The 72,089-nt window shown below is 40.5% G+C and overlaps 1 long non-coding RNA gene across 1 annotated transcript; it reads right to left on the reverse strand.

Annotated features, from left to right (window-relative positions):
- Nucleotides 1-19,936: 19,936 nt before the first annotated feature.
- LOC122196703 (uncharacterized) lies at nucleotides 19,937-20,701 on the reverse strand. The gene is made up of 3 exons (XR_006188734.2): nucleotides 20,442-20,701; nucleotides 20,276-20,353; nucleotides 19,937-20,204 (listed from the first exon to the last, which is right to left on the reverse strand). It is a non-coding gene; the product is annotated as an uncharacterized LOC122196703 (long non-coding RNA).
- Nucleotides 20,702-72,089: the final 51,388 nt, after the last annotated feature.

The raw sequence follows: 72,089 nt of genomic DNA on the forward strand, positions 1-72,089 counted from the left end.
CAAGGAAACCATGACCTCTAGGGTTGGGCTGGGAGTTGGTTCCTAGGATAGTGGGAAGTATCTGAGATCTTGTGGTGTTTTTCAGTATGGTGGTCACGAGTCATGCTGAGAGAGGATCCGGGTCAGGATCGGGAGCCGGAGAGGGTAGTCAGGGTGGGTCAGTACCGCCAGAGGTTATTGGTCAGATGAGCATAGGAGAGTTGGATGCTAGGATTCGTGAGATCCTACATGATGAGGTTGCTGCATTGTTCCGGGCCGAGTTGCCGGAACTGTTTGGGTCGATCAAGACTGCCATGATTGAGTATTTTGATGAGCGCTATGCGGCCCTCACAGAGACGGCTGCCGCGACGGCTATAGCGGCTGTACCAGCGGCAAGGGGAGGAGTCGGTCAAGGTTTTCAGTATCGGGACTTTGATAATACAAAACCTCATACCTTTGATGGAGTTCAGGACCCGATTGTTGCTATGAGATGGTTGTCGGACGTGGAGGGGTGTTTCTTCACGTGTTCGTGCCCTGCTGATCAGAGGGTGAGGTTTGCTCTGAACTTGTTGAGGCTTGGGGCGAAGGATTAGTGGAGATTGACCATGGGGTCATATTCGGATGCGCAGAGGGTTGCGGTTTCATGGGATCAGTTTCGAGAGATGTTCAGCACTCATTATGTTCCGCGGGTTGAGAGGGAGAGATTAGCTCAGGAGTTCCTTGAGCTGAAGCAGGATTTGGAGTTGGTGACGGAGATCACCAGGATGTTCACTGAGAGGGCGATGTTTTGCCCCGAGTTTGCTTCGGAGCAGGCTCAGATGTCCCGATACCTGAGTATGCTCAAGAGGGATATCAGGCAGTTTGTGTCTACGCAGAGGTGTGAGACCTTGTTAGAGTTGCAGGAGGCCGCCAGGCTGCGTGAGTTGGAGATTGAGTTGTAGTTGCGAGAGCTGAGGCATGCTCTGGCACAATAGCAGCCAACGCCGAAACGTTCCAAGACAGCTGATTCTAGGGTGGGAGGTCATTGCAGCCACACTTGTGGGAAGTGTGGGAAGGGTCACACCGGAGGTTGTAGGTCCGGTGGTGCATGCCACAAGTGCGGAAAGTAGGGGCACTATGAGAGGGATTGTCGGCAGTCAGCCCCCGTTCGGGATTTGAGGATTTGTTATCATTGTCATCAGATTGGGTACTGGAGGGTCAATTGTCCATAGTTTGTTGCAGGACCGGTGCAGGCTCTAGCACCGGCCACATTGAGGATCATGGGTGGAGGTCAGGGTGGAGCGGAGCCCCCAAGGGCTCAGGGTCGTGCTTTGCAGCTTACAGCAGAGGAGGTCAGAGTGGTGCCAGATGCAGCTGCGGGTATGTTTCTTTCTTTATGTCTTGTTATCTTGTGATTATTGTGGAGTATTATTTATCTGCTAGTCTCGTTGTGTGGTTCTCGGTATTGTATTCGTTGTTCTTTGAGGGTTAAGGTATGGATATGGGTTTAGTGTTGGAAGTCTCGATTAGTTATCATTCATGACGGTTAATAATGGAAGTCTGGTGTTTGGTCTGAATGTCGGGTAGCATCTGCAGTTTGAGGAGTGGTTAGCTGAAGGTCAGGTTTCTTTCAAGGTGAGATGATCCGTTCTAATATGTGACTTCATGAAGGGTGCTCGTATTTATGGGAATCAGTTCGCATGTAAGTGTTTGTGTTGTGTAGAGTTGTTGAGGGAGGTCGGTGATGGCGACCGGTGGTTGATAGTCAGTGCTCTAAGTGGGGGAGAATTGGAGAATTCTCCGGAAGATTGATGAACATGAGAGGTTTTTTAGATGCATGGGATTCAACAGTGTTTCTGTCAGCCAAGAGCGTAGGCTGGTATGAGTAAGTGGCAGGCATGATGGGCGGGATATAGACCGAGGGTATTTGATTGTGAAGGGCCTGGGATCGGGGTGGGATTGAGTATGTAGGATGGAGATAGAGTTCGAAACCCCTAGAGGGATAGAACAGTATGCATGGGAGGGTTTCCGTGAGAGATAACTCAGAATGATGAATGCCAGTTGAGCGGTCCGGGTAGACTAAAGGCTGGTAGGCGTACCCGTCAGGCCGAAGGCTCGGAGAACGGTCCATCCAGGCTGAAGGCCCTGGAGGGCGGTCCAGATCGGTTGAAGGTTCTGAGAGTGGTCCAGATTGGCTGCATGCCTGGTAAGGCGGTCCAGTCATGCTGAAGACTCTACAGGTGTCGTTAGATCGGTTCGAGGAAATGAATTGAGTATGTCGCGATGTGTTAGCGTTAGAAGGTCTGGCCCCGGGTATTTATCTTGATTAGTGGTGATAGTGCATGGACTCGAGAGTCCTTGCGATCAAATTCAGAGCATGTGTGGTGCATGGGATAGCGGTTAAGTTATATGGAAATGGTGTAGTATCGAGTGAGCACCGTGGCACTTGTGGTAGTGACAAGGCAGCCAAGTGGTTTTCCTTAGTAAGGAAAGGGAAAAGAATGTAGCTCCGAGAGGGAGTGTAAGTTCATGGAAGTGAAAGCAGTAGTGCAGATTTGTGATTGGAGTGTTCCAATTATGGTCATTGAGCAACGTGTTGCGGAAGTGGTATGGAATCACATCCGGATTGGATGTCTGCTGAGGTTGCGGAAGGAATTCCGAGGGTGTAGAGCCAAGAGGCTCGGAAAGGATGCAGGGATGGAGTCTTGGATTACTAACTTGATTTTGATCAAGGATTTGTGTATGTAGTGGTAATTCATCCCGGGGGATGTTTAGATGTGTCGTCAGTGCATCGGGTTTTCCCAATCCGAGGATGTTAGAATCAGTCAGTCAAGGGTATAAGATTGCGTAGGAGAACTCATGGGAGTTGCTCTAAGACTGAAGGATGTGTCCTTCTGACAACCTGGAGTGGATAGAGTTGGACTCAGATCGGGATTCCGGTGGTTCATGGTTATTTATAGCTCATATGGGTCGAGTGATTGTCGTGATTTGGAGCAAGTGATGTATCATGGAGTGATACTTAGTAATAAGTGTGGATGAGGCCGATGGCCGGCTTGAAGCGGTGGTCAGAACACCGCAAAAGGAAAAATTCGGTTTTGGGTTTCGGTGGTTGTGCCTTGAGTAACCTGGTCTGGTTAATGCCAGGTGGTGCGTTACGGGAGTAGTTTTGGAGTTGAGTTGCCGCACGCTTCGAGGACGAAGCCTAATTTAAGTGGGGGAGAATTGTAACATCCCAAGTTCAGGAGTATAAATTCAGGGTTCAAAGTGTAAGTATGAAAGGGGAACTCGACGAGTCCATGGGTGGACTCGACAAGTAGGGTCACGTCTCTAGTGACGTGTTAAGTGGCCTATTCGGCGAGTCGGAGGCTGGACTCGGCGAGTAGGCGCTGAGTGGAGAAAACTCTAATTTCGGAGGATGAGCCCTATATAAAGGACATTATACCCTCTCCCTAGCCTCTTTACCCTCTCTTGAAGTCCAGAAAACCCTAAAACGCGATTGTGAGGGATTTGAGTGCATTTGAACCTTGGAGGAGAGATTTTGGAAGAAGATCTTGGAGAGTTAGGAGGCTTGGAGCAAAGGGCTTTGCTAAGATTCGGTTTTCTCTTCTGTTTGGGCTTCCTTTTGAGGTATTACTTCGTTTCTTGGGTTGTTATTCTTCTAGATTCTTCATTTTGGCATGAGTGGAAAGTTGAGCTCGTGGTATTTCGAGTTTGAAGGTTAGATCTGAGGTTGCTACCTCTGATCTGGAATGGAGAAGGTCTAGAGTGCATTAAAGTCCCTGTGCTTGAGTGTTTGGTGAAGTCATCTTGTCCCAAAACCTAGCCCTAGAGTGTATAATGCCTAGATCTCTTTGGATTCACGTAAAGTTTGCCACTTTACGTGATGGATGGGTTGTAGAAGGGTAGATCTACGTTTTGGATCAACTGCATGGCTTGGAAGGCTTCTGTATGGGTTAAGATCTAGAGGCACTCGGCGAGTCACAAAGGTGTACTCGGCGAGTTGCTTGAAGATGGACTGGAACTCGGCGAGTTGGAAGAACAACTCGGCGAGTAGGTTGAAGATAGCCTTGGACTCGGCGAGTCTGTTCTTGGACTCGACGAGTCTCGTAGTGAGGACCTAACCTTTCTTCTGGTTGAGCTGTGAATCGGTGAGTCGAGTGTGAAAGGACTCAGAGTTGTTGGACTCGGCGAGTCTCGGGGTGACTCGGCGAGTTGAGTCGTGGTTTGGGGAAGTGCTGTGCATGGGGACTCGGCGAGTCATTGGGTTGACTCGGCGAGTAGAGTCAGTCAGGGGTTGACTTTGACTTTGACCAATGGTTGACCAGTTGATTCCAGGGGCATTCTGGTAATTGTTGGATTTTGTTTTGAGTTCAGAGTTTTGGTGATTGGCCAGTGTTGGAGATCGAATTAGTGGTCGGAGCAGCTTGGGTTTTTCTGTTCAGTTGGCAATTGCGAGGTGAGTTATCCTCACTATATCAACAGGGTCTAAGGCACCAAGGCGAGCCCTTTTATCGGACTGAGATCCAGGTATCGTTGTTATGTTATTGCTTTGCTATGTTTGCATCCTGGTAGTTAGGATGGTGTTATGTTAGAGACCTGGTTAAGGTCGGTATCCTGGTATGTAGGATGATGCTATGCTACTGACCGGTTAGGTCGGCATCCTGGTAGGGAGAATGTTATGTTATATGACCTATTAGATCGGTTGATTGAGGGTAAATTGTTATATGCTTGAATGTTTATGTGCACATGGTTGTTGGATTGGGGTTGGGTTGAGGTGGGTCCTACTTTGTGTTGTAGGCCAACATACCCAGGGCAGACCAGTTGTCCCGAAGGCCCAACGAGTGGTCCGGATTGGCAGTATGCCCCAAGAGGGCGGACCAGACGTGCCGAGGCTCAGAGAGTGGACCAGGCCGACTGAAGGCCCGGTGCGGGCGGACCCATCATACTGTAGTCTCAGAGAGTGGACCAGGTGGATTGAAGGTCCGGTGCGGGCGGACCAATCACACTGCAGACTCGATGTATATGGCTAGACTCCGAGGGTGGACTAGGTGGAGTGTTGGCCGGTGCGGCGGACCAGTCACACAGTAGACCCGAAGTGCATGGTTGTTCTATGTTCTCATATGATATGGCATGTTATGCGTGTATGGTATATGTGGTTGGTATTTTGGGGGTATCTCACTAAGCTTTCGGGCTTACAGTTGTGGTTTAATGTTTTTCAGGTTCTTCAGGAGACCGTGGCAAGGCAAAGGCGTGATCGTACCGCTCCTCATGATTATGTTTTGTGATGTAGTTCTGGGAAGACTCTGATAATAATTGTATTGAAAACCTTTTTGTAATAACATTATGAAAATGGGTTGTTTTTGAAAAGTTAAAAATTTGTTGAAATTTTATGGTCATTACAAATGAGACTTCAAGACTTTCAATAACAATTTCCTCATCGGCTACGGATGATGTCTGAGAATCTGAATGAACTATGTTATCAACATGAGTCGAAAATTCAGGGAGAATTTCCTCTATAACACAATTATTACTCAGATCATGGATTTTACCAAAATTATCTTGGATATCCTCAGCAAATGTTTTGTCATTCACTGGGAACAAGAAGTTGTGGTATGGAGGGATATAGGGACGTTCCAGAGTGAACCGAGCTGACAAGTACATTACGATTGGGTAACCATTGGACCAACCCCAATTAAAAGTGTAATCAACATTCTTATTATTAACAAGATTCTCAAAGGCCTCAGTTTCATTAAAAAGATTTTCAATTAAAAGATTTAAGCGTACAATTTCACTCTGTGCTAAATCGCTCTGATTCAAGGCTATTTCTAGTTGTGTTTCACTTAACATCCTAGCATCTTTTTCTAGCATCAAGTCCTTCTCTAACATTAACATTTTGAGTCTATTATTGCCCAAATTTCCTCTAACGTGGAACATCTCTTGTGAAGCGATGTTCTTCTCATCTAAGGCTTTATTGTAGTCTGTAAGGACGGCAGCACATGTGTCATTGACTGTGTCTATGAAAGGTTGACAATCATGCATGTTGTAATTTAAAGTTTGAGTCATAAGTTTTACTTGATCCACAATGCTGAGAGTTCCATCTTTTGCTATATAGCAATGGTTCTTCTTTAGATTGGTTGAGTCGTCTTCATCAACATGTAACACCGTAAATTTCAAAACAATTTTTCGCATTTTATAAAAGCATAATTCATTTAGTATTCATAAAAATATCATTTTTTGAAATTCAAATCCATAACATAATAAAAATCTCGAGATCTCATAACATAAAAATCCTGCGTGTGTACTGATCAGGTTGTCGCCTTCCCACGATCCTCACTAGTACCTGAAACACATAACACAAAACACTGTAAGCACAAAGCTTAGTGAGTTCCACAAAATACCACATATAACCCACATTAGCCACTCGAGGCTATAACTATGTGGGTCCATGCACCCAAACTCTATGAACCCTCAGGTTCTAACTCTGATACACATGCACAACATAAATCAGATAGAAGAATGCAGTGCAACACATACACATATATATAGCATACAAACACTGCATCACATAACTCTAATTACCTACTCAAGGTAAAGTATAGTGAGAAGACTCACCTCGCGTATCTCGGTAACTCGCAAATCCCTGAAATCACTAGTGCTCGATCCCCCGAGCTATAGTCCTCCTATAACACAATACATCTCTAATTAACACTTTCCCAACTACGGTTGACTAACCCTAACAATTCAACACCGGTCAACTCTGGTCAATGGTCAACTCAACTCGCTGAGTTTGGCGTGGACTCGCCGAGTCTCTACGGGAACCCAAACCAAAACCTCCATGGATTCATAAAAACCTCCATGGATTCATAAAAAGCTTGGATAGAGGGACACTCTGGACCTCCAAGGGTCCCGATCCAGAACCTAACTCACTTAAGGGACCAAGGAAGCACTAGATCTAGCCACAAAAGGGCTCATTAAGCCCTAAATCAACAAGAACATCACCTTAACAGAAAATGGTTCGAAAATAGTACCTCAATCGCGATGTTCTGGACCTCAAATCTTCAGGAAGTTGATCCTCTTGCTTCCCCCTTGGCTATAGCTTCCTTTCCCTTGCTAGATAACACCTCCAAGGACAACAATGGCTCCTTATCACACTCCAAGCACTCAAGCTCACTAGGGTTTCACTCTGGGGACTGGTGAGCACAAATGACGGCCATAAGGCCCTTTAAATAGGCCCCAAACCCGAGAAATTAGGGTTTCATTAAACAGCGCAGACTCACCGAGTCCACCAATGCGACTCGTCGAGTCCGGTCATTAATCCATATGAGAAATCGCGTCTCTACTCGGCGAGTCTACGCACCAACTCGCCGAGTTCTTCCACAGAACTCAAAATAAAATGAATAAATATAATACCTGAAATTCCGGATGTTACACAACAGTTGCTACCATACAGATCTTGCTTTTTCCTTTACTGAGATCATCTTCATCTTCATCTCCTGATGACCACACTTGATGATTCCTTTTCACTTGAGCAACGTAGGCTTTTCCCTTTTCTTTGTCTTCTAGTTCTTGAGCCATTCTGAGATAGAAGTCTCTATCATACACTACATTTGCCTTGCAATCTTTGGCAAAATGGTTTTCTTTGTTGCACTTGTGACATATAAAAATGTCACTCTTGTCTTCTAAAGAGGTACCGAAGTCAGTTGATTGGGACTGCGGTGGTACATCTATAGACTGTGTTAGCTGAGGCTGCGGTGGAGGGAGAGGATTCTTGGTGGAACGAAAGTGATTGTTTTGAAAGTTGCGGTTGAAAGGTGGTCGATTGTATTTGTAACACCGTGAATTTTCAAAATAATTTTTCTGAAATATAAAAACATTTCTCATTTAATTTCATAAAACATTAAGTTTAAAATCCCAATTCACATCATACAAAATCCCAAGATCACATATATATCAAAGAATCCCATGCGTGTGTACTGATCAAGCCGGCGCCTTCCCACGGTCATCGCTAGTACCTGAAACAACAACACTAACACTGTAAGCACGAAGCTTAGTCAGTTCCCCAAAATACCACACACATAACACATATTAGCCACTCGAGGCTATAACTCTATGGGTCCGTGCACCCAAACTCTGTGAACCCCCAGGTTCTAACTCTAGGAACCTTCCGGTTCCAACTCTATAAACATGCACATCATAAATCACATAGAAATAATGCAGTACAACACATCACATACACATAGCATACAAATACTCTGATCACATAACTCTGGTTACCTACTCAAGGTAAAGTATAGCGAGAAGACTCACCTCACGTATCTCGGTATCTCACGAATCCTGGAAATCCCTCGTGCTCGATCCTCCGAGCTCTAATCCTCCTATAGCATCATATGTCTCTAATTAACACTTTTATCAGTAAGGTTGACTATCCCTAAGAAGTCAACACAGGTCAACTCTGGTCAACGGTCAACGTTCAACGGTCAACTTTGACCCGACTCGGCGAGTTCACTAGGGCGACTCGGCGAGTCTAGACGTTTTCACCAACTCTCTAGGATTCCCTTTTTGACACGTCGAGTACTCCCCCGACTCGACGAGTTCCACCTGGAAGAATCGCGGGGCCACCCCGACTCAACTCGCCGAGTCTCAAGAACAACTCGGCGAGTTCCAGTTCGACTCAATACACCTGTCAACCCTCTCTAACTCTCCCTGACTCACTGAGTTAACCCATAACTCGGCTGGATTGCTCACTGAGCAATTTAAGGGCAATCTTCAAGCTACTCGCCGAGTCTGTTCGTCGAACTCGGCGAGTCCATGCCATGCAACAACTCAAACTTGCTTCTGAGGTCATATCCGCTCCAACAATTCATAGATCTGGCCTTCCTAAGTTGATTCATCACGTAAAGTCCTTATCTTGGTGTTCATAACACACCCCATGGCTCATAAATGGTGATTTGACCTTAGGCATAAGGATTGCAATCCAAAACCCCCATGGATTCACAAAAAGCTTGGCCAAATGGACACTCTGGACCTCCAAGGGTCCAGATCTATAATCTAAATCGCTTAAGGGACCAAGGAATCACTAGCTCTAGCCACAAAAGGGCTCAATAAGCCCTAAATCAATATAACATCAACATGGCAGAGAATAGCTCGAAGATAGTACCTCAAATGTGATGTTCTGGACCTCAAACGCTCAGGAAGTGGCTCCTCTTGTTTCCCCTTGGCTGATTCTCCCTTTCCCTTGCATGATGACACCTCCAAAGTCAATAATGGCTTCCTACTTTGCTCCAAACGCTCACACTCGCTAGGGTTTCACTCAAGGGACTGGTCAGCACAAATGACGGCCATAAGGCCCTTTAAATAGGTCCCAAACCCGATAAATTAGGGTTTCATTAAACAGCACGGACTCGCCGAGTCCATACCTTGGACTCGCCGAGTCCAGGCGCGAACCCGCGTCCAGAATCGCGATCCTACTCGGCGAGTCTGAGCTCCAAATCGCCGAGTCCCCTCACAATACATCAAAATTGAAAGCATAAAAGATACCTGGAAATCCGGACTGTTACAACTCTCCCCCACTAGAACTAGACTTCGCCCTCGAAGTCTCGCTCTGAAAATAGCTCCGGATGCTGCTCACGCATCTCACGCTCCGTCTCCCAGGTCATCTCTGATCCCTTCCGATGTTGCCACTAAACCAACACCAAGGGTACCTCCTTGTTCCTTAGAACCTTGATCTTCCGATCTCTGATGGCCACCGGCCTCTCGGCATAATTCAGGCTCGCATCTACCTGAATATCCTCTAATGGAACCACTGCTGACTAATCGGCTATACACTTCCTCAGCTGTGACACATGAAAAGTGTTGTGAATCTACCCCAACTCTGCTGGCAAATCCAAATGATAGGCTACCCGGCCTACCCTCGCGATCACACGGAATGGACCAATATATCGGGGCCCCAACTTGCCCCTCTTCCTGAATCGAATCACTCCTTTCCAAGGAGAGACCTTCAGGAGAACGAGATCGCCGACCTGAAACTCAAGCTAGGACCGGCGTCTGTCCACATAACTCTTCTGTCGGCTCTGGGCGGTCGACAACCTCTGTCTGACCTGCTGAATCTGCTCTATCGTCTGAAGCATGATCTCTGTACTACCCATCACTCTCTGCCCAACCTCTCCCCAACAAATGGGGGTCCGACACCTCCTCCCATACAATAGCTCAAAGGGTGGCATACCAATGCTCGAATGATGGCTGTTGTTGTAGGAAAACTGTGCCAAGGGTAAATATGCATCCCAACTACCCCCGAAATCCAACACACATGCTCGGAGCATGTCCTCAAGCGTCTGAATCGTCCGCTCACTCTGGCCGTCTGTCTGGGGATGATATGCGGTACTAAAATGCAGTTTAGTACCCAACTCCTCATGAAATTTCTTCCAGAATCTGGAAATGAAACGCACATCACGGTCTGAAACAAACGAGATCGGCACCCCATGCCGAGATACCACTTCCCTCACATACACCTCCGCCAATTTCTCCGCTGAAGAACTCTCACTGATGGCAAGGAAGTGAGCGCTCTTCGTCAACCTGTCCACAATCACCCAAATTGCATCAACTCCTCTCGCAGTCCTCGGCAATTTGGTTATGAAATCCATAGTGATCTGTTCCCACTTCCACTCGGGAACCTCTAATGGCTGCAACTTTCCATGCGGCCTCTGGTGCTCGGCCTTAACCCTACGGCAGGTCAAGCACCTCTCCACAAACCATGCGACGTCCCTCTTCATACAGGTCCACCAATACTCCTTCCTCAAATCCAAATACATCTTCGTAGCCCCGGGATGAATCGAGAATTTCGATCGATGCGCTTCCTCCATCAAAGTAGTATGCGTACCGCCCACAAACGGTACCCAAATCCGACCCTGAAAAGTCATAAGCCCTCGACCATCCGTAACGAACTCCGAAACCAACCCAACGACCTGTTCCTTCTTCTGCATCTCAGGTTGCACAGCCTCGGCCTGTGCCCCACGAATGGCATCCAGTACCGGAGCTATCACGGTCAATCTCAAACATACATCCTGCAGTGGAGTGCTCTCCACCCTGCGGCTCAACGCATCGGCTACCACATTAGCCTTGCCTGGGTGGTACAGGATCTCACAATCATAATCCTTGACCACATCCAACCACCTCCTCTGCCGCATATGTAGGTTGGGCTGATCCATCAAGTACCTCAAACTCTTATGGTCCGTGTATATCGTAAACCGAACCCCATACAAGTAGTGACGCCAAATCTTGAGGGTGAACACTACTGCCCCCAACTCTAGATCATGGGTGGGATATCTCATCTCATGAGGCTTTAGCTGCCTCGATGCATATGCTATCACATGCCCCTTCTGCATCAGCACCGCTCCCAGCCCCAAAATCGATGCATCACAATATACCACACAATCCTCCATCCCTTCCAGGAGAGCTAATATCGGGGCTTCGCACAACCTTTGGTGAAGTGTCTCAAAGGAGGCTTGCTGCTCGGGACCCCATGAAAGAGCAACACCTTTCCGGGTCAATCTGGTGAGTGGCACTGCAATCCTGGAGAAATCCCTGATAAATCTCCGATAATACCCCGCCAACCCTAGGAAACTCCTGATCTCAGAAGGTGACTTCGGCACCTGCCAACTCATCACCGCCTCAACCTTGGCCGGATCGACCAATATCCCTTCTTGGTTAACAAGATGTCCTAAGAACTGGACCTCCCGCAACCAGAAATCACACTTGGAGAACTTTGCATAAAGCTTCTCCGATCTCAGAACCCCAAGGACCTCCCTCAAATGCTCCTGATGCTGCTCTCTAGATCTCTAATATACCAGAATGTCATCGATAAATACAATCACCGACCGATCCAACATCAGCCTACATACTCGGTTCATGAGATCCATGAACACTGTCGGGGCATTGGTGAGCCCAAAAGGCATCACCACACACTCATAATGCCCATAACGCGTCCTGAACGCTGTCTTCTGGACGTCCTCATCCCGCACTCTCACCTGATGATATCCAGACCTCAAATCGATCTTGGAGAACCAAGATGCTCCCTGCAACTAATCGAACAAATCGTCGATCCTCGGTAACGGGTAACGGTTATTGATCGTCAGCTTGTTCAGCTCCCGGTAATCAATGCACATCCGGTGTGAACCATCCTTCTTCTTGACGAACAAAATAGGTGCTCCCCATGGGGAGCTGCTCGGCCGAATAAATCCCTTCCCCAGCAGCTCCTGAAGCTGCGAGGATAACTCTTGCATTTCTGGAGGTGCAAGGCGATAAGGCACCTTAGCGATAGGCACGGCCCCCGGAACCAAATCAATACTTAACTCCACTTGCCTCATAGGAGGCACACCCGGCAACTCCTCAGGAAAAACATCTGGAAACTCACGCACCACCGGAACCTCCTCAACTGAACTCGGTCTCTCGGAAGCCACTCGCGTATCCATCACATACGCCACAAAACTCTTACAGCCCTGCTGTAGACACTGCCTTGACCTAGCGGCCGAACAAAAAGGTGATCCCGAACGTGTACCCTCGCCGTACATCGAAAGAACTCCCCCACTAGGGTCTCGTATGGTCACCAACTGACGCTCGCAGTCGATAACTGTGCCGAATCTGCTCAACCAGTCCATGCCCACAATGACACAGACGTCACCCATCGCGATAGGAACCAGATCAATCGGGAACTCAACACCGAAAATCTCTGACACGCATCCCCAGAGAACCTCCGTGGCATAAATCACTTGCTCGTCAGCTATGGAAACTCTTAGAGGCCGACTCAACGCCTCACGACTAACACTGATATGTTGACTAAAGGCCAAAGATACAAAAGACCGACTCGCACCCGAGTCAGATAACACTAAAGCAGGTACAGAGTTCACGAGGAAAGTACCTACGCATAACATAATATAAGCATAATATCTCAACATCAATATAAATACACGAAAGAGAACATACCCGCCACAACATCGGGCGCAGCGCAGACCTCCTCCGTAGTCAGCTGAAAGGCTCTCACTCGAGCTCTCGGCGCCTCGGCCTTCATAGGCCAACTTTCTGTAGCTCTGATGGCGGCAGGAGCAGATCCCTGAGATGCTCCTCGCAACTGCGGACACTCCGCCTTCCGGTGTCCGGTCTGGTTGTAGTGAAAACACACTGCAAACCCCTTGGGGCAGTCCTTGGCCATATGCCCCTCCTTGCCACATTTGTAGCAAGATCCCGCTCGGCAGACTCCATCATGACCCTTGCCACACTTCCCGCAAGTGCAGCCCTTCTGGCTCCCTGGTTTGGGATCAACGGGCTTGGCTCGCTTGGCTGCCGGCTAAGACTGTGTGTCGGTCGCCGATCCCTCCCCTGAGACTCTGCCTCCTCTCTGGCCTGAGTCTCAAGCTCAATCTCCCTCTTCCAGGCATTTGCATGAAGCTCGGCAAATGTCCGGTACAAGGAGTTCGCCACGAACTCCCGAATGTCGCGCCTCAAGATACTCAGATAGCAGCTCATGCGTGCCTGCTCCGTAGACACGTGCTCAGGGCAGAACATCGCCCTCTCGTGGAACATCCTGGTGATCACCGTAACCGACTCAGTACCCTGCTTGAGGGTCAGAAACTCCTAGGCCAAACGCTCCCTCTCCACCTGGGGAACATACTCATCTCGGAACATGGTAGTGAACCTCTCCCAGGTCACTACCACAATCTCAGCAGGCGTGAAATGCGCCGTCACAAACTTCCACCAGTCCTTCGCTCCCAAGCGAAGCTGGTTCAGCGCGAACCTAACCTTCAAATGCTCAGGACACGAGCAAGTGAAGAAACACCCCTCAATATCAGATATCCACCTCATAACTGCCACCAGATCCTGAGTCCCATCAAATTCTGGTGGTTTTGTGTTGCTGAACTCACGGAACAGCAACGCATCACCACCTTGCGGCCACGCGGCAGCAATGGCTGCGGTGGCCGCTGCAACAACGACCTCAGAAAGAGCGGCATAACGCTCGTCAAAAGTCTCTATCAGCGTGGTCTTAATGGACCCAAACATCTCCGGTATATCTGCCCTGATGGCCACAGCCACCTCCTCATGAATGATCCGGCGGATCTCCTCATCACTGGTACCACTACTCTCAGGCATCAAGCGTGTCCTCACCATGATCTACCTTTGAAATACAACATACGATAAATTAGAACCCCTACGAGCATACTCACACTCGTCAACTCTTCCTCCTCGAGCCTTGGTATTCCAAAGATTCTTACTTGGGCTGCACACAGCTCCGGTGCTTTCAGTAGTATGGGCCCAATACTACTGTCCGCACCGCATCAGAATACACCCCAAGTCCTCCTCTTCAGATCCCAAATCCCAAGTACTCTATCATGCGTAGACCACTCTCTAATAGATCTCTCATAAGCCCCTCGCTGCTACCTACTCACTCTCAAGCATCTCATAGCAGCTCACCTCTTCCTAGGCTAAGGCATCACAAATCAGACCACTCTAGTCCTAATAGTAACACCTAGCCTACTCTATCATGCGAATACATCATATCAATATCAATATCACATAATATAAAGGTATTTTGGGAAACCACCGTCCGGGCGCGGACTGATCGTACACACATCTCTGCTCTACGTTTTTCAAAAATCTTTTACTCTTTTTGAAAATAAATCTCAAATCCTCAGTTTGATTACAAATACGCCCGAACGTGTACTCGAATCCCTCAAACCAAGGCTCTGATACCAACTTGTAACACCGCGAATTTTCAAAATAATTTTTCTCAAATATAAAAACATTTCTCATTTAATTTCATAAAACATTAAGTTTAAAATCCTAATTCACATCATACAAAATGCCAAGATCACATATATATCAAAGAATCCCATGCGTGTGTACTGATCAAGTCGGCGCCTTCCCACGCTCATCGCTAGTACCTGAAACAACAACACTAACACTATAAGCACGAAGCTTAGTGAGTTCCCCAAAATACTACACACATAACACATATTAGCCACTCGAGGCTATAACTCTATGGGTCCGTGCACCCAAACTTTGTGAACCCTCAGGTTCTAACTCTGGGAACCTTCCGGTTCCAACTCTATAAACATGCATAGCATAAATCACATAGAAGTAATGCAGTACAACACATCACATACACATAGGATACAAATACTCTGATCACATAACTCTGGTTACCTACTCAAGGTAAAGTATAGTGAGAAGACTCACCTCACGTATCTCGGTATTTCACGAATCCTAGAAATCCCTTGTGCTCGATCCTCCGAGCTCTAATCCTCCTATAGCATCATATGTCTCTAATTAACACTTTTATCACTAAGGTTGACTCTCCCTAAGAAGTCAACACAGGTCAACTCTGGTCAACGGTCAATGGTCAATGGTCAACGGTCAACTTTGACCATACTCGGCGAGTGCACTAGGGCGACTCGGCGAGTCTAGACGTTTTCACCAACTCTCTAGGATTCCCTTTTTGACACGTCGAGTACTCCCCTGACTCGACGAGTTCCACCTGGAAGAATCGCGAGGCCACCCCGACTCAACTCGCCGAGTCTCAAGAACAACTCGGCGAGTTCCAGTTCGACTCAATACACCTGTCAACCCTCTCTAAATCTCCCTGACTCACTGAGTCAACCCATAACTCGGCTGGATTGCTCACTGAGCGATTTAAGGGCAATCTTCAAGCTACTCGCCGAGTCTGTTCGTCGGACTCGGCGAGTCCATGCCATGCAACAACTCAAACTTGCTTCTGAGGTCAGATCCGCTCCAACAATTCATAGATCTGCCCTTCCTAAGCTGATTCATCACGTAAAGTCCTTATCTTGGTGTTAATAACACACCTCATGGCTCATAAATGGTGTTTTGACCTTAGTCATAAGGATTCCAATCCAAAACCCCCATGGATTCACAAAAAGCTTGGCCAAATGGACACTCAGGACCTCCAAGGGTCCAGATCTATAATCTAAATCGCTTAAGGGACCAAGGAAGCACTAGATCTAGCCACAAAAGGGCTCAATAAGCCCTAAATCAATATAACATCAACATAGCAGAGAATAGCTCGAAGATAGTACCTCAAATGTGATGTTCTGGACCCCAAACCCTCAGGAAGTGGCTCCTCTTGTTTCCCCTTGGCTGATTCTCCCTTTCCCTTGAAAGATGACACCTCCAAAGTCAATAATGGCTTCCTACTTTGCTCCAAATGCTCACACTCGCTAGGGTTTCACTCAAGGGACTGGTGAGCACAAATGACGGCCATAAGGCCCTTTAAATAGGTCCCAAACCCGAGAAATTAGGGTTTCATTAAAAAGCGTGGACTCGCCGAGTCCATACCTTGGACTCGCCGAGTCCAGGCGCGAACCCACGTCCAGAATCGCGTTTCTACTCGGCGAGACTGAGCTCCAACTCACCGAGTCCCCTCACAAAACATCAAAATTGAAAGCATAAAAGATACCTGGAAATCCGGGCTGTTACAGCATTGTTGGTTTTTACAAAATGAAGGTGGTAAGCAATTGAATTTTTTATTAATAAGAGCGATGGCATTCTGAAACTCTTCTTCATCGTCATATTTTGAGTCAGCTTCATATGACTGCGGTGGTGACTCATACGAAGTGGGATAGGTTTGAGTGTGAGGTGATTATACTACTAGTGCAAGTGGACCTCCGAAGTCTAAGCAGTCCTTGAGTACGGTGGACTCTTGAGCTTCCAACTCTCAATAGAGCTTATAGAGAGATAACGAGTGAATCTTCCTGTCACCTTGTACAATAATTTTGGCTGTTGTCCAGTGTCTTCCCAAGCCATTAAGGAACTATAGATTTGTTTCATGATTGCTGCGGATGGTACCCGCATTGGACAATTTTGTGACAATCAGGTTGAATCTCTTAAATGAGTCTTCCAACCTTTCACCGGAGTGGGCTTTGAAGTTGTTGAATTCATTAAGTGCTGTAGTGAGCTTCTTGTCTTGAGCCTGCTCTGAACCTTCGTACAAGTTTTTGAGAACATCTCAAAACTCCATTGCTGATTTGCAGTTTATGATGATGTCGAAGTTTTCAGGAGAAACTCCACAAGATATTTCATAAAAGGCAATAGCATCATTTTCCATCTTGTCTAGATCATCTTTGGTGGGACGGTTCAAAGCTGGTTGACCTCCTCCTAGCCTTGATGTGGCTCCATCAGTTTGGACTGGTGTAAGGACTGGGACATAGGGTCCTTCTTCTACGGATCTCCAGACATCTGTACCAAGTCATGTGAGATATCTTTCCATCCTTTGAGACAAGTGATGATACTCATTCGCAACCAGTATTGGGGCTCGATTAGAACCACCAACACTGGTGGAGACATTCAGTGATAACGATTGTGTCATTTTGAAGATTTTTTTGTTTAGAAATGAGCTTCAGTGGTATAGAAAGCTCTTCGAAAAATCAGAGTTCCAATTTTCAAAAAGCAACCACTATGGCTTTGATACCAATTGTTGAGAGAAAAACTTTGAGACACACTTGAACAAAAAGGTTAGAACAAGTATATAGCGGAATAGTTAATCTTGAAGGATCTGTTAGCTCAACAATAATATTAAGAGTTAGAAGTTAGTGAGTTAGATGTGGAAAAGTAAAGAAATGTAAATGACAACAATTGTTATATCAAGTATACACAAAAGCAGATTCATAACAAGGAATGCATTCAAACCGAGTTAGTAAGTGAGATCTAGCTTAGTGATTAAGTCACAAGAGACTTGCTCTTCGAAGAGAGATGATGAGAGTAAGAAGCTTTTATAAGTAAGATAGAATCAGAATTTAAAGATGTATATTAGAATTTTATAAGAGATTCACACACACTGAATACATTAGAAATGATCTTTATTCATAGAGAAGTTTAAAACTCTAATAGTAGCCATGTAAGGCATACTGGATATTAGAGTGTATTACAAAACATACAAAAAAAACTAAGTAAAGATATAGACTACGGTGCTGAAGACTTCGGATAGCAATTGATGAATAGGTTGCTTGACTACGGTGGCTTGGGCGCTGCGGTAGCAAAAGTTCAAGAGGGTCACTTTTTGATTCAACAATACCTTGTTATTGTATGATAATGGTAGGGGGTGAAATAGTCCCCAATTACCGGTTGAAATATAACGATGACAGATACCGACCGAAAGATACTGATGACAGTTACCGGTTGAAAGATACCGATGATAGATACAGGTTGAAAGATACCGATGATAGTTATCGGTTGAAAGATACCGACGATATTATATGGTATGTGGTATGATGGGGGAACTCACTAAGCTTTGTGCTTACGGTTTTAGGTTTGGTTCAGGTACCTCTTCGTCTAAGGGGAAGGAGCCAGCGGTGTAGCAGCGCATCACACATTCACACATGATTTCCGCAATGAGCTTCTGGGATTGTACTCTGATTTCCATCACTTATGATGTTATTATTTTGAGACACAACATTGTGGTTTAAATCTGATGTAATATTGAAAATGTTTTGGTAACATATTTTATGACTTCCTTAATTTAAAAATAAATTTTTGGCCTCAAATTTTGGGATGTTACAGAATTTATCGAAATCTTTATAAAGGACTAGGCATCGTGTTCCGAATTTTTCCTTTCAATCAAATTAACTATTTTTATTGTGATTTTTATATTACCAAAGGAAAATTTAACTTATCATGTTCACAATGACAAAGGTTCGTGGTTCTAACTTTTTTTTCATTTGGTATTTATTCTTTCTAATTGGTTTTTGTTTGTTCATTTAATGATTTCACATAGGTTGCAAGTTCTGGTGCATGGATACTACCTGTTCAAGAAAAAAATTATAACCATGTTGTATGTCCATGTCCAAGAGACCTACAAAAAGCACAAGTATAATTTTCTCTGTAAATAATTGTCCCCTTTCTCTGTTATGATCGCCATCAGCATGCATCACCATTTATTTCAAATCCTTCCATCCATTTTGTGGTATGTTCTTAATCTATATTACACTCCATAATCTCTATTTAAAGTTTCTTCTTTCTGAAGGTGATGTGAAGTACTAGAAATGAAACTCCTCTTTGGTGAATGATGACCTTTTTCTGGACATCAGGTCATATCAATTATTATATAAATTGATGAATATTTTGATTGATTTACTTATTTAGTAGTGTTGTACTACAAACTACTTTTGGATTGGGATTCAATAGCTCTTGCTCTCTCGATTTAAGTTCAACTCTCATCCATATTATTGATTTTATTATGTGGTAACATTCTCATGTTCCCTTACATATGAATTGACTTCATTTGTATGATCTTTAGACTGTAAAACACATGAAAATATAGGATGGGGATATGATTATGTCAAATGCATTTTTGCGTCTAACAATCGGAACATCAATCTATCCAACTTCATGGATCTAACTTTCATTTTTCAATAATAAAAAGGTGCACGAAGTGGAGTATTGTCCACGAAGGAAATTAGGAAAAACAAGGTGCTCCTAGTGGACTAGGTTTATTGGTTGGCTATGTAAATGGAAATGATGTTGTGATGGTAGTGTAGAAGTGGAGTCTAAGAAATTTTAGTTAGGGTCTATCTATGAAATTGTCTTGAGAGCATTTATTATTAAGCTGAAACAATGTATTTGAATCCCTTAATTAATAACTAGAAAAGGGACCCCCGCGTTGCGGGGGTCAGATTTCGATTAAACCATTTCCAAAAGGTTTGTTGTGTTTTTAGGTTTTTAGCAATTCAAGTTGTTGCAAGACGGTGTAATCAAAAAATCCAACCATTTGCTCTAGTATAGACATCTACTTAGAGAGATAAGTACATCAAGTGTACACTATCTATGTTTTGAACAAACAACATAAGGAATCGAGTAAACAACACCACACAATAGTATCTTGAAGTGTTATATGTTCGTTTCAACCGATGTGTTGATCAACATAATTCGACCGTGGGAAAAATTCAGTAAAGTGTGAAGATAGACAAAACTCACAGATTATTGACATTAGTGCAAAACCTACTATTAGATAGTTCTACTATCCCTAACTTTGTCCTCTCTTTCCTGATTTTTTCTTCCAACATGAGAAGATGGAACTTCCTAAGGGTGTCAACGCCATCCTACTTTAGTAGGAAAAATGGTGTTCTAACTCTCTCCAACCTATGATAGATTAAGTTATATCAATATCCTCCAACTGTAGTGGATCACTCTGTAGATTTTACTTTTTTGCCCTTAGTAGATTTAGATTGTACTTCAAACTAAATTTCCTTCACAGAAAAACACAAAAAGTACATTGTAAGTTATTTTTGTACTGAAAAAAATGGGATATTAAACTAACCTGCTCTTATGAAGTCAGATAGACCGAAATCTATAGCCTACAAGTGGGATTCATCTTTCCTTGACTTGAAAGAAAATTCTACAGAAATACAAAATCAATACAAATCACAATGTTAAATTTGTCTTTTTGGAAAATGATCTATGATGGCATGTATGTTTTTTCTAACCTTTCTAACTATGTTTTCTTTTCACTGGAACAATAAATTTCTAAAGATAATCAAAGAAGCCATCCTAGTTTTAACAAAAAACAATGGTTAAATAAATAAGATTTGGTCGAATATCAGGGAAGCTATTAGTGGCCACAAATCCAGGGCAACATATTGATGTTCATCACGAAATCACAGATTTCATATTGTAATCCTTGACTCACTAAAAAATTATCATATTACACATTTATATTTATACTTATATTGTTAGATTGATAAAATGTGTGAATACATACAAAAACTAACAAACTATTTATCACACTGCGAATCTATAAAGGAAGCTAATGCATTCTGTTTTTTAAGAGAAAATAAAGTGTTTCTTCTATGTGACGGGTCAATCACAGGTAAGGTAACATCTCCATAAGACTGATTGATTGACCCCTACAGAAACAAAAATCATAAGTCAAACCAACCGAGCTGCAACCCTAAAACATATCATCGAAGCCAAACCAACTGAGCTGCAACGTGATACCAATTCTATATGTTTCAAAAAGTTTTTAAAAATATATTTTTACCTTAAAATTAAGACAAATAAACAACGTAGTACTAATATTGTGTCAAACCCCAAAACCAAGAATGGTGGAAATGTTCTGGGGCGGAGGACGTCATGTAAAGTGTCACAACAGTGCAAAGTAGTAAACAAGCAACAAGATCATCCATTGCATTAATAGTAAAATTTTAATACATGAGTGTTGTTTTATAGAATAAGGCATGATAAGTAATCAAAATGAAAGACGAGTCTTGACTGCTCCATCTTCTCAAAACCTAGTAATCGTAGCTATCTACTGGTGACCTGAGAATACAAGTTATTTTGAAAGCGTAGATCAGCATTTAAGCTGGTGAATTCATAAGAATTTTAGTGTCATTGCATAGATTATACTACTAGTGCAAGTGGACCTCCGAAGTCTAAGCAGTCCTTGAGTACAGTGGACTCTTGAGCTTCCAACTCTCAATAGAGCTTATAGAGAGATAACGAGTGAATCTTCCTGTCACCTTGTACAATCATTTTGGCTGTTGTCCAGTGTCTTCCCAAGCCATTAAGGAACTATAGATTTGTTTCATGATTGCTGCGGATGGTACCCGCATTGGACAATTTTGTGACAATCAAGTTGAATCTCTTAAATGAGTCTTCCAACCTTTCACAGGAGTGGGCTTTGAAGTTGTTGAATTCATTAAGTGCTGTAGTGAGCTTCTTGTCTTGAGCCTGCTCTGAACCTTCGTACAAGTTTTTGAGAACATCTCAAAACTCCATTGCTGATTTGCAGTTTATGATGATGTCGAAGTTTTCAGGAGAAACTCCACAAGATATTTCATAAAAGGCAATAGCATCATTTTCCATCTTGTCTAGATCATCTTTGGTGGGACGGTTCAAAGCTGGTTGACCTCCTCCTAGCCTTGATGTGGCTCCATCAGTTTGGACTGGTGTAAGGACTGGGACATAGGGTCCTTCTTCTACGGATCTCCAGACATCTGTACCAAGTCATGTGAGATATCTTTCCATCCTTTGAGACAAGTGATGATACTCATTCGCAACCAGTATTGGGGCTCGATTAGAACCACCAACACTGGTGGAGACATTCAGTGATAACGATTGTGTCATTTTGAAGATTTTTTTGTTTAGAAATGAGCTTCAGTGGTATAGAAAGCTCTTCGAAAAATCAGAGTTCCAATTTTCAAAAAGCAACCACTATGGCTTTGATACCAATTGTTGAGAGAAAAACTTTGAGACACACTTGAACAAAAAGGTTAGAACAAGTATATAGCGGAATAGTTAATCTTGAAGGATCTGTTAGCTCAACAATAATATTAAGAGTTAGAAGTTAGTGAGTTAGATGTGGAAAAGTAAAGAAATGTAAATGACAACAATTGTTATATCAAGTATACACAAAAGCAGATTCATAACAAGGAATGCATTCAAACCGAGTTAGTAAGTGAGATCTAGCTTAGTGATTAAGTCACAAGAGACTTGCTCTTCGAAGAGAGATGATGAGAGTAAGAAGCTTTTATAAGTAAGATAGAATCAGAATTTAAAGATGTATATTAGAATTTTATAAGAGATTCACACACACTGAATACATTAGAAATGATCTTTATTCATAGAGAAGTTTAAAACTCTAATAGTAGCCATGTAAGGCATACTGGATATTAGAGTGTATTACAAAACATACAAAAAAAACTAAGTAAAGATATAGACTACGGTGTTGAAGACTTCGGATAGCAATTGATGAATAGGTTGCTTGACTACGGTGGCTTGGGCGCTGCGGTAGCAAAAGTTCAAGAGGGTCACTTTTTGATTCAACAATACCTTGTTATTGTATGATAATGGTAGGGGGTGAAATAGTCCCCAATTACCGGTTGAAATATAACGATGACAGATACCGACCGAAAGATACTGATGACAGTTACCGGTTGAAAGATACCGATGATAGATACAGGTTGAAAGATACCGATGATAGTTATCGGTTGAAAGATACCGACGATATTATATGGTATGTGGTATGATGGGGGAACTCACTAAGCTTTGTGCTTACGGTTTTAGGTTTGGTTCAGGTACCTCTTCGTCTAAGGGGAAGGAGCCAGCGGTGTAGCAGCGCATCACACATTCACACATGATTTCCGCAATGAGCTTCTGGGATTGTACTCTGATTTCCATCACTTATGATGTTATTATTTTGAGACACAACATTGTGGTTTAAATCTGATGTAATATTGAAAATGTTTTGGTAACATATTTTATGACTTCCTTAATTTAAAAATAAATTTTTGGCCTCAAATTTTGGGATGTTACAGAATTTATCGAAATCTTTATAAAGGACTAGGCATCGTGTTCCGAATTTTTCCTTTCAATCAAATTAACTATTTTTATTGTGATTTTTATATTACCAAAGGAAAATTTAACTTATCATGTTCACAATGACAAAGGTTCGTGGTTCTAACTTTTTTTTCATTTGGTATTTATTCTTTCTAATTGGTTTTTGTTTGTTCATTTAATGATTTCACATAGGTTGCAAGTTCTGGTGCATGGATACCACCTGTTCAAGAAAAAAATTATAACCATGTTGTATGTCCATGTCCAAGAGACCTACAAAAAGCACAAGTATAATTTTCTCTGTAAATAATTGTCCCCTTTCTCTGTTATGATCGCCATCAGCATGCATCACCATTTATTTCAAATCCTTCCATCCATTTTGTGGTATGTTCTTAATCTATATTACACTCCATAATCTCTATTTAAAGTTTCTTCTTTCTGAAGGTGATGTGAAGTACTAGAAATGAAACTCCTCTTTGGTGAATGATGACCTTTTTCTGGACATCAGGTCATATCAATTATTATATAAATTGATGAATATTTTGATTGATTTACTTATTTAGTAGTGTTGTACTACAAACTACTTTTGGATTGGGATTCAATAGCTCTTGCTCTCTCGATTTAAGTTCAACTCTCATCCATATTATTGATTTTATTATGTGGTAACATTCTCATGTTCCCTTACATATGAATTGACTTCATTTGTATGATCTTTAGACTGTAAAACACATGAAAATATAGGATGGGGATATGATTATGTCAAATGCATTTTTGCTTCTAACAATCGGAACATCAATCTATCCAACTTCATGGATCTAACTTTCATTTTTCAATAATAAAAAGGTGCACGAAGTGGAGTATTGTCCACGAAGGAAATTAGGAAAAACAAGGTGCTCCTAGTGGACTAGGTTTATTGGTTGGCTATGTAAATGGAAATGATGTTGTGATGGTAGTGTAGAAGTGGAGTCTAAGAAATTTTAGTTAGGGTCTATCTATGAAATTGTCTTGAGAGCATTTATTATTAAGCTGAAACAATGTATTTGAATCCCTTAATTAATAACTAGAAAAGGGACCCCCGCGTTGCGGGGGTCAGATTTCGATTAAACCATTTCCAAAAGGTTTGTTGTGTTTTTAGGTTTTTAGCAATTCAAGTTGTTGCAAGACGGTGTAATCAAAAAATCCAACCATTTGCTCTAGTATAGACATCTACTTAGAGAGATAAGTACATCAAGTGTACACTATCTATGTTTTGAACAAACAACATAAGGAATCGAGTAAACAACACCACACAACAGTATCTTGAAGTGTTATATGTTCGTTTCAACCGATGTGTTGATCAACATAATTCGACCGTGGGAAAAATTCAGTAAAGTGTGAAGATAAACAAAACTCACAGATTATTGACATTAGTGCAAAACCTACTATTAGATAGTTCTACTATCCCTAACTTTGTCCTCTCTTTCCTGATTTTTTCTTCCAACATGAGAAGATGGAACTTCCTAAGGGTGTCAACGCCATCCTACTTTAGTAGGAAAAGTGGTGTTCTAACTCTCTCCAACCTATGATAGATTAAGTTATATCAATATCCTCCAACTGTAGTGGATCACTCTGTAGATTTTACTTTTTTGCCCTTAGTAGATTTAGATTGTACTTCAAACTAAATTTCCTTCACAGAAAAACACAAAAAGTACATTGTAAGTTATTTTTGTACTGAAAAAAATGGGATATTAAACTGACCTGCTCTAATGAAGTCAGATAGACCGAAATCTATAGCCTACAAGTGGGATTCATCTTTCCTTGACTTGAAAGAAAATTCTACAGAAATACAAAATCAATACAAATCACAATGTTAAATTCGTCTTTTTGGAAAATGATCTATGATGGCATGTATGTTTTTTCTAACCTTTCTAACTATGTTTTCTTTTCACTGGAACAATAAATTTCTAAAGATAATCAAAGAAGCCATCCTAGTTTTAACAAAAAACAATGGTTAAATAAATAAGATTTGGTCGAATATCAGGGAAGCTATTAGTGGCCACAAATCCAGGGCAACATATTGATGTTCATCACGAAATCACAGATTTCATATTGTAATCCTTGACTCACTAAAAAATTATCATATTACACATTTATATTTATACTTATATTGTTAGATTGATAAAATGTGTGAATACATACAAAAAATAACAAACTATTTATCACACTGCGAATCTATAAAGGAAGCTAATGCATTCTATTTTTTAAGAGAAAATAAAGTGTTTCTTCTATGTGACGGGTTAATCACAGGTAAGGTAACATCTCCATAAGACTGATTGATTGACCCCTATAGAAACAAAAATCATAAGTCAAACCAACCGAGCTGCAACCCTAAAACATATCATCGAAGCCAAACCAACTGAGCTGCAACGTGATACCAATTCTATATGTTTCAAAAAGTTTTTAAAAATATATTTTTACCTTAAAATTAAGACAAATAAACAACGTAGTACTAATATTGTGTCAAACCCCAAAACCAAGAATGGTGGAAATGTTCTGGGGCGGAGGACGTCATGTAAAGTGTCACAACAGTGCAAAGTAGTAAACAAGCAACAAGATCATCCATTGCATTAATAGTAAAATTTTAATACATGAGTGTTGTTTTATAGAATAAGACATGATAAGTAATCAAAATGAAAGACGAGTCTTGACTGCTCCATCTTCTCAAAACCTAGTAATCGTAGCTATCTACTGGTGACCTGAGAATACAAGTTATTTTGAAAGCGTAGATCAGCATTTAAGCTGGTGAATTCATAAGAATTTTAGTGTCATTGCGTAGTAAAACTGTAAAGAAAAGACTAGTAAATGTTTAGTGAAAAAGTTTGTATATGTATGAAAACCCTAGAAAATCCTATATTTCCTATTAGTATAAAAGTAGTCTTCTACCAAGACCCGACTGTTTTGAAGGTTTGCCTCTCTGTAAGAATGAAGGTTTTTCACATGTAGAACTATAATTATCAAATATAGCCTTACATTACCCTTTATGAGAGAAGATCACAATTTGAAAATAATGGTAAAATGTATATGTGTACTACAGTATTATTTGTATTAATCACTAAAGTAATAACTACCTTAAAACCAATGGTTTAAGGAAAAATGTGATAGGATTGTTACCATACTAATCTGACTAAAACACGACGATGAAGGACATCGGAAGAAATGACATTTGGCACCCGTAGACTTGCAAGTCCCACTGTAGCGAACAGAAAAGGTGTAGGATAGTCAATCTAGTATAGATCTATACAAAAAAACTCATGCTCTCCCTCCAGGAGATTCTGGTTACAACACATAACGAAATGGTCGATGTGTCATGAAGTAGTACCTCACATTATGTTATCTCCGAATCTAGTTATAGTAATAGTATTCTTTGTAGAGTATTCTCTATATAGTATTCTTTGTATAGTATACTGTCTAGTATTCTCTGTCCAGTATTCTCTGTTACAGTATGTAATACTATCTCTTCATATAGTATGTTATAGTATCTCTTCATATAGTATGTAGTATATTTGTATAGACTCATGAATGAACTGACTCTTGTGTGATTCCTTGTACTTGGAATAGTAAATAGTGTCTCCTAAACTATACTTGTTATAGTTACTAGTAATGTATGTATATGACTGAATGTATGCCCTTGCTACCTAAAGGTACTGAATTGACTGATAGAACTTTTATGTCTATCTATGTATACATAATATATAACTAATATTTAGATGACATTCGGACAAATAACCGATACCCTAAAGCCACATCCAAACAAGGAAAAGGAATTAAAGCGAGCTAGCAGTCCTAAGTCCTTTAAAAATTACTTATATAACTATACATATATAGGCATGCATTTGACAATATAAATATTTAAAAGAAGTTTTGTAAAACATTTGAAAAGTTTAATAATAAGAATTAATGACTTGATGTCAAATGATAAAACCTTTGTTTGAAACACAGTTGTAACAGAGTTTGAAAGGAAATATATAGTATGTAAGACATTTTGATAAAGAGTTTAACATGTAAAAACGTTTGAGAAAGTCATTTTAAAGTGGTATGCTTGGTAAAACAGTTAAAAGCGTAGTAAATCCATAGTTTGATAGTTATTAATCACATGTGATTAATATAATAACTAACATGATTCAACTTGTATCCACCCCCCCCCCCATAAAAGCATTTAAAAACATTTAAAAGGTTCATTAAGGGGTATAAACTCACCTGTAGTGAGTGGTTTGGATGAACGGATGGTATATGATGCTAAGTGTCAAGTGAAGACTTGAGCATACAAACGGATCCTATTTAACATATATTGACACATATATGTATCTTATTAGTCAATTAACAACTAATAAATCAAATAAAGACACCCTAAAACATGGATAACACTTTGATTCAAGTGATAGGAGTACATTAGGGTTGCATCTAAGGGGTGTAGGGCTTCTTAAAGGAGTTTATGGTCCAAATGGTAACAACTCATGAGTTTACGGCCCATGGTCATTTCCCCATGAATTTATGGCCATAAAATCATGGTACTAAGTACTATTTTGTGTTTTCAGGTCTTATAAGTCCTAAAGAAGTATCTTTACTTCAAGTCTAAGCCTTCGGAAGCATTAGTGGCACAATAGCACCACTTTATAGAGTTTACGGCCCATAGATCATTTCTCTATGAGTTTACAACTGTAAACTCTATGTAAGCTTGGTATTTTTGATGTTTAAGGTCCTAAACACTTCAAGGAAGTGATCTAGACTAGTATCCAAGGCTAAGGAAGGGACTAGGGTGCACTTTGCCCCATCTATTAGGGTTTCCAGCCGAAGAACATGCCTTGGCCGTAAACACCTTTCATCTTGTGTTTCTTTTTGTTTTCTAGTTGAATAAGAAGTGAAACAAGCCTTATAACACACTAGGGTAAGAATACTTACAATAAAGGAGCTTGAAAGGGTGTTTAAGGTCCAAGAACACTAGTGTGTGTTCTTGGTGTTCTTGGTGTTTCTTGAAGATCTAAACAAACATGATTTTGATGGATGAAATCAATGAATGAAGTTAGTTAATAAGGTGTATCAAATAATCAAGGGATAGAACATGCCTTGGCCGTAAACACCTTTCATCTTGTGTTTCTTTTTGTTTTCTAGTTGAATAAGAAGTGAAACAAGCCTTATAACACACTAGGGTAAGAATACTTACAATAAAGGAGCTTGAAAGGGTGTTTAAGGTCCAAGAACACTAGTGTGTGTTCTTGGTGTTCTTGGTGTTTCTTGAAGATCTAAACAAACATGATTTTGATGGATGAAATCAATGAATGAAGTTAGTTAATAAGGTGTATCAAATAATCAAGGGATAGAATACTTACACCTTTGATGATCTAAGGATGGAATGTGGATGATACTTGAGAGCAAACCAGAGTTGTAGGCTTGAAATGGCAAGAATGAATCAGAATGGCTAAGTTTTTCTTATATAGGTCATGGAGTTTACGGGCCCAGTACCATTTGAACCGTAAACTCCAAACTCTTGGAGTTTTGGAAATTAAATGTTGTACACTTTACCCTAAAGTATCATCTCTCCAATTGTCTCTTGCAGTAGTAGGCTTTATGATAAGTTAAAAACTAACTTGAAGATCGATTAGATCTATAAAACAGGTAAAGTAATAAACGAGTAAACAGCAAGAACACAAGAATGGATCAAAGATGTTGAATTATTACTTAACAATCCTCAGCAGAGCTCGATAAAGAACTTCTACTATAGAGGATTTAGGGTTTACAAGAACGATGAAGAAATAATTTTGTGAAGCTATCGTAATTACTATCGTAATCTCTATCAAACGTTAACCTAATATGCATGCAAGCACATTAATTTATACTAAACCCTATCAGCACACGGTTGGACAGGCCCAAACCGGAGTAACAAAACTTGGACTATTAACTTAGCCCAATTTACGCAATACATCAAAAATGCTACGCTCCCCAACAATCTCCCTCTTTGCGTCAAATTGGAGCGAGATCACTTTGTCTTCTTACTTAGGCCAGCAGTAGCAGGAACCTTCTTCTTTACAGTCTCAAACAGACGAGAGATAAGTGCGAGAATCGTCTGTCTGAACCGAATGTACCATTGTATCATATCATCAAAATACTTGATATCACCCGCTATATTTTCCTTGAACCTGTGGATGATCCCCAACACATGCTCAAGACAAGCAGTGGTATAAAGATGTTTATCAGCTAAGGCAAAGAGAAATTTCTGTCCTTCACTCCTAGTGAACATGACGGAGTTTCGCCTCGGGTCAATTTTTCCCATCTTCATCTGGTTTAGATCACTGGCCGAGCCAACAGGAGATATCTTCGGTTTCTTCTTGAAGACATTTGCAATCTCCTGATCCATTAGGGCGACCTCCATGATATAGCACACCAACATCCTCTTGAGATGGTCAATGATCGGACCATATTAAACTTCATTAGTCAGTAGGATGTTGTGCAGGACGATCGAGTCATGGGGGTTGAGGTTTGGTAGATCTGCTAAAGAGATGGCATGTTCGGTTTTTGCAGATCCTCTGACGACCTTGAACCGAACGTTGATAAATCTCCCTTCAGTGTATGGTTTCAGGACCCGAACGTTGATGATCTTCTGAGCGCTCCAGGTTTGATACTGAGGTTGAGCAGCCTTCAGATAGAATTCAATCAATTCCCGATCAACCTCCGGATGAGGATGAGGGAACTCAGCAACGTTGGCGAAGGAGTGAAAGATGAACGCCTTTCGGGTTAAGGGCATGTCGAACTGAGAGTCAACGGAGTTGTAGCAGTCAAAAGAGATTACCGGTTCAAGCCATAAGATGCTTGGAGTATCGATTGCCTCTTTTATCATCCTCTCGAGAGTCCAGGCAGGAAAAAGAGTCTTCCTACTCTCGAGAAGGTCGTGGGCTTCTTTCTTTTTGCGTTCTGCTTCTTCAGTTTCTCTTGCCACACGAACATTATCATCTTCATCATTGCATCGACTTTTGCATTTTAGCAAGTCGGCAATGGTTTCATTGTCTTCTTCTTCATCCTCATCAGCAAGTTTCTTGCCTTTATCCTTCACACCCGAACCAGAGGCTTGGCCTACAGGAGGAGGTTTGGTTGTGTGAGTTGCCTTTGAGGAATGAGGTGGTTGCGATCCAGACTCCTTTTCTCCCCCTTGTTTCGGATTGGACACGAAATCGGGTAGCCCTTCAATTTTACTAAGCAGATCCAGGGCAGGAGCGAGCTTCTCTGCAAGGGCACGCCTCACAGAATGATTTAGGATTGGATCATGCGCTTCGAGGATGTTGGATATGGCTGAGTGTACATCCGAAACACATGTCTTGATGACCTCCCGTTCGGATCGAAGAGCGTCAATTTGTTGTTGAGAATTGGAAAGTTGAGCACTCTTAACCTTTAGGGCAGTGGTCTTCCTTGCCAAGACATCCATCAACGAGTTCTCAGCAGCCAGATCCTCTTGGAGTTTAGAGAGGCGCTCGTCAATAGATGCACGGAAGGCAGAGTTGTCATATGTCAGAGATTGACGAAGTGTGGCAAAGGACTTCAACTCTGTGGAGACAAACGTGGCCAACTGTTGAACAATTGGTTCCAACGTTGTCTTGGTGGCAATGGCACTCTCCTGTAAAGATTGTAACAGGGTAGAGGCATCAGAGAATAGTTTATCGACTTTTGCAGTCGCGGCCTCACAGGCTTTCGTCGAGGCATCAATGGCGGCGGTTGCAGAAGCGACCGAATCTTGCTGAGCCCTTAAGAAGGCATCAACAATCTTCTGAAGAGCAGCTTCAGAGAGAGATGATTGAGAGTTGGAGGAAGAAGCAATGAGCAAGTCAACCTTGTCATGTAGCTCCTTAAGATGTTTCTTTGTTACCGGAGCATCCTCATCATCGTCGCTTTGCACTTGAAACGGACTGTAATAGACCGAATCAAATGTCATTTGTTCCCCGCCAAGGAAAGGGTTATCTCCGTTAGAGACATGATCGGGAGATGGTGGTGGTGGTGAAGTTGGGGGTGTAGTGGTATGAGTAGGTTCAGGTTGAGTGGGGTGTAGGTGTAGGTGTAGGTGCAGGTTCGGTTTGTTTTTGAGTAGGGGTAGGTTCGAGTGCTTTTTGGGTTTCGGTTGTGTGTATGGGTTCGGTTGCTGGTGGAGGTTCGGTTGCATCGGTATGAACCCCCGTATCAGATACGTTGGTTGTAACCTTTGCAGTGGATGTTGTTGTTGCATCGGTGAAGATGGGTGGTGGCATAGGGAATGAGGTTTTTGGAATATGGGTAAAAGGGTTTATGGTGGGAATAGAAGTAGGAATTGTTTGAGTAGGAGAGGGAATTGGAGAAGTATGGATTTGCATTTCAGGGGTAGATGATATGGGTGGTGTGTTGCCTCTTGGAGGTGTGTTGCCTCTTGGAGAGTCGTCAGAATCCGAACTCTCACCCTCCGATTCACTGGAAGAGGAAGCGATAATAAGCTTTCGCTTTGGTTGTGTCTTTCGCCTCTTCTGCTGCGGTGACTGAGCAGCTTTGGTAGATTTCCTCTTCTTAGGAGAAGGGCCTTTAGCCCCTTTCGCCATCTGTTTGCCTTTGTCAGCCTTTTTGCCTCTCAGAGCAGGCTTATCGGCATCGTGAATTGATTTGAGCATCTCCGGCGTGAGATCCCTCGGACCAGATTTCTTGAACTCCTTGTAGGTCCGGATGATCCTGCTGTCAGCTGGAACATCAGCGTACATGGTTTCCAGAATGGAACCACTGAAAGGGAATTTTCAAGCATCGGAGACGATGATCTTCGTGGTATGGAATGTACCAATCGAAGACATCGGTGCGCCGGCGACAGTGGGAATGCTGTATTTGTCCATGACCCACTTCGTAATGAGGGTCCAAAACCTGGCATACGACACCTCAGAATGCCGTGAACAGGAGGATAAACTCTGGATGAGTTGCTGCCAGAGAACAAACACATAATCAACGTTAATACCGTTGTAGACACCGTACAAGATGGACAGGAATAGTCGACTGGAGCCATCTGAACCAGAGCTTCTTTCTGAAAGACCCTTGAATAGCACAGTGAACATTCCGTTCCACTATGGCGGCAAACACGATTTCTTGAACTTAGCGACGGAAGTTAGCGCCTCCGTATACCCCATATTGTAGAACATGTTGAAGAGGTGCCCCATGGGAATAGTCTCTGGATTAACCCTTGAAGGGTCAGCTTCAAACCCTAGCAGTGAGCCAAATCGTTGCTTGGAGATAGAGGCTTTGTGATGAGAAACTTCGAAGAAGATCCTGTCAACGACTTTGTCGTAATGAGCCGTCGCGTAGATCTGTGAGAGAAACTCCATGGGAACTGATTCCACCCTTGAAAGTGCAGGTGCAATTGGTGAATACTTTAAGCACTCGATGATTGGGAACATGTAGGAATCATAGGCGTGAGGGGTTAAGTCAATGATGAGACATTGCTGAGGGCGAATGGGAAGGATGTGAGAAGTAGCATGAACAAAGGATGAATCGGCCATTGTTGAAGAGAGGGAAGAAGATGATGAACAGTTAGGGTTCAGGAAATTCTTGCTTTCTTGGGAATTTTGATTACAGTAAAGAGGTAAATGGTAGAGGATGTCACCTTTTATAGTGGGTTTAAGGAGAGAGAAAGATCTGCCCAAATCTTCTATCGAAATACCAAGAGTTTTCCGGAGGTGACTGATGCGTGACAGTTGGGGAACCGATGATCACGCATGAGAGAGAATGTCAGATTCCGAAGAACACGCCTCCCATCAGGCGCCGTTTCTGATAAACCGTTTCAAATTCACACGCGCCTTTCTGTGCCAGAGGAGAACCGTTTCAAATTCGCACACGCGTCTGCGACGTCAGATAGAGATTAGACGCTTAAAATTCGCACGCGTTCCCTATTCCGCCGGTTGAAATCAAATCAATTAATCTCCCGCCTGAGTCAGCAACTCCTCATCTTATCCCTTTAAAGTGGAACGACATCTTTTGAATAATACGCCCACGTGGATTAACATTGACCACAACTTATAATCAACCACCAATCCAATGAAATAGCCTGTAATTATTAGAACCAGAATCTTGGAAAATCAAAGATTTTCGTGCTAAGGGTGTAAAAAGAAAAGAAATAAAGCAAATCTTTTTAGGAATAATTGTGATGTCAATAATGACACGAAACAAATGATCCCGGACACGAATCTCTTCCTTCAAAGTCAAGAGAGACCTTAAAGTGTTAGTGTGGGTTCCCGTTGAATAACGATCAAACACTTATTAAGAAGTGTTGAAAGGCTTCTTTTAATTAGGCTTCTTAGGGTGGCTTTAGCTTTGATTCATCAGTTCTAATCTTGAAATAAGATAGAAAGTGAACAAAGTACTTGTGAGACCGGTGTAGTCTGTTGAACAAGTAGGTAGGAAATAATTTTTAAAGTGGCTTGGAAAATATAAAATCTCAACAAAAAATTAAAAACTGGATCCCAAGGGAAGAAATGTTATGGTGTTTAACAATTTCATAGGAATCACACAAAATAAAAATTTGAGATTTCATGTAGATACGTCCGTCAATTCGTTAGTGAAAACTTGAGCAAATTAATTGTTCACCGTCAATTCAGATTTGGTATTGAATTTTGGGTTTCACTCAGCTCGTAGTGGCACGAAACTATGATCATAAACGCAGTTTTTGAGTAACCATAAACCTCAGTGGTAATTTCTGAGAGTCTCAAGGGTTACGTAGGTGAAACGAATTTAATGGAGAAATGTAATAGAGATGGTGTAAGAAATCAAAGTACCTCTGCTGCGAAAAGTAGGACCAAGCAGAAAACTCTTATCTCATGTGAGAAGAGAGTTAGGTAGCTCACGATTAGAATAAGTGTGGTAGCCTAATTGGGAAGACAAGGTTTGTGTATACCATGTCATTAAGGCTATTATTCAGAATCTGATGAGGCTTTGGGCACATACAGCAGCATGCTTCTAGGGACACTTAACTAATTCTACAATTTCCCCATAAGCGAACACACAAATAAAATAAAATTAAAGACAAAAAGCAAATAAAGAACAAAATATTTTTGGTGTTTTTGATATTTGAAGAAAAGATATATTTTTGGAATTTTTGATATATAAAAAAAATAAATGATAAAAAAAAATAAGACTGAGAAAGAAAATAAAAAGATAAAAAAAAAACTTTGGAAAACTTTGGAACCGAACCCGAGCGTTCGGTTGATTTCGGTTGAGAAAAATTTTGAAAAACCGAACCCGAGCGTTCGGTTGATTTCGGTTTTGAAAATTTTTGAAAAACCGAACCCGAGCGTTCGGTTGATTTCGGTTTTGAAAAATTTTGGAAAAGCGAACCCGATCGTTCGGTTGGTTTCGGTTTTGAAAAATTTTGGAAAACCGAACCCGAGCGTTCGGTTGGTTTCGGTTTTGAAAAATTTTGGAAAGCCGAACCCGAGCGTTCGGTTGGTTTCGGTTTTGAAAAATTTTGAAAAACCAAACCCGAGCGTTCGGTTGATTTCGGTTTTGAAAAATTTTGGAAAAGCGAACCCGAGCGTTTGGTTGGTTTCGGTTTTGAAAAATTTTGGAAAACCGAACCCGAGCGTTCGGGTGGTTTCGGTTTTGAAAAATTTTGGAAAACCGAACCCAAACCTTCGGTTGGATTCGGTTTTGAAAAATTTTGAAAAACCGAACCCGAACGTTCGGTCTATTTCGGTTACCAAAGAAATTAGATTTTCAAATAGGAAATACTTTTGACAAAAAGGAATGAAATAGAAACACTTATACATGAAATTTACAACCAAGAAAACCACCTTTGATTGATGAGCGAAGTGCAGATTATCTAACCGAACCCGAGCGTTCGGTTCATTTCGGTACATGAGTACAAAAACCGAACCCGAACGTTCGGTCTAGTTCGCTTCTTACTTGTGAGATTGAGAGGTAGTTTGTGGTACTGACTCTGATTCCATCATACCTAGCCCTTGTAGAATTGTGTTGAATGACGCTTCAGGAAGAGCTTTGGTAAAGACATCAGCCAGTTGATCAGTGGTTCTAACAAAGTGAATTTAAACGTTTCCATCTTCCACATGATCTTTGATGAAGTGATACCTCAGTGCTATGTGCTTAGTTTTGGAGTGTTGCACTGGGTTATGACAGATCCTAATTGCACTTTCAGAGTCACAATATAGTGGGATCTTTTTCATATTGAGTCCATAGTCTCGGAGTTGACTCTGGATCCAAATCACTTGAGAGGTACAGGATGCTGCTGCTATGTATTCTGCTTCAGCTGTAGACAAAGACACACACGTTTGTTTCTTCGATTGCCAGCTAACCAACTTCCCATCAAGAAATTGGCAGCCTCTAGTGGTGCTTTTTCTGTCCAGTCCACAACCTCCAAGGTCTGCATCTGAGAAGGCTTGAACGAAGAAGCCTGAGTTGGGAGGATACCATAGACCTAAAGAGGTAGTTCGCTTGAGACATCGTAGAATGTTCTTTGCTGCAAGCATGTGAGGTTCGCATGGGTTGGCCTGAAATCTAGCACAGTAACAAACAGAAAACATTATGTCAGGCCTGCTAGCAGTGAGATACATCAGAGAACCGATCATCTGGCGATAAAGCGTTATATCAACAGCCGGTTTATCCAAGGATGGAGTGAGCTTGGTGCCGAACGCCATTGGAACTTTGACTTTTGAGTCTCCCATCATGCCAAATTTTGCAAGGAGAGTCTTCGTGTAAGCTTCCTGATTAATAAAGATGCCTTCGGGTCCCTGTCTAATGTTTAAACCAAGGAAAAAGTTAATAGGACCCATTGAGCTCATTTCAAATTTAGTCTCCATCAGCTTTCTGAATTCAGCCGTTAAGCTAGGATTCGTTGAGCCAAAGATGATATCATCGACATAAATTTGAACAATCATAAGGTGGTTACCTTCCTTCTTACGGAAGAAGGTTGGGTCAACCGAACCTTGTTTGAATTTGGACATCTTTAAAAATTTATTCAGCGTTTCATACCAGGCTCTCGGAGCTTGTTTCAGAGTTTGGAATCTGGGCTTATGGGGCTTGACAACGTGCGAACGATTGGAATCTGGGCTCGCTCTCGTTTTCTCCCATGCATTTTCAGAGTTTGGAATATTTAGGTTCGTGGTCGATATTTATTCGCATTGGAACTGTGGTCGATTGATTAGGAGCGAAAGAATTTGGAATTGATTTATGGCCTCGATCTAACTTGGGTTCACGTGATTATGCTTGGAACGAAAGAGGTAAGGACCGAAAGCGAACCTGTTCTCGAACCGAACATGGTTTCGGTTCAATGAACCTGGACCGAACTTGGTTTCGGTTGCTTGTACTTGGAACGAATGGTCGATTTGCATCTCACATTTCTCAAACGATCCTAGTACTTGGAACGAAAGTATGATTCGCGAGTATTAATTTTGGGGTCTTGCATTTGTTCCAGTCGTTGCATCCCTTTTATCAGGCGTCTAAATTGGGGAAGAAGATAAACATATTACACTTATGGTCCCTGAAACTTCGGTGATTTGACTCCTTTGGTCCCTATGCATTTCATGCCTTGGCAGTTTTGCACCAATTCCAGATTTTGTTGCAAATAAAGGGGTTTATTGGTGCACGATTACAATTTCAGCCCCTGAGTTTCTGGAAAGTGATAATTTCAGCCCATTTTTTGAAAAAGTTTATAATTTTAAGGGCTGGTGAACAGTTTTTAATTCTTTAATGCATATATTTTTTCGTGAACAGAAAATTATGGATTCCATCAAGTCTTGGCGGTTCGGAAAGTCGTTTTTCGTGATAACGTCAAATTTTCACGACTTTTTTCGGATTTTATACTTTATTGTGTATATCATTTTGTCACGGGGGAGCATAGTAAATTTTTATCCATTCAAGATCATTCTCATGACCATTTGAAGGCTTTATAATCATGTTTTTGATTATAAATCGGCGGAGAATTTGGTATGGTCATTCGAAATTGGATTTGTGACTTTTCAAAGTTGAAGATTTTTTATAAAGCTTGTGGTAGAATTAAGAAGGTAGCTTTTACAGCGGAAGTTCTTCATCGAGCTCTGCTAAAGCTTTTATAGAGAAGTATCCTTTACAGCGGAAGTTCTTTATCGAGCTCTGCTAAGGACTTGTTATATCTCTGACTTCTTGTATTTTCTCGATCAAGTGGCGTTACGAATCTTAAAGTTTGGGTTGTTACATGATATTTTTTGATGGATTATATCATTAGCTTATTTGAAGATCATTGTGACTTGGAGGGGGAGCTCTTCAAAGACAAGAAGTGATTTGGTTTCTTTATTCTGAAATGGGTTTTTATGGCGGGCTTGGTTTTCATGAAATTTTTTTTTAGGATTACATTCGAAAATGAAGTTTAAAGACATTACTTCAGTGCTTGATTTATATATCCTAGAGCTCGTGTTTGAAGACTATTGAAGAATCAAGATTCATGGACTGCTTCATCTATTCCTCGTTGCAAGATCTTTTTATTCGCTAGATGCTTGTTTTGGAAATTAAAGCATTGTCATCCATTCCATACTTTGAGGGGGAGATTCTAGGGTTTCAAAGCACTCCATGGATGATGGAAATGGGCCCCTTGATGAAGTGTAGGTTAAAAGCCCAAGACTTGTCTTTTCCCTATAAATAGTCATGTATTATTCACAATTAGGGTTAAGAGTGAGGCAAAATGTAGCCGCCACGTGAGGTTTCTTATGTAGTGTTAGATTCTTTAGTCTATGTTGAAAGTGTAATTTATTCCTCATATTTGAATAAATCGAGTGATCATTCAACATAATCTTCATAATTGTGTTTGTTCTTATTTTCCGCATTTTGTTCATCAAATCTCAATTAGGGTTTTATTCCCAACACTTTAGAACACTCAAACCGACTCCAAAAAGCTTAAAAGTTAGCAGAAACAGTTTTGACTTCCAATGGAGTGCTTGACTGAACAGGATAGAAAATTTCGGGTTGTCACATCATCCCCCTTAGAGGGAATTTTGTCCCGAAATTAGATTTTAAGCAAGGAAGTAGCAGGAACAATCAAGTAAAAAGGGATGAGGATATTTCAGTTTTACTGATCCTCGCACTCCCATGTGAATTTCGGTCCTCGCTTCGCGTTCCAGTGAACCTTCATCTATGGGATGCGGCTTTGCTTCGTCCGCTTGATCTTTCGCTTCATGGTCACTACGGTTCTTCCACAAAGGTGAGGCTCTCGTTGAACTCGATCTTGTCGAGTGGGATTACAAGAGTCTCGTCGAACAGACACTTTCTCAAGTTCGAGACGTGGAAGGTAGAATGTACATTGTTAAGTTTGCGGGGTAGGTTGAGTCGTAGAGGCTTCTAAGCTCTTTCTTACTACGAGAGTAGATACGTAGGTCATTTATAATGACAATAACAAACTGATGCAAGTAAGGACGACATGCCCTATTCATTTAGACCATGAATACTGTGGCACATTTGTCTTATCCGAGGGGTATCACTACGGACTCGTAGCGTCCACATCGAGTTCGGAAGGTCGTCCTCAGGACATCCCTTCTCTAACACTCGTAACTAGTGATATTCAGATCTCAGGTCCATCTCCGAAAGGTAAATCGTTTCCTTGTGGTTGGTCAACCAATTCATCTATGCGAGGCAGAGGGTAACGATCACTAATGGAAATCTTTTCGAGGTCTCCATTAGTCGATGCACATACTAACTAATCCGTCTTTCCTCTTGACGAACCAAACTGGAGTTCCCCATGGTGAGAAACTTGGTCTTATAGAGCCATTGCTGAGCAGTTCATTAAGTTGACCGGACAGTTCTTGCATCTCTGTAGGTGCTACACTATAGGGCGATTTGGTTACAAGGGTAGCATTTGATTGGACTCTAAGTTATTCGCATGATAGCATGATTACTCGTAGTCTTGAGTAGTGTCTGTCCTGAAGTTCATTTTAGGAGTCATATTTGGTTCATCAATCACAGCTTCATGCATACGAGTCGTATATAATTAAGAATAAAAAGGCAGTCGAATAAATGATTCTTCTTTAAGCTCACATCCAAACAAGGAAAAGAAGTTAAAGTGGAATCATCAATTCTAAACCTATAGAACCTTGATTATATATCACCCTTGTGTATACATGCTTCAGCGATAGATCAACCGTATGGGTCTTCGGATTGAACTTGACGTACTGTACGAGTGGTATTCCTGGAAGGTTTGCTGAGGTTTCTTCGGGAGGGACACAAATCATAAGGTATTCTATGCATGAGTACCTCGGAGTTCTAGAATGACGGTTTCGCTGGGAAGGCGATTACAGAGAAAGAGATGTACACACAAAACTGGTATTATGAGGTTCGAATTGACCCAATTTGTACGATAATGTCAGACTATTCGGAATAAGAGGCATTAGACTTAGATCATAAACGATGTTACAAATATCACAGCAGTGCAACTTCTAACAGAGTTTCAGTACTTTAGATTAACTACAAGACAACTGTTGCGAACAAGGTATACTATAAAAACCAAGTATACGCAGCACGAGAGCCCCTTGCACCAGCATCGGTTGTGGAAGTGATGTGTCGGGTCGGAGTTATGTGGACGTGGGTGCTTTCGTTGTTCCTCCTTTTCAAACAATTCCTTTTAAAGTGACCTATTTCACCGCAACCATAGCAAGCTTGGTTGACTCCGATGTCAGGGATTTGAGTAATGGGTCGTGCCGGTGCTCCATAGCTACGAGCATGGTGCCTTATTTTGTCGCGATTGTAGCATTGCATTTCATGGAAAGCCCCAATATGATGAAAGATGTGACAACCAAAAATTTCCGTTAGTTTTAACGTCAAAGTTAACGTCGCAGTTAACGTCGAAATTAGTTACGTCAAAAATTAGCCAAATTTATCCCGAAAATATTTTTGACCGGACTTAAACCCGTTGGAATATTTTAATTAATATTCGTCAAGCGAAAATAAATTCACGTAAATAATCTTTCCATATATTTGGAAAAAGTTTATTTTTATTTACAGCCATTTAACCGGGTAAAATTTTTTAAACCCCGTTAAACATAAGTATCGGGTAGTCGTATACCGGGTACAACACCCAAGCCCTATATAAGGGTGGGTGGACACTCCTTAGAAACCTTTTACCACCTTAGACCCTCTCTCTCTCTACTTTGTCTCTCTACAAACGGGTTTTGGTCAAAAATCGTCCCTCCGAGCCTCAAATCGGTAAGTAAACCTCCCTAGCTTGTTGTTCAACACATCTATCTTCCAAATTCGTGACTTAATCATCTGGAAACCTCAAGAACATGATTTTACGGTCTTGGGAGCCTCCCAAAACCGTAAACCCCTTGGATGTGGGTTTTAATGCTCAAAAACCCTTCCCAAACACTTCTCATGCTTAGCAATGGCTTAGAGACTTACCCGAAAGGACTTAGAACACCAAAATTGGACCAAATGGGGAGTAAACATGAGTTTATGGTCTAAGGATGTTGTTAGACCATAAACCCATGTTCATGGGCCATAAACACCTTTTATGGGGTCAAGCTACCCCTCAAACACCTCCAACGGCTTCCATGTACTTCCTAGAGTACATAGAACCTTGTTTTCCTTCATTTTATGCACCAAAGCATACAAAATCATGTTACACTTGAGTTTACAGCCCAAGAAGGGTCTTGGACCGTACACACACATCCTTAGACCATAAACACCCCCAAAGGGTGTTAAAGTGCCCTCAACACTTTGTATGGTTTGGAATTGGACCTAGAACTTCGTATGCTTAACCTACAACCACAAAAACGCATGATTTAGGGACTAACATGAGTTTATTTCCGTAAACTCATGTGTTTAAGGTAGCAAACTCCCCAAGTGTATCTCCTTAGAGCGTAAACACCTTTCCAAGGTGTTTAAGTGCCCTAAACACCTTCCTATGCCTCTAAAAGCCACTAGAACCTTACATACATGAGTTTACGACCGTAAACTCATGTGTTTACGGCCGTAAACTCATGTGTTTACGGCCGTAAACTCCTCAAGGAGTAAACATTGGACCGTATACTCCACTTTGTGCCCATTTTGAGCCCCAATCACTTCCTTAGCCCTTGATTCAACTCTAGCATGACTCCATGAGTGAGTTAAGACCTTAAGCATCCCATGACACTACTACCATGAGTTTACGGCCGTAAACTCATGGGGGAAAGGGTCTTCAAACCGTAGACACCCATAAGGGCCTTTATTTGAGGAGTAAACTCCAAAGTGAGCCCACACACACCTTCTATGCAAGCCTTGACACTTCTAGCACTTGTAGCAAAGTGTTTTTATGACGTATGACCTCCTTACTTGCTGAATTAGTCATTAAATGACTAATTGGATACTTAAATGTATCATTACATGTTAAATAGGATTCGAGTGTGTGGTCAAGTCCTCACTTGACACTTAGCATCCTATACCGGGACCTTCACCCGATCCACTTACAACAGGTGAGTTCACACCCCTTAATGAACCTTTTTAAATGTTTTTACATGTTTTAGGGGGGAGGGGAATACAAGTTAAAACATGCCAGTTATCATATAAATCACATGTGATTGATAACCCGCATGCACAAGGATTTATTACACTGTTAACTGTTTTACTAAGTATGATACTGTAAATGGTTTTCTAAAATGTTTTCACTTGTTCAAAGCTCTTCTCAAATTTGTCTCTCGCGTTGTATGTTTTATTTTAAATTTAGTTACAGCAGCATTTTAAACAAATGTTTTCTTTACCTAAAATGTTTTATCAAAGTTTCATTTAGAACTTATTTTACAAAAGAATACCAAAACGTGATTTGCTCAAGTATAAAAGTTTCCCCAAGTTTTTCATCAAAGTTTTCTTCCATGTTTTTATACTCCTACTTTGTTAGATACTACTGCTTCGTTATACTTCCTCGTAGTTAATGCTACTACTTTGTTAACACTTATACTTCGTGAGACACTTTTACTTCACGATACGCTTTTACTTCATGATACGCTTATACTTCATGATACGCTTATACTTCATGATACGCTTATACTTCACGATACGATTATGCTCCACGCTACGCTTATACTTCACGATACGCTTCTGCTTGTTAACACTTATACTTTGTGAAAAACGTCTACTTCGTTAAACACTTAAACTTCGTTAAATGCTTCTACTTAGTTAAATGTATGCCTGTGCTTGTATATATATATATATATATATATATATATATATATATATAATGTTTAAAGGACTTAGGAAGGCTTGTTCGCCCTATTTCCTTTTCTTCATTGAGATGTGGTCTGGTGGGATCGACTGTCCGTCCGAAGGTTGTTTGATCATTAGTTATATATTATGTATACAAGCATAGACATATCGGTTTACATTAGCCAGTTCAGTTGTGAGTCTCTATCATTAGTCCAGTATTTTACATCAGATATCACTATACGAGATACATCCTCAATACACGGCCTTCTCTGTTGTCATGTTGGTAACTAGAATCTCTTGTAAGGAGAGCGGACATTGTGTGTATAGATCTATACGTGATTGACACCCCCGCACCCTGACTGCTAGCTACAGTCCACGGCCTACCAAGCCAAGGGGTGACAAATGTCACACTTACACTGACGCTTACAGGGCGTCAAGTTTTCTAGTGTCTATTAGTATGGTTACAAGTATCTTGAGGTTACCTTATAATTCATGGCCTTAAGGTAATGGGTTTTAACACTGTATTCATTGTTTTTAGACCTTGCTAGACGTATCATTCATTTGATACTGTCTGGGGTATGTATTCACTGTATTCACTGTTTTTACACCTTGCTAGACGTATCATTCATTTGATACTGTCTGGGGTCTGTATTCACTGTATTCACTGTTTTTAGACCTTGCTAGACGTATCTTTCATTTGATACCATCTGGGGTATATGTCTCCCTTTTGTTAGACTGAGCCAGGCGTACCGTTCATTTGATACTCTCCTGGAGTCTATGATTTCTTTTTGCCATAGTCAGCAGTCTTCACTGCTGAGGCATATGTTATTTTCCCTGATATTCTCCTACTTTCTTTCAGAATCAATACGACATTTTGATAATGATAGTGTTAAGGAAAAACTACTATTTACCACATAACTCTGTCCAGTCTTGGTAGAAGGCTGCTTTTAATTAGAAAATATAGGATTTTCTAGAAAGGACTCTAATTGACTGTATACTTTAAAACTAATACTTATATAAAGTGATTTGAATAAAATGACACTAAATACTTAAGAACTCACCTGCATTTGTAAAAATGTTGATACTCGCTTTCAAATAACTTTTATTCTCAGGTCAGCAATAGACAGGTGCATCTCAGGCGCTTTTGGTGAAGACAGTGTAGTACCAAGTTGCACCTATATTATTACTTGTATTGCTTTGATGTTTCTATGTAATGTAAACCATGTAAAACTATTACTGTTAATGCAATGCTTGTTGTACTTTGATTACTATACTGCATATGTTGTGATACTTGATATGACGTCATCCACCCCAGAACGTTTCCGCCGTTCCGGTTTATGGGTGTGACAGATTGGTATCAGTGCATTGTTTATAGTGAGCTAAGTATATCAATTCATAAAAGATATACAGCCTATAAATACATAAGGATAAAACACTCTGACCAAGAATTATACTTTAAAATATAACCATATTTTACCAATGTATAAGAACATCCAGAATCTAAACACTCGAACACAAGTATCACAAGATGAACAAGAATAAAATCTTCGGATGTTGAGCATTACTATCAAACCTGGGTAGTTATGTAATCGTAAGCTGGAATAAATGTAACCTGATCAACTACATTTATTCGAGATGCGATGAACATGTGCTTGGGAGTGACAGTGGTGTTGCAACGAGTCTGAAACTTACCAACTAGGAATGCTAGATCCAAACATAAATCTTAAAATACTATGGGAGTATTTTGGAATACTAAAAGACTCACATTAATCCCAGAATTATATTCAGAAGATAAGAAACAAACAAGAATTAAAATACCATAGGGGTATTTTAGCATCCATAGATAACCTTGTGTGAAGAACTAAAAAGATCCTTATTGATATACCTACAATTACAGAGGGTATAATCCCAAGGTTATATATAATAAGGATCCCATAGGCTAAGAATGTGTGGTTTCGTTCTACTTCCTTTTCCTCGTTGGGATGTGGATATAGAGTAGTATCACGTATTCGAAGGCCTATCAGATCTAAGTAATATATGATTTGTATACCCGATGTAATCGTAGCAGGACTCAATATGGATCACCCAGTGAAATGTTAATAATATCTTAGGATTCTTTAGACATTTCCATTCTCGCACGAACCCTGTAGAAAACCCTATCCACTTCAGTGCTCACCAGAAGAGTTGATGCAAATCCAGGAGAAGTTCATTTTGAAGATTTCCAGTTCGGAAATAAATGAACTAGGTAGAGACTATTGAAATCACCAAGTGTCTACATCTTTTTAGGGACATCGGTGAGAAATTCACCTAAACTTCCCAGATTTCCAGTCATCCATCATGAAGTGATGACACCCAGAGTCAGAATCGGAAGTAAGACAGAGTAGAAATTCAATATATCTATAGGAGAAGAGAACCCTAGGTAACTACCCGAAGGAAACCAATGCTGGTCCAAGTCAAAGATACGAGGTAGACAGAGGGAGCCAATGCATGGAACCCTAGAAGTGTCTTTTCCTCGTGTCCGTCACGCTAATACACCCATAAAATAATACAATTTAGTGAGTTAGTGATTACACTACTCACGCTATATGTTAGGTAAATCGCCTTTTCCCATTGCAAGTAATACGCTTAGAATGGATTCCCCACACCTCTATTGAGGTTGTTTAGCCATAAGTCTTCATGAGCCTTTCTTCCCGCGGACTTCGCTCTGAACTGTTCTCAAATCTTTCCAAGCCGGAGACTAAAACCTTCCCAGTACAAAGGTAACTTAGTAGGAACGACTCCCATCTTATGGCTTTTTCCGATACTCACACTCCTACCTTGTACACCAGGACTATGTCATAGGGATGTAGGTCGACACTCAGATAACCAATATCCAAGGCACGGGAAAAATTTAGGCCTAACATAGTAAGGATAGATATATCCAGGGTTAACCATCGTCTTTCATCAGCTTGTGTTCCTTTCCGTGTAGGAAAACCCATGCCTCCGAAGAAGCGTAACCCATCCACTGGCAAGAAACCGACTCTCCTATTCGATGAAGCTACTTTCTAGGCTGCAGTCTCAGCAGCCGTAGCAGCTGTCATGGATCAACTAAATGATAGCAACGCCAATGTTAGCAAGAGCCCTATCGGAAATTCCGATCCTAGCAGTGGATAGCAGCGACCAACCTCTACATACCCAGCCACTCAAGAACTTCACTAAAATCCACTAAAGAGAAAGATCAAGATTGAGGAGGGAAGTACCCTGGCTCAAGGACCTTCCGAATGGCAACGAGATGAGGTAGTCAATACCCCTGCCAACCCTTCCATCCCAACGTCTAGGAGACCGTACCTAGGAAACCTTCCCCACTGCAGCAAGTGTAGCTACCATCATCATGGTGTATGCCGGGAGCTCTATTATGCTAGGTGCCACATGATAGGGCATACTGCTCGCGTTTGCAGAACCCCGGTTGAGTTTAAGACATCAAGAAGTTGTCGTCTATGTGGTGCGATTGGACACTTCAAGAAGGACTGCCTAACTGAAGGAAAAGACAAGGACACAGGAGGAGTCTAACTATAATGCTTAGGGAGAAGCATCAAGGAAACCGGTAGATTTTGGTACGTCTCTCGATCTTAGATAACTAACCGAGAACATAAAAAGGCTTCCTCCCTACTCCCTGTTCCTCGTTGGGTTGTGGGTCTGGGGTGGAGTCGCACAACTGAACATCCTACCGACCTCAATTATATACGACTTGCATACACCAAGTATTAGTGGTTAAGCCAAGTATGAGCTCTACCACGAACCTCATAGTAAAAACCTTTATCCTATTCCATAGAATAGGAGCTAGAGTCAAGAGAACCCTGGTGGGTTGAGCTACTATAATGACCACAAATCCGAAATTTGTTGTCATCCCGGTTAAGCCAACATAGTAGCTAACACCCTCGGTTGGTAAAGAAATATGAGTCGTAAGAGTCAAGGACATTGACTGCGACCATCCACTCACGCTTAATCCCCTGAATTAAGCATCGCAATGAATATCCTGGAAATCCGAGAGCCGCGATAAATTAAACTCTGAGAAGAGTGGATGAGGAGATTAAAGTTCCGAGTGATGGAACCCTATACTCACTAGATTTGACCTAGACTGAGAAAACTCAGAACCTTCAGAAGAGTAGTTGCAAAATACGCTCGCACTACTCAGGCACTTCTTCCACCCCGTTACTGACGAGTAGTGCCTAGGACACTCCGCCTTCTTGCGTGGAGGAAATCACCGTCACCCTGTAGACGATGGACCGCATTCTCCGAAGTAAACACTAGGATACCCAGAACCACAGGATAACCTCCGCAGCCATGAATACTTGGATAAAGTGCGAGAGTAGGTTGCGTTAAGTCTTATAACCCAGATCCCAAGGAGATTATAGACTTGACACTAGTGTAGGTTTTAGTCGATGGGTTGTGCAAGAGCACGCACTTTCTGCAACTGAAACAAACCAATGCATTGGAGATTAGGACATGTGTTAGAGATTCATTTAACTACTAGGTGTTCCACGAATACTATCTCGCAAAGAAATAGTAGCACCACCTCCTGAGATAGTCCAACACTCGTCTGGTGAAACCCTATCTCCCTGACCCTGAGGGTTTCCATTAGAAATATCTCATGAAACAGAAGTGCAGGGTCATTTTGCACAATATTGAGATAGACACACAGCAACAAACAGATACCCGTAGACACACAATCCATCCGACGATCTAGAAAACCTCTGAAAGCCAAATAGTAGAAACACGAAATCCAAGGACAACCCGAGCTTTCTAAGAACTAACCTGAAGGACTACACTCCCAGTATGAGAGAACGTTTGGAACTTTGGAATGGTGATCACGCTAGTGATGATCTCGCCATAGAAGTACACGATGTTCTAAATACTGAAAAGCTCTACCCTTTCGAGAGCTTAGGACCATCGGAGATTCTTTAAGGAAATTGGTCCAACCCTTGTCAGACCACTACTACTTTCGGAAATTCCACAAGCTTCACCACAGATCAATCCACTTCTTAGACATAATAAGTGTTTGGCCGACGTCACCCTTTGTATCCCACTCGTCTTGATAGAAACCATTGGGAAAACTAACTTCGTAGACGAACCTGTAGGAATCGCTAACAGCACAAATCAAATTCCACATCCCGTAACTGAAGGTTCGCTGGAAGGCCAAGCGAATACCGAAGTTCAATTGGGAGTGCGAGGACCAACCAAATAGTAAGTACCCTCCTACCTTTACTCGGTCATTCATCCCTACTTCCTTGCCTAAACCTGAATTTTGGGACGAAATTCCTTCTAACGGGGGGATGATGTGACAACCCAAAAATTTCCGTTAGTTTTAACGTCAAAGTTAACGTCGCAGTTAACGTCGAAATTAGTTACGTCAAAAATTAGCCAAATTTATCCCGAAAATATTTTTGACCGGACTTAAACCCGTTGGAATATTTTAATTAATATTCGTCAAGCGAAAATAAATTCACGTAAATAATCTTTCCATATATTTGGAAAAAGTTTATTTTTATTTACAGCCATTTAACCGGGTAAAATTTTTTAAACCCCGTTAAACATAAGTATCGGGTAGTCGTATACCGGGTACAACACCCAAGCCCTATATAAGGGTGGGTGGACACTCCTTAGAAACCTTTTACCACCTTAGACCCTCTCTCTCTCTACTTTGTCTCTCTACAAACGGGTTTTGGTCAAAAATCGTCCCTCCGAGCCTCAAATCGGTAAGTAAACCTCCCTAGCTTGTTGTTCAACACATCTATCTTCCAAATTCGTGACTTAATCATCTGGAAACCTCAAGAACATGATTTTACGGTCTTGGGAGCCTCCCAAAACCGTAAACCCCTTGGATGTGGGTTTTAATGCTCAAAAACCCTTCCCAAACACTTCTCATGCTTAGCAATGGCTTAGAGACTTACCCGAAAGGACTTAGAACACCAAAATTGGACCAAATGGGGAGTAAACATGAGTTTATGGTCTAAGGATGTTGTTAGACCATAAACCCATGTTCATGGGCCATAAACACCTTTTATGGGGTCAAGCTACCCCTCAAACACCTCCAACGGCTTCCATGTACTTCCTAGAGTACATAGAACCTTGTTTTCCTTCATTTTATGCACCAAAGCATACAAAATCATGTTACACTTGAGTTTACAGCCCAAGAAGGGTCTTGGACCGTACACACACATCCTTAGACCATAAACACCCCCAAAGGGTGTTAAAGTGCCCTCAACACTTTGTATGGTTTGGAATTGGACCTAGAACTTCGTATGCTTAACCTACAACCACAAAAACGCATGATTTAGGGACTAACATGAGTTTATTTCCGTAAACTCATGTGTTTAAGGTAGCAAACTCCCCAAGTGTATCTCCTTAGAGCGTAAACACCTTTCCAAGGTGTTTAAGTGCCCTAAACACCTTCCTATGCCTCTAAAAGCCACTAGAACCTTACATACATGAGTTTACGACCGTAAACTCATGTGTTTACGGCCGTAAACTCATGTGTTTACGGCCGTAAACTCCTCAAGGAGTAAACATTGGACCGTATACTCCACTTTGTGCCCATTTTGAGCCCCAATCACTTCCTTAGCCCTTGATTCAACTCTAGCATGACTCCATGAGTGAGTTAAGACCTTAAGCATCCCATGACACTACTACCATGAGTTTACGGCCGTAAACTCATGGGGGAAAGGGTCTTCAAACCGTAGACACCCATAAGGGCCTTTATTTGAGGAGTAAACTCCAAAGTGAGCCCACACACACCTTCTATGCAAGCCTTGACACTTCTAGCACTTGTAGCAAAGTGTTTTTATGACGTATGACCTCCTTACTTGCTGAATTAGTCATTAAATGACTAATTGGATACTTAAATGTATCATTACATGTTAAATAGGATTCGAGTGTGTGGTCAAGTCCTCACTTGACACTTAGCATCCTATACCGGGACCTTCACCCGATCCACTTACAACAGGTGAGTTCACACCCCTTAATGAACCTTTTTAAATGTTTTTACATGTTTTAGGGGGGGAGGGGAATACAAGTTAAAACATGCCAGTTATCATATAAATCACATGTGATTGATAACCCGCATGCACAAGGATTTATTACACTGTTAACTGTTTTACTAAGTATGATACTGTAAATGGTTTTCTAAAATGTTTTCACTTGTTCAAAGCTCTTCTCAAATTTGTCTCTCGCGTTGTATGTTTTATTTTAAATTTAGTTACAGCAGCATTTTAAACAAATGTTTTCTTTACCTAAAATGTTTTATCAAAGTTTCATTTAGAACTTATTTTACAAAAGAATACCAAAACGTGATTTGCTCAAGTATAAAAGTTTCCCCAAGTTTTTCATCAAAGTTTTCTTCCATGTTTTTATACTCCTACTTTGTTAGATACTACTGCTTCGTTATACTTCCTCGTAGTTAATGCTACTACTTTGTTAACACTTATACTTTGTGAGACACTTTTACTTCACGATACGCTTTTACTTCACGATACGCTTATACTTCACGATACGCTTATACTTCATGATACGCTTATACTTCACGATATGGTTATACATCACGATACGCTTATACTTCACGACACGATTATACTCCACGATACACTTATACTTCACGATAGGCTTCTGCTTGTTAACACTTATACTTTGTGAAAAACTTCTACTTCGTTAAACACTTAAACTTCGTTAAATGCTTCTACTTAGTTAAATGTATGCCTGTGCTTGTATAGGTATATATAAATAATGTTTAAAGGACTTAGGAAGGCTTGTTCGCCCTATTTCCTTTTCTTCGTTGAGATGTGGTCTGGTGGGATCGGATGTCCGTCCGAAGGTCGTTTGATCATTAGTTATATATTATGTATACAAGCATAGACATATAGGTTTACATTAGTCAGTTCAGTTGTGAGTCTCTATCATTAGTCCAGTATTTTACATCAGATCTCACTATACGAGATACATCGTCAATACACGGCCTTCCCATTTGTCAAGTTGGTAACCAGAGTCTCTTGTAGGGAGAGCGGACATTGTGTGTATAGATCTATACGGGATTGACACCCCTGCACCCTGACTTCTAGCTACAATCCACGGCCTACCAAGCCAAGGGGTGACAAATGTCACACTTACACTGACGCTTGCAGGGCGTCAAGTTCTCTAGTGTCTATCAGTATGGTTACGAGTATCTCGGGGTTACCTTTTAATTCATGGCCTTAAGGTAACGAGTTTTAACATTGTATTCACTATATTCACTGTTTTTAGACCTTGCTAGACGTATCATTCATTTGATACTGTCTGGGGTCTGTATTCACTGTATTCATTGTATTTACTATTTTCAGACCTTGCTAGACGTATCATTCATTTGATACTGTCTGGGGTCTGTATTCACTATATTCATTGTATTCACTGTTTTTAGACCTTGCTAGATGTATCTTTCATTTGATACCATCTGGGGTCTGTGTCTCCCTTTTGTTAGACTGAGCCAGGTATACCGTTCATTCGATACTCTCCTGGAGTCTATGATTTCTATTTGCCATAGTCAGCTGTCTTCACTGCTGAGGCATATGTTATTTTCCCTGATATTCTCCTACATTCCTTCAGAATCAATACCATATTTTGATAATGATATTGTTAAGGAAAAACTACTTTTTACCACATAACTCTGTCTAGTCTTGGTAAAAGGCTGCTTTTAATTAGAAAATATAGGATTTTCTGGAAAGGACTCTAATTCACTGTATACTTTAAAACTACTACTTATATAAAGTTATTTGGATAAAATGACACTAAATACTTATGAACTCACCAGCATTTGTAAAAATGCTGATACTCGCTTTCAAATAACTTGTATTCTCAGGTCAGCAATAGACATGTACATCTCAGGTGCTTTTGGTGAAGACAGTTTAGTACCAAGCTGCACCTATATTATTACTTGTATTGCTTTGATGTTTCTATGTAATGTAAACCATGTAAAAGTATTACTATTAATGCAATTGTTGTTGTACTTTGATTACTATATTGCATATGTTGTGATACTTGATATGACGTCATCCACCCCAGAACGTTTCCGCCGTTCCGGTTTTGGGGTGTGACAAAAGATACACTTGATACACTTCGGGAGTTTTCCCTTGTATGGTCTGATCGGTGCTGAAATGGCGTGGGTTGTCACTTGTTGCAGTTGGATGGCATGTCTTTGGGATCGCTTGCGCTCCTTTTGGGCTTGACGCTTTCGTTTCCTCTTCTCGTTTTACGGCTTTGCAAGCCTGTGACTGTTATCATTTGTTGATTTCCCGGATCGATACAACGATCGGTATTGTTAACCCCCTTTCCAGCCTTGTTTGCGTTGCCAGGGCTGAGGTTTACAAGGACAGCTGTTACTGCGGCTTGGAATGTAGCGGCGTCAATATGAAGGATAGGGGTTTCATAGCTCGGTTGATTATTTATGGATGACGACATGATTTTGTTATACAAAAGAAAAGGAGTTTGTGAGTGATTATGGGTGAACCTAGATGTATTTCGATCATTCATGTAAAGAGTAGAAGTATGTTCCCGAGGGTTTGACCTACATCCCTATGATGAAGTCCTAGTAAAGAGTAGGAGTGAGTTCATAGAATGGTCACAAGACGTTTGTCGTCCGAACCGGGGTACCATTGGTTGGTGGATAACATGATCCGACCTTTAAAAGAGAATTAGAAATGATCCCGGATCTAAATTACCATAGTCCAATAACTTGACTAGAGTGAGTTGCAGATAGACTCCAACGACAGTATGATGAAAGTATTTGAACAAAGAGTGACACAGGAATTAGCCAACTGTCAATATCATTGATATTTATGATGTAATAAGTTTGGGAAAATTGACCTTGTAAAGGGTCTTACATCATATCCGGAGTAGGAAAGTTTTGATAACATAAAGGCCCAACTAAAAGTACTTACAGTACTGGGGTAGATACATAGAAAAGTGCTACATAGGGCATAGACAAAAAAATGATTCCTTATAACAAGGAAAGAAAGTATAGCATCTCCTACTGGTGACGCTCATCCCTCTGGTGAACCCTTAGGTCATCCAGTTGACGTTCCATATCCAGCATGTGTCTTTCGTACACCCTTTGGCGCACTCGGAGCTCTATGACTTCGGCTCGGGTTTCAGCTAGTGCTTGCAGTAGGGCCTCATGATCTCTCCCAGACCTCTCACGAGCGTCTTCAAGATGGGTGGTATGGATGGTATGCATTCTTGCATTGGCATCAACCTCTGTGATGCGATGGAGAGCTGTCGTGCCCTGTATTTCGTTTCGGGCCACCCTGCGGACCAGGATAGGCAGAACCCATTTTGCTGAGCTTCCCTCGCTCTGTTTATAGTAGCTTCGGTCTCCATTGAATGGCATGGGCTGATCTTGCTCTTCACTCGATGTCTCCAAACATTCTACCCAAGGAAGCGTCAGGCCTTGAAAAGTCGGACAAGGGTTAGGATTTGGGTTGGGAGCCATGGGGGGTAGGTTCCCAACCTCGGGCTCGGAGTTAGCACCATCCGAAAAGCCTTTAGCATGGTGATCATCCAAAGGGATTTGATGGTCATCTTCTGGCTCTTCTTCAAACCATCCATCATTGCCTTCGTTCGGAAGGTACGGGTCGCCGTGGGGATGGAGTCCAGCCATGTTATCTATGCAAGAATTGGGGTAACGAAATAATTATTAGATGTAGTAACTAGACAATTATAAGATAATCTTCATTAGTTACTTCACTATTTGTAAAGTGCATACTAGTCATATGTAATCAAAGTAGGATAGGCCTTCGAATAAGTGACCTTAACTCCAAATTCACAAGTAACAGGGGTAAAGCAAAAATTCACAGATTCTAAGTCTATGTCATCCTAGTTACATATAACCTTAGTGTACCCACTTATCAATTATTGACCTACTAATGAAGATCTTTTTAGTTCCCAACTAAGTAATTATAGTAACATAGGATACACCTAATGTCTTCATTGTGGTAGTATTGGTAAGTTTTTAGACTTGTTGCCATATCACAACCATTCTTGGGCATATGCTAATCACTCCTCGGACTAGCATAGTTGATCTGGCTATACCATTCTCAGGACTGACCATACATCCCCGAGCTTACTTGTGATATTCAACATTCATAATATTTTGGTTTTCGTCATTGTCACACTTATTTTAGTATGAATGCAGGCATGTAAACTTAGTTAAATATTTTATTATTTAAAAGTAGAAACTGTCACACCCCCAAACCAGAACGGCGGAAACGTTCGAGGGCGGATGACTTCATGTAGTATCGCAACAATTGAATACATAGTAAAGAAAGTAATACAACCATCATATATATAATTTAAAAGTTAACATTGTTGAAAGGTACTTGTTTCAAAAGAAATTACAATATAATGTCAAACTGAAACCAAACTGACACCACAACGTCCCTTCTTCAAAAGTTGTTTATTTACCTGTCTTACTGAATTCCTGAGAAATACAAGTAGTTTTGAAAGAGTAGATCAGCATTTAAGCTGGTGAGTTCATAAGTATTTAGTAATAATATTTATATGAAATAGAATGAAATGGTTTGTACATGTTTGAATGTTTCTAGAAAATCCCATATTTTCTACTATAGTAGATGGTAGTTTATGTGACAACCATCAAATTCCAGTCAAGTCAAAGTCAAATAAGTAAACAAGTCAAACCGGTCACCTCAGTTAACCCTTGTATACTAGGGTTTACGTTATGTAATTACTAAACAACGCGTTATTTTTATGAGAAAACATCAATTGGAAAAATCGTATGTTTGAATTTCCATAGCCGTGAATATGCTAAACATCGAACCAAAGCGATAAAACACTTTTGCACACTAATTGGGAGTGTGTAGGACCTTAAAACATGGCTTAACGGGGCTTACGGACCTTGCATTGCGGAGCCAAACACTCACAAATGTCACACACAAAACCTCTCTCAATCGTTTTCACTCTATCTCTCTTTATCTAGAATCTCTCCAAGTATGTCAAATCTCTCCCAAATCTCTCCAAGAATGTGAAATCTCTCCCAAATTTCTCTTTTTATGAGAAATCTCTCCAAGAATATGAAATCTCTCCCAAATCTCTCTTTGTATGAGAAATCTCTCCAAGAATGTGAAATCTCTCCCAAATCTCTCTCCGTATGAGAAATCTCTCCAAGAATGTGAAATCTCCCCCAAATCTCTCTTTGTATGAGAAATCTCTCCAAGATTGTAAAATCTCTCCCAAGATCTTTCTCCAAGATTGGAAAATAGCCCCTTAGGGTCGAAGCCTCTCTACAGGGGCCAAGTCCTCTTGGATCTGAGGCCACTTGAACTGAGTCTGAGGCCTTGAGCAGCCGCAGTCTTCGAACCGCAATGGAGTTGCCGTAGCAAGCTGACAGCAGCCAACGAGCCGCAGCAAGCCGACCGCAGCCAGCGAGCCGCAGCCAGCAAAGCCCCGCAGCTAGCATCACCTCGGACTGCAACTCCCTTTTTCCTTTAAATCCGCCTTTGCGACCAAGACCTCCCTCCAGATTCCAAGGCTGCTGATGACCGAGCCTTAGCACCTGCGGCCCTGAACTTCGGATTTCAGCACTTCCTACCCGGTTTTCAGTATTTTTAGCATTTTAAGCCCGTTTTTAATTATTTTAATGCGGGATTTTCTCCTAAAATCATATTTTAACATATAAGACCCTAAATATTCATAATTTAAACATATTTTGATAGAAATATTTATTAAGAATAAAATCTATTAAGTGAGATCTTGAGGTGGAGTGTGGATCTTGCCATAATATTTGACACAAACAACCACCCCATGCCCATTTCTTTGACCAACTATTGTACTCCTCACCACTCCTTGTCACCTCTTGGTACTACGCCACTCATTTCCCAGCAACTCACGTCCAAATGAGTTGGGAAATCATCTCTCTCACTCTTCACTTCACTCATTTCCCTCATTTCCACCAAGTATCAAACACCACTTTTCTCTCAAATCCTCTCACTAAAATTCGAGACTTAAGGGCTGGTCATCAAGTTTTCTCTCATTTTTGGTAAGTTTCATCAGCCTCCTTATGGTTATTACACTCCCTTTTACTCAAATCATTGATTCCTTACACAAACATCATCACACTCATGTTAGATCTTCGAATCTGCAAGTGATCCTTCAAGTGTTCTTGAGTTGAACACTTCCCTTCTTAAACACTCATCTACTGAAACCACTCAAGGTGAGTTCATACCCCTAAATTTTCATGTTTTCCTAAGTTTTAAGGGGGGGGGGGGGGGGAATACAAGTTAAAACACCAAGAACACAACTAAACTCATTTAACAGCCTTCATCAGAAACATTCAACTCCATTCACGGACTATTTTGGGCAACTTAAACATTTTAGTTTTCAAAACTGGTTTAGGTGCATGTATTTCCAGTTCTTAGCTTTAAAATGACTACTTCCACATCTCCACACGATTTTTCTGTAATTTATGGTGATATTTGCAAAACAGACTATCATTTCAAGAACAAATTCGGACTAGTCTGTGCATATGGACATTTTAACACACGTTAAAGACTTCCAAAAATCATGATAAAAATTATGAGTAAACTATACACATTTTAAGAACTCGCAGAATTTACGGATTTAGTTTTCAACATCGTATGATTTTTCTATGACTTTTCTAAAACAGCGCAGAAAGGTTAAAAACTAGTTAACAGCTTATAACTTTCATGACACTTTGTATTATGTTGTGTAAAATGTATAACAATGAGTTCTAAATATATTGAATGTGTTTCCTTGTTAGTTTATCATCATAAACTGAAACTTAGTCGTTCATGATAAGATTATTCATTCATTTAGAACACATATATTAAGCTATAATAAGCATAGTTTGTGGATTCATAACACTGATGTGTTTTCATAAAAGAGTTCTTATACATTACAAACGTTTTGGATAAACTAGAATAAGTATAGTTTATGTATAATTTACATTTCAAACTTATTTATCAAAGGATTTCAGTTTAGTTCACGTAAATCTATTAATGAATAAATTTGTGAGTCATTCGCTTCGGGTTACTTCCAAACTAACAAAGTCAAAAAGTCCTGTAAATTGTAACCAGAGTCTCTTGTAAGGAGAACGTGATAGTTGTGTATAGATCTATATTGGGTTTGCCAAATTCACACCTGAGCTGCTTGCGTCTGCTAGACCGGCAGGTCTATGGTGACAAGTGTCATTTAACGGCGACGCCTGAAGAATGTCGTATTACGAGGCCGTCTATGTCAAGTATGGTTATGATAGCTCACATGTGGTATTAACAAATCATAAGATTTACGGGTTCTACTTTTAAATTAGCGAGTTATGTCGATTTAGCTCATAGAAATTACCTTAAGTACAGATATTAATGTACACTTTCAGTCTTGGTATTTAAGACTACATGTCATTCATTACGGGATTTTCCCTCAAATTAAAAAGGGTTTTATGCTGATTTAAAACCACGATTATATCATTAAGTATAGAAAATACTTGTTTATTCTTGGTTCTAGGATTTAGGACCACAGACTTTATAAAGGAAAATATTGGATTTTTCTTGGTGACACACAACACATTACAAAGAACGGTTTCCAAACTATTTATCTCAAAAACTTATGAACTCACCAACCTTTGTGTTGACACTTTTTCAAACAACTTGTATTCTGAGGAATTCAGTGAAATAGGAAATCAACAGCGTTTTGAGGATGGGACGATAAATTGTTAAGCAGTTCATTTTGTCATCATAATGTAATTGATTTGAATCAAGTAAACATATACTTTGGTGTCACTTTTTCAATTAAATTTATGATGGTTGTATTTACTTTTAGCACTATTATACTCGTTGTTGTGATACTATACATGAAGTGCGCCACCCCGGGACGTTTCCGCCATCCTTGGTTTGGGGGTGTGATAGTTTAATTGTTCCAAAACGTGTAGTGCAATAGTGCTTTTTATGCCTAATATAGTAGGTTTATGCATAAATCGCTAAGGCATTTGAAAAAAACCTCGTAAATCAATGTGTTTTTTATACTCCATGTGAGTCTTATAACCATGCTATTTGACCAGGATGCCTATAACAATGCTCTTCAAGCGTTGGAAAGTTATGACATTTGTCACCCCAGGCATGTCGGCCTAGCTGTAGCTAACAACTTAGGTGTGAGATTGTCAATCTCGTATAGATCTATACACAAGTATCCTTACAAGGGATTTTGGTATATAATACAGGACTTAAAATGCATACTCAAAAGTACATGAAATGTCTCACAAAACTTAGTATAAAACAGATTTACGTATGAAAATGTCCATTTGTTCTTGTATATGAAAATATCTCTTTGATATATTGTTTCTAGTATGTAAATGTTCATGATTTTCTCGCAACTATACCTATTATAGTTTTTCAAAGTGTGTTTCGTTCGTTATCATAAACCCTAGTGTAATGCTCACTTGATATGTAAAGTGTATTAATGATAGTGACATCAGTGATTACCTATACCTAAAGTATAAATAAAGTGTGTGATTCGAGTATATATACATATATATATATATATATATATATATATATATAAACATGTTTTATTTCCAAAAGACAAGATGTTATCGAGAATATATATAACACATACGAAAGTTCTCATGTAGTAGTTATGAATCACATATGATTTGCTTGATAAAAAGAGTATATAGTCAAACTTTATGCTACACATGATAATAACCATGTGTTTACTTGTATTCCCCCCACCCCTTTAAATGTGTATAAAAAGCATTTATAAAACATTTGAAAGTGTAGTTTATAGGGGTATGAACTCACCTGATAGATCGAAGAAGGTGAGACGAAAACCGAGCAGAACTTTGACTCGAGAAAGTGGATTTTCTCGGGATTCTCATGAATCTTGGGAGTGTAAACTTCCTTTGGGGCTTGGGTATGAAAACCGCAGCTTCGGGATATTTCTTGCACGTAAAACGGAGTAAAAATGCAAGAAAAAGGAGTGAAACTGAGCAATTTACCCAGAACCCTCGCATCCCTTTTATAGGGGCTGGGAACCGCCTCGGTACGCTGGGCGTACGGGGTTACGCGGGGCGTACCCGTACGTCATGCGTGACCGCATCCTCGGTTGCCGGAACTTCGGACAGGACAGGGAATAGGGGAGTAGAGGGGCGACGTGGACGTTCCGAGGCCTATCACCTAAGTACGTTGGGCGTACGAGGGTACGCTGGGCGTAACTCGGATTGGTCCGGTAACTCCTCCTTCGGATAATACCGGATTTTGAATTTAATTTATATTTTAATTATTTAGTAAACTTCAAAAACTCATATCTTTTTGTTACGAACTCCGTTTTTTACGTTCTTTATATCCACGCGTAGGTGGGACTACGCTCTACAAATTTCGTTTAGACTCTGTCGGCAAATTTTGAAATTATTTTTATTATTTATTTTTAAAAGGTCGGGGCAGGAAAAGTTCGTTTAAAATCCATAACTTCTTCATCCAATGTCTGTTTTCGCCACACTTTTTACCGTTGAAATACCATCGTCGAAACCTTCGATTCTCATTTAGGTCATTCCAGCCAAAAGTCGCTCAATCTCTGTTTCGAGTTTTTAGCTGTCTACCGCTATACCGAACTTCGAAAATTTATAACTTCCTCATACGAGGTCAGATTTGGGCGTTCTTTTTATGTATGTTCATGGTTTAATGATAACTACGACTTTTATTTAAATACCTAAGGCTAATAAGTATTTTATTAAAATTTCTCATTTTATGTTTAACCGTAATGACGGTTTTTGTTGTGAATCTTTGGTTGGTCATAACTTCTTCGTTATGACTCAGTTTTCAGTGTTCTTTATATTTCTGAAAATCTTGACATGATAATTATCATTTTAGGAAATCCCATAGAGACTTTTGAATATTTTATTTTCGATGCTAATTTCATTATATCAAAAGAGATTACAAGACCTGACTTTTTAGGTCATTACATAGAGTCGAAATATCGGGTTGTCACATAAACTCTTGGTCAGAGTAATTTCAATCCCATTCTATTTATAGTCTGTATATCTTTAATGGGTTGATATACTCAATTCACTATAAAAAATGCTTTGATACCAATCTGTTACACCCCAAAACCAAGACCGGCGGAAACCTTCTGGGGCGGAGGACGTCATGTAAAGTATCACAACAATGCAAAGTAGAAAACAAGCAACAACATCATCCGCTGCATTAATAGTAAAGTTTTAATACATGAGTGTTCTTTTATAGAATAACACATGATAAGTAATCAAAATGAAAGACGAGTCTTGACTGCTCTGTCTTCTCAAAACGTGGTCATTGTACCTGTCTACTGGTACCTGAGAATACAAGTTATTTTGAAAGCGTAGATCAGCATTTAAGCTGGTGAATTCATAAGAATTTTAATATTATTGCTTTGTAAAACTATAAAGAAAAGATTAGTAAATGTTTAGTGAAAAAGTTTGTATAAGTAGGAATACCCTAGAAAATCCTATAATTCCTATTAGTATAAAAGCAGTCTTCTACCAAGACCCGACTGTTTTGAAGGTTTGCCTCTCTGTAAGAATGAAGGTTTTTCCCATGTAGAACTATTATTATCAAAATATAGCCTTATATTACCCTTTATGAGAGAAGATCACAATTTGAAAATAATGGGAAAATGAATATGTGTACTATAGTATTATATGTATTAATCACTGAAGTAATAATTACCATAAAACCAATGGTTTAATAGAAAAATGTGATGTGACTGTTACCATACTAATCTGACTAAAACTCGACGATGAAAGACGTCGGAAGAAATGACATTTGGCACCCGTAGACTTGCAAGTCCCACTATAGCGAACAACAAAGGTGTAGGATAGTCAATCTTGTATAGATCTATACGCAAACTCACGCTCTCCCTCCAGGAGATTCTGGTTACAAAACGCGACATAACGAAATGGTCAATGTTGCATGAAGTAGTATCTCACATTATGTTATCCCTGAATCTTGTTATAGTAATAGTATTATATGTAGAGTATTCTCTGTATAGTATTCTTTGTATAGTATACTCCGTTATAGTATTCATTGTCTAGTATTCTCTGTTATAGTATGTAATAGTATCTCTTCATATAGTATGTAATAGTATCGCTTCATATAATATGTAGTATATCTGTATAGACTCATGAATGAACTGAATTTTGTGTGATTCCTTGTACTAGGAATAGTAAAATAGTATCTCCTAAACTATAACTATTATAGTTACTATTAATGTATGTATATGACTGAATGTATGCCCTTGCAACCCAAAGGTACTGAATTGACTGATAGAACTTTTATGTCTATATATGTATACATAATATATAACTAATATTTAGATGACATTCGGACAAATAACCGATACCCTAAGGCCACATCCAAACAAGGAAAAGGAATTAAAGCGAGCTAGCAGTCCTAAGTCCTTTAAACATTACTTATATAACTATACATATATATATATATATATATATATATATATATATATATATATATATATATATGCATGCATTTGACAATATAAAAGCTTAAAAGAAGTTTTGTAAAACATCTGAAAAGTTTAATAATAAGAATTGATGACTTGATGTAAAATTATAAAACGGTTTAAAAGCAGTTTGCTTGATATAAGCAGTTTAAAGTATAGGAAATCTTTTGTCTGAAATACAGTTTGAAATACATGAAAACCTTTGTTTGAAACACAGTTGTAACAGAGTTTGAATAAAAAAGATACAGTATGTAAGACTGTCTGATAAAGAGTTTAACATGTAAAAATGTTTGAGAAAGTCATTTTAAAGTAGTATCCTTGGTAAAACAGTTAAAAGTGTAGTAAATCCGTAGTTTGATAGATATTAATCACATGTGATTTATATAATAACTAACATGATTCAATTTGTATCTCCTCCCATAAAAGCATTTACAAACATTTAAAAGGTTAATTAAGGGGTATGAACTCACCTGTAGTGAGTGGTTTCGATGAACGAATGGTATAGCATGCTAAGTGTTAATTGAAGACTTAAGCACACAAACGGATCATATTTAACATATATTGACACATATATGTATCCAATTATTCAATTAACAACTAATAAATAATATAAAGACACCCTAAAACATGGATAACACTTTGATTCAAGTGCTAGGAGTACATTAGGGTTGCATCTAAGGGGTGTAGGGCCTCTCAAAGGAGTTTATGGTCCAAATGGTAACAACTCATGAGTTACGTCCCATGGTCATTTCCCCATGATTTTATGGCCGTAAACTCATGTTACTAAGTACTATTTTGTGTTTTGAGGTCTTATAAGACCTAAACAAGTATCCTTACCTCAAGTCGAAGCCTTAGGAAGCATTAGTGGCACAATGGCACCACTTTGTAGAGTTTACGGCCCATGAACCATTTCGCTATGAGTTTACGGCCGTAAACTCTATGTATGCTTGGTATTTTTGATGTTTAAGGTCCTAAACACTTCAAGGAAGTGATCTAGACTAGTATCCAAGGCTAAGGAAGGGACTAGAGTGCACTTTGCCCCATTTAGTAGGGTTTACGGCCCAAGAACATGCCTTGGCTGTAAAAACCTTTAATCTTGTGTTCCTTTGTGTTTTGTAGTTGAACAAGAAGTGAAACAAACCTTATAACACACTAGGGTAAGAATACTTACAATAAAGGAGCTTGAAAGGGTGTTTAAGGTCCAAGAACACTAGTGTGTGTTCTTGGTGTTTCTTGAAGATCTAAACAAACATGATTTTCATGGATGAAATCAATGAATGAAGCTAGTGAATAAGGTGTATCAACTAATGAAGGGATAGAATACTTACACCCTTGATGATCTAAGGATGGAATGCGGATGATACTTGAGAGCAAACCCGAGTTCTAGGCTTGAAATGCCAAGAATGAATCAAAATGGCTATGTTTTTATTATATAGGTCATCGAGTTTACGACCCCAATACCATTTGAATACTTGGTATTGTAACTTTGCCACACGTTCTTTTAATTCAGTAACATAAAATTTTATGCTTTGAATATTATCTTCACCTGTTGTTTTAGACATCATTTGAATCTTTTTCAGATTTGGTTTGCTTTGATGCAGCAGCAGCAGAAGTAGTAGTAGTACAAATATTTTTATACCTTTCACTCTGTTGATTGTATGGAGCGATGTTCACAATGTTAGCCAAATACCCTTGCACAAACAAAATACATTACAAATTATATTAAAAGACTAATTTCATAGCATCTAACGTCCATTACTATGTAAATAATGAAAGATATAGAATAAAGAAAACCATAATTAACACCGTTTTGGTTAGCAAACTGATAGAAGTATACTAAGGAAATCATAATTCCAATGACAGCCGCTATAACAAAACAAACATTTATAGGGAATGGATGAATTATGAATTCATGCGGCTGGAATAAAAACAGAAAATGTGTTTACTAAAGCGAATCACCCATATTCTGATGTATACCCTTAAGTTTAAAAACCCAAAAAAATGCAACTCACATTGACATTAAATCAAGCACCTAGTGGGCATAACAACAATAAGAAAAAATCATTGATTCAAGTAATTGGATTTTCATAGTAAAATATTGTAACAATTAACATAGAAGGAATGATTTCTTATGATGAAAAGCCCAACCGATGGAAGGTCAGTCCTGTTCTCTTTTGCAATCTAGAAAAATAAGAAACATGAACAGTAAAAAGTGTTAGAAAAAATGACATAATTAGGGCCTCACACAATATGTAAGAAAATTATAAATTCTAGAGTATTTATAGGTACCAAATAGATGCAATCATGGTGCTCACATGACATGATAACATTCTCAATGCCGCATCCTTGTGAGTATTTTCTGTGACAACCCAAAATTTCCATTTTGTACGAACATTATCAAGTCAATAGAAGTTAGATCAGTTACAGTAAAGTTTCAAACTTTTCCGAATAAGTTTGAGTATTTCAGGGATTACATTTAAGGAGATATCAGGAGACTGGATGCACATGGGTTGTGCAACTCGAGTATTTCAAAACTTTATGAAATTAGAGTTCATTTCTTGAATAATAATATTTTCTGCCAAAAATCCATTTTCTCTCTCACGGATCTTCAGGTTTTCATCCCAAATTGTGAGTTACTCTCTCTAGTTCTATTCTATAGCTAGTAATGTGCTTAATAACATAGATTTCATATCAAAACAGCAAGATTCGAGAGTTCACCGCCCAAGAACACTTGGGGAGTAAACTCTTTTATAAGAATAAAATGATGCCTAGTCTCTTCCCCTTGTTTAGTAACTACCTTAGACTTGCATATAGGTGTATTTGAGACAAGAAATCATCTATGAACACCAAGATTTAGGTGTTCACGGCCCAAGAACTTCTTGGACCGTGAACTCCAAACTCAAGGGCCAAAGAGTGCTTTAATCACTCCTAAAGCCTAGGACAATTACCTTGACTTACTACTAGCTAATTTAAGGACTTTAAATCATCGAACACCACCCCAAAGAGAGATTACGGCCGTAATCTCTTATGGTTTTGGTCATTGGGGCCGTGAACTCCTCAAAGGAGTGTACCTAAGCCCTAAACCCTTCCTAGGATTAAAACACCAAGTAGGAATGCTTCTAGGAATCATTTAGAACTTCAAAACAACAAAAGACATGAAGCTTAGGAGCTAACGCCCGTAAAATCAAGAGTTTACGACCGTAAACTCCTTGTGTGAGGATTCTTGGAGAGTAAACTCATGTACAGGGTCCTTTGGAACCCTAAACTCACTAGTCGGGTCCTACAACAACTTAGATGCAATCCTTAGGGCTTATAACACTTATATAAAGTTTTTAACATGTTCTAGGAAGTCTAAACAATTTCAATTAGTAGTTTAAAGCTAATTGGGTACACAAATGTGTGATTATATGTTAACTAGGGTCATAGCGTGTGTTCAAGACTTCACTTGACACCTAGCAATCCTACCTCTTCAGAACATCCGTACCACTCACTACAGGTGAGTTCATACCCCTTAATCAATAGTTTAAATGTTTTTAAATGATTTTATGGGGGGGGGGGGGGAATAAAAGCCAAATGTTTATAGTTATTGCATCAATCACATGTGATTAATAACTACAAAACCAGTGATTTCCTTAATGTTCAAATTGTTTATCAAACTGTTTTGCTTCCAACTGTTTTACAACTCTTTTACTTATCAAATACTTTTACTTAAACTCTATTATACTTATTAGCAATTGCATGTCCATGTATGTATAGTTATATAAGGAATGTTTAAAAGGCTTAGGAAGGCCTGCCTGCCCTATTTCCTTTTCGCGCTTGAGATATGGTCTGGTGGGATATCGGGTGTCCATCCGAAGGTCGTTTAAATATTAGTTATATATCATGTATACATACATAGTCATAAAAGGTCCTTCCAATCAATTCAATACCCTTGGTTAGCTAGGGTATACTTCCATATTCGTTCATACAAATTATATTACCAGTAAACTACAATAGGCGTAGTTTAGGGTTTTACTAATACATAATACATAGTAATGAGAAATAAACATAATACATAGTAATGAGAAACAAACATAATACATAGTGATGAGAAAAAAACATAAAACATAGTGATGAGAAACAAACATAATACATAGTAATGAGAAACAAACATAATACATAGTGATGAGAAACAAACATAACACATAGTGATGAGAAACAAACATAATACATAGTGATGAGAAATAAACATAATACATAGTGATGAGAAACAAACATAATACATAGTAATGAGTAACAAACACAATACATAGTGATGAGAAACAAAACATACATGCTAGACAGAGGAAGAACACACAATACAGCTAGCACATACATTACATATACATTACGTTAAATTATGTGAGCTATTAAACGGGTGATGACACTACCTGCCATGACCCTTTTTGTATCTAGAACCTCCTTAATTGGGGAGCGTATGAGTTTGCGTATAGATCTATACTGGATTGACTATCCTACACCTTGCTGCTCGCTACAGTGGCACTTGCAAGTCTACGGGTGCCAAATGTCATTTCTTACGGCGTCTTACATCGTCATTTTACTATTGAGTCGGTCGCAGGGTACAGGCCGATCACATTGTACTTTAAATAACAATTGGTTTAAGGTAGTTAGTACAACAATATTTACCTAATACAACACTATAGTACTCTAATATTTATCCCATTAGATTCACTTCATGAACTTTCACATGATGCACGGTAATGTAAAAACTATATTTTTGGTTAATGATAGTCGGATTTGGGAAAATACACACTGTTACAAGAGGCACATACACGGTTACTAGATGCCTTGGTAGAAGGCTACTCTTAGTAGGAAACATAGGGTTTTCTAGGATAGTTCAAACAAACACAAACTTTACAAAACTTATACATTACAAATTACAAACATCTTACAAATGCTTTCATACAAACTAAGACACTAATATACTTATGATCTCATCTGCTTTAAAGCTGATACTCGCTTTCAAAATAACTTGTATTCTCAGGTCACCACTAAACAGGTGCAGGTGCGAGGCTTTTGAGAAGATGGAGTTTGTTCAAGACTCGTCTTTTATTTTGATATGTATATTTTTGGTGTCTATAACTTGGACAGAACACACATGTATGAAATTATATTATTAATGCAATGGATGATGTTGTTGCTTGTTTACTATTATTCATTGTTGTGATACTATACATGACGTCCTCTGCCCCAAAATGTTCCCGCCGTTCACGGTTTTGGGGTGTGACATATTGGTATCAGAGCATTGTTTATAGTGAATTGAGTGTATCAACCCATAAAAGATATACGAACTATAAACACAAGCGGGATTAAAATACTCTGATTAAGAGTTTATACTTTAAATAATAAAATATTTAACCAAGTATACATGCCTGCATTCATGCTAAAATCAATGTCACTAAGACAGTACAAAAGTATTACGATTGTTGGACAACACAAGTAGACTTAGAGACGTATGGTCAACCCTGGGAAGATGTAGCCTGATCAACTACATTATCCGAGGAGCAACTAGCATATGCCTAAAAATTGTTGTGAGGTTGCAACAAGTCTAAAAACTTACCAACACTACAACAATTAGAAAAGTAGAACATAACATGAAGCTTAAAATACTATAGGAGTATTCAGTGTTACTATGATTATTTACCAGAGAACTGAAGGTCTTTATTAGTAAGCCCAAGTCAAGTATTGGGGTAATTGATGGAGATCACCTAATAATTATCTAGTTAGCTCATCTATTAACTATTTCCTTACCCCTTTTTCTCGCATAGATATCATGGTTGGATTCCATCATCACGACGACCCATACTTTCCACCCAACAGCAATGCGGGATGGCTTGAAGTAGAGTCCGATGATGAGCATCAAATCCCTTTGGATGATCATCAAGCTGAAGGCTTCTCGTATGGATCTGAATCCGAGCGTGAAGTCGACCACCTACCTCAAGTAGGTCAAGCTCCGAATAACAACCCCCGACCCGCATTTGAAGGACCCACACCTCTATGGGAAACAAACTTGAATAACTGGAGCCATGTATAGGGTCAACCCATCCCCTACAATGGAGACATAAGTTTCTACAACCTCACTGATGGAGGTTCTGCTGACAGAGTCCTACCCATCATGGTTAGTAGGATGTCTCGGAACACGATACTAGGTCAATCGCCTATAAATCGAATCTTGGAGATTGATGCCAACACTGGTGTTAACACTGTCCATATTCGCCTGCTAGAGTCTGCTCATGAAAGGGCTCTGGTTCGTAATGCAGCTCTTCAGAGAGAACTCACTGAAATGTGAGCTGAAGTCCGGGAACTTCGAGCTCAGCAAGCAAGAGCTGACAGGCGCATGAGGGACATAGAACGTCTCCTATCAAGGTCAAGAACTCACTCTAGTAGTTCTCATCACCGATAAATTATCTTCAACTTCTCTATTTTGGATATAAACTAGTCATGTAAAACTCTGGTCTAATTCCATATCTTTGTAAATCGTAGGCCTGTTAGGTCTTAGCTAGGTTGTAATTCTGTCAAAATTTTCCCATTTTGGTTAATGTAAGGCCTATTTCTGTTAGCTGTCTTCCCGAACTTTTTACATCTGTAATTCCAGTAATATTGACAGGTACCTAATCTTATGGGGATTATTATCCAAATATGATCATCTGTTAGTTCTAGATTTCCATTCAATCGTATCAATGGGCTATGGAAAGTTAGTCCATGAGTCATTCTCATCAATGCGTCCATTAAATTCTTATCAATATTCTCATATTCATAAATTATAGATCAAAAATGTCGCCTCGCAGAAATCCGCGGAGAAACCTTAATAATGAAACACCACCTCCTCCACCTCCTCAACCACCTACTCCTCAGTTCGACACTGCAGCCTTAAATGTTGTTGTAGCTGTAGTTGTGGCCACGACCATGGCTCAGTATCAATCATCTGGTTTCGTCAGAGGTGGAACCCCTGTTCAGTCTGTTCAGGTTGAAGCTCCTGTGCGCTCGAGATAGTGCTCCTATAAGGACTTCACGAACTGTAAGCCCTTGTACTTTAGGGGAACTGGCGGAGTCATTGCCCTCTCGCAATGGTTCGAGAAGACCGAATCAGTTTTCAAAATATGCTCTTGTTCCGAAGAGAGCAAGGTGAAGTACGCTGCTTGCACATTTGAAACCAAATCTCTAACATGGTGGAACGGCCATTTCAAGTCACTATCTCTTTTAGTGGATAACGTTATGGGCTGGGATACTTTGAAAGACCTCATGATTGAGGACTACTGCCCGAGGGGCAAGATCCAAAAGCTGGAGGAAGAGCTACGGAGCCTAACCATGAAGGGCTCCAACATAACTGTTTATACCGCCAGATTCTGCGAACTGGTGGCCCTCTGTCCCAACATGGTTCATACAGGGGGAAAGAAGATTGAGCATTACATTTGGGGACTGGTGCCACCATATCAGGGAAATGTCTTGGCATCACACCCCACTACATTTGATAGTGCCAAGCGATTGGCACAGCGGCTCATATACCATGGGGTTCGTACCCCCGCCCCAATAACAACAACTACCCTGGCCGTCTCATAACCTGCAAGAATTGTTGACTCCAAGCGGAAGTTCTAAGATGACAAAAAGAAAGCTAAGGCTGCCAAAAAGCAGTAGGTCGTGGCAGTGCATGCTGCGATAGCACCTGCCGCTGCTGCTTCGGTAAAGTAGTACTCTAGAAGTTTGCCCAAGTGCAACAAATGCAACTTCCATCACATCGGCGCCTTCTGGGAAATGCAGTGTATGAACTACAACAGGAAGGGGCACATTGCCCGTTTCTGTAAAGCTCCAGCGAGACCAATCAACCAAGTCGCTGGTGCAGGAGTGGGCCAAGCTTGCTACGGATGTGGCGAAGTAGGCCACTACAAAAGGAACTGCCCGAAGGCAGGGATTGCCGGTGGAGCGGCAAGAGTTCTGGCCATAGGCCATAAGGAAGCAGTTGCCTACCCCACAGTCGTCACTGGTACATTCCTCCTAGATAACGCTTATGCATGCATTCTATGTGATAGTGGAGTGGAGAGGAGTTTCGTGAACCGAAAATTTGCTCATTTACTTAAGCAAAAATCACGAGCACTTAATGAAACGTTCACTGTAGAAATGGCTAATGGGAAGACAGAGAGCACTAACAGTATATTCATAGGGTGTACCCTAACTTTAGATAACCATTCATTTTCCATCGATCTCATGCCGGTCTCAATTAAAAGTTTTGACGTCATTATCGGCATGGATTGGTTGAGTCTTCATCGTGCCGATATCATGTGTTATGAAAAGGCAGTTCACCTAAATCTATCGTCTGGCAAAACCTTAATAGTTTATGGCAACAAACCCAGCACGAACCTTCGTATCATATCGAGCATCCAAGCTCGGAAATTCTTACGGAAGGAATGTAAAACATTTCTTGCTCATGTAGTCGATGTGAGCCAAGAAATGAAGGACATTCAGAGCATTCCAGTAGTACGCGACTTTTCCGAAATCTTTCCAGAAGAACTCCCAGGATTACCTCCGCAACGACAAGTCGAGTCCCGAATCGACTTAGTTCCAGGGGCTACCCCCGTAGCCAAATCGCCCTATCGTCTAGCACCTGCAGAGATGCAAGAATTGTCCTGTCAACTTAACGAACTGCTCAGCAAGGGCTTTATAAGACCAAGCTTCTCACCCTAGGGAGTTCCAGTCTTGTTCGTCAAGAAGAAAGACGCATCGTTTCGTATGTGCATCGACGACAAGGAGCTCAACAAGCTGACAGTCAAAAATCGTTATCCTTTACCTCGGATCGACGATTTGTTCGACCAACTCCAAGGGGCGAACTTCTTTTCAAAAATCGACTTGAGATCCGGATATCACCAACTATGGGTGCTAGAGGAGGATGTTCCAAAGACCGCCTTCCGGACTCGCTATGGACACTACAAATTCGTAGTGATGTCGTTCGGATTGACTAACGCACCCGCGGTATTCATGGACTTAATGAACATGGTGTGTCGTCCTTACTTGGATCACTTCGTCATCGTCTTCATCGATGACATACTTATCTACTCTCGAAGTAAGGAGGAGCATAGTCAATATCTGCGACAAGTCCTTGAAACTTTACGTTCGGAGAAGCTCTACGCGAAGTTCTCGAAATGCGAATTTTGGATTCGATGATTCAAATTATTAGGGCACGTGGTTTGTGAAGAAGGTATACATGTGGACCCTTCCAAAATCAAGGCCATTGAGAACTGGTCAGAACCAAAGACGCCTACAGAAATTCGTCAATGTCTAGGCCTCGCTGGCTATTATCGTAGGTTCATTCAGAACTTATCCCGCATAGCGAAACCTCTTACAACACTGACCCAGAAGGGCGTGGCCTTTAACTGGGAAGAAAAGCAGGAGAGAGCATTTGAAACGCTCAAACGAGCCTTGTGCACCGCACCAATACTATCCCTTCCCAATGGAATAGAAGACTTCGTTGTCTATTGCGATGCATCAAATCAAGGACTCAGATGTGTTCTGATGCAGAGAGGTAAGGTCATCGCCTATGCCTCGAGACAGCTGAAGAAACATGAGGTCAACTACACGACCCACGATCTTCAACTAGGAGCAGTTGTGTTTGCTCTGAAGATCTAGAGACATTACTTGTACGGAACAAAGAGCACTATCTTTATAGACCACAAGAGCTTACAACACATATTCGAACAGAAGGAGCTCAACATGAGATAACGACGGTGGGTCGAGCTACTCAGTGATTACGAATGTGAAATTCGTTATCATCCGGGTAAAGCCAACGTAGTAGCTGACGCCCTGAGTTGGAAGGAATATTCTGGTCGTAGAGTCAAATCATTGACAATGACTATCCATTAACACTTGTCCACATAAATTAAGGCAGCTCAGCTTGACGCTTTGAAGCCCGAAAATGTGGCGAGTGAATCCCTAAGAGGGATGGATAAGAACTTAGAGGTTAAGGGTGGTGGAGCTTATTATTTCATGGACCGAATTTGGACCCTGAAACTAGGTGGTTTCAGAGACTTGGTCATGAACGAGGCGCACAACACTCGTTATTCTGTGCACCCAGGATCAGATAAGATGTATCTGGACCTCAAAAAGTTATACTCGTGGCCTAACATGAAAGCATAGATTGCTACCTTCGTGAGTAAATGCCTTACTTGTGTAAAGGTCAAGCTCAAATACTAGAAACCCTCCGGTCTTCTACAACAGTCTGAGATAACGGAATGGAAGTGGGAGCGGATAACTATGGATTTCATAACCAAGTTGCCTAAGACGATGGGTGGACTTGATTCCATATGGGTCATCGTCGATAGACTGACCAAGTCTACACACTTCCTGCCAATCAAAGAAACAGACAAGATGGAGAAACATACAAGAATTTACATTAGAGAGATTGTAAGACTGCAAGGTGTTCCCCTATCCATTATCTCGGACAGAGATAGTAGATTCACTTCGAGGTTCTGGCAGTCATTACAAAGTTCCCTAGGAACTAGGCTGGACATGAGTACAGCCTACCATCCACAGACCGACGGGAAAAGTAAGAGAACTATCCAAACATTAGAAAATATGTTGCGAGCCTGTTTCATTGACCTTGGGAAAGCTTGGGATACTCATTTACCCCTTGTAGAATTTTCCTACAACAACAGTTATCACACGAGCATAAAGGCAGCTCTGTTCGAGGCCCTCTATGGCCGAAAGTGTAGATCCCCTCTGTGCTGGGTTGAGGTGGGTGATACCCAGTTAGCTAAGGGACTAGTTCCCGAAAGAACTCTCACGGGTACGGAGTTCATTCGGGAAACAACAAAGAAGATCGTTCAAATTCGTGAACGATTGAAAGCCTGTAGAGACCGACAGAAAAGCTACGCTGACAAGCGAAGGAAACCGTTGGAATTCCAGGTGGGCGACCGAGTTCTATTGAAGGTCTCACCCTGGAAGGGCTTCATAAGCTTCGGAAAGCGTTGAAAGCTAAATCCAAGGTACATTGGGCCTTTAGAGATTCTTGCAAGAATCGGCCCAGTAGCTTACAAACTTAACTTACCGCGCGAACTTAGTAACGTACATTCTACCTT

Source organism: Lactuca sativa, chromosome 2, assembly GCF_002870075.4.
Source record: "Lactuca sativa cultivar Salinas chromosome 2, Lsat_Salinas_v11, whole genome shotgun sequence".
Classification (NCBI taxonomy): Eukaryota; Viridiplantae; Streptophyta; class Magnoliopsida; order Asterales; family Asteraceae; genus Lactuca; species Lactuca sativa.